Here is a 69396-nt window from a genome sequence, read left to right as displayed (position 1 = left end):
CAGTGTAGCAAGAATAGAAGTGGCCATTTGGGGCTCTTTGAGGGTCTTAAAGCTTACTTCATTCCTGCCAGCATCCATGTTTAGTGCAGTGAAAACGGCAATGACAAGTTGCAGAAATTTCACAGACAACACTTCTTTGTTTGGACATAAATAGCCACACGAAAGGCCACGATGAACAAACTCATGTGATCTTGCGTCACAATCATTTCTGTTTGGATTTGAAAGTATTTTTAAACAAAATCACGCATTTGCAATGATGCATCAAACTACATGAAGTGGACAGAATACCGTGTGACATACATTTACATTTACGCATTTGGCAGACGCTTTTACCCAAAGCGACTTACATTGCATTGTACATTTTTTTGTTTCTAAGTATGTGCAATCCCCTGAAATGGAACCCACGACCTTGGCATTGCTAGTGCCATGCTCTAACCACTGAGCTACAGGAAAGCTGAAATTTAGAAAACTTCGAAAATTTAGACATTTTAGAAAACATACAGTTAATAATATATTGTTACTATTTATATTTTAATCTACAATATAAAATGTATTTTCATTCATTCTTGTAAGTTTTTGCAGTCACACCACATAGGACACATTTACACATCTACCCATATACAGTCTGATCTTGTGAGCAAAAAGAGGATTTGTTTCTTTTTTAATCTCGCGTGAGTAGTATATTTACTATTAGCTTTATTTGCATTTTGATGTTAGTATTTGCACATATGTATATGCCTATGAATAAATAATTGTATATTCATTGTAATTTATGAAACGTGTGAACATTATAAGCTACGATGTCATAAAACATGTTTTGTTCTATGTAATATATACAATTACCATTGTTTATAGTACTGTAAACTAATTGAAACTATGGATCGCCCTCCTATTGATAAGATAAACACGCACGCACCGTTAAAGGCAACAGATGGCTACTTTGTTTGATTGAATATAATCATTAATCATTCATCTCTTGGCACTCACGCATTATCTCGAATCTCCACGTTGTCAGGGTGGCAACCGAGGCAACGCTCTCTCAACCCGCGCTCTCATTGGACGAGTGCGACGCCCGTCACTCCCCCGATCCGTCGGAAGTGCGCTCTCGTCCTGCGTCTCCCTGCACTCCGCCAGTCGCAACCCGCCTGCGATTTCGCATTATCGGCCTCTTCTTCACGCCTTTGAACGGGTGCGCAGAGCGGGCTGTCGAGAAGACGTACGGGCTCGCACGGGAGCGAGGCGGCATATATATGGCCTTGGATAATGTTGCCGTTCCGAGTGATGTGGGATTCGACTCTGGCTCTGCTTCATAAAAACCAGCCTCGGGAATGAGCAGATATGCTTTCTTTCATTCGCCGAGACTGAGCGTATGTGGAACAGCTAGTTAAACACGCTTTAAAAGCCATCTTTTGTAGACAAAAGACGGCTGCGAAGTATAGTCGAAAATCCAAGAGGTAAGTACGCCCGTTCGCCTCGTCCTCTTTACGGAGTGTAATGCGGTTTGCTTTGCATATTTGAACGCGCTTTGTTTCGTGCTGCTTTTACGCGTTCGGGTAGAGCTGCCAGCCCGTGAACTCACGGGATTTAATGTAACGGAACGCGAGCGATGTCACAATGGTTCCCCTCGGCGAACGCTACAATGTAACATTCCAACATCCTCTCTCTCCGCTCTCCTCTCCACGCTGCCCAGATCACTCACGCGATGCGGAAAGTTTAGCCTGCTCGTCGCATCAAATGCTCTTGAGAAGTCGATTCATCCAATAACATCAGATATTCAAGTTTGCATGCACGATATATGCTTTTGATATAACAGCGTAAGCGTGTTACGCAACGCGTGAGTGGAATTTACTGTCGAGAACTGTTTGCGCGGAGTGCGTGCATTATGTTACATTACGTTTGCGAGAATGTTCTCGCGGACGTTGCCGTGCATAATTTGTTAGTGCCGATTATTAAATCTACTTCAGAGCAGTCAGATGGTTTGTTTTCTTATCGGCAGCATGTGGTTTGTTGACAGCTGATATCTCTTGGGTCTTCTATGCTGTCTCGTTTATATACGTCATATATTTCTGTTTGCCATATTTTCTGTCAGTATGTTTAGAGATGGAAAGGGGCATTTGGGTTTTGCAGTAATATATATTTCTTAAGTTCAACATGGCACGTGTGTATTCAACCCTAGTTTAAGTTTTTGGACGTTCCTTGATGTTGACTGAAAGAAATGAAAAAGTCAGGTGTGTGTCTGCCCATGTGTGACTTTCAGAATCAACTGCACATTGTCACAGTTGTTAGTCGTGTTAGTTCCAACTCTGTTACAACAGATGTAACTATTATATTGCTTTAAATGATTTACGGCTAGGGATGTTGCCGTGATGGAATTTTCCCACCGGTTAATCGACATGTAAAAACACCGGTTGTACCTGTGACACCGAGGGTGGGGGGCCGTTGCTGTGGGGTGGTCCAAGATGCGGCCCTGCATGACGCATTTTACTTTTCAGAAACTAATAAGGGAATACGAAACGAAAAACGTTTACGTTAAATAAATGGCAAAGCACTGGCTTTTGAAAATTAGAACTATACGAAAATTTAACCTTAACCGGCTCTGGACAACAGTGCTTGCATAGTCTTCATATTCTTTGCCAGAAAAGACTCCGCCATCGTCTTGTCAGTCAGCACTTCACTCTCCTCAGATGATGAATAAAATCTGACTCTTGCTGCTGATCTGTGCCGCGACACTTGTTCCGCTTACGCTGAATGCAGCAGGCGCGCAACTGTCATTGGTCATTGACTAAACAAAGTGATTTATTACATAAAAATAAGAAATGACGGGGGGGACAGTGCTGCGGTGGACAAGTGATGTAATCGGTAGGTGGACACCATGTATCACCGATGACGCTGACTATCTCAACACCCCAATCTCGAAATGCGAGATAACACAAATAACCTTTCTTTGGTTTCTTATTTTCTTTTGGAAAATAACACACTTCCGGCCCTAAATGTTGTCCAAAAGCCAGGCCACTCATCTGGACCCCATGAGAATAGGCGTGTCTACTGAGTGAAACTGCGAAGGATATTTTCTGGGTTATATGGAGCTGCTTTGCAGTCCTAGTCTAACTTTATAACGCTTTTACAGTTCTTCTCTTTTGTGTGTACCTCTGCATTGGACAACTTTTTTTATATAATAAGTAGGATTTTTATGTTTTATGCAGATCAACATTTGCAGATGGCCTAAATTTCTCATCATTTTTCTAAATTCTAGTCTGAGTTTCAGGATTGCATAATCGAGTTTATAAGATAAGGTAGCGTTGTCTTTTGGTGTAAACGTAACAAATCAAAATACATTTGGGTTGTTTTGATTTTTAGCATCCATTTGAACTGCTCACATCTGTGCCTTTTAAGACATCTCTACTCAACGATAAGGGTTTTTGCTCAGTTATATTTTATATGCTCCCCATTTTCTTTTGTCTTGTGTCTGTAGTCAAATTGTCTCCCTTCATCCTTTGCTTGGTGTTGTGTTCGCACTCTACTGCTTCACTTTCCACACATTGCTGTGTATTTAACAGTCATGTGTTGCCTATTTAGAAAGAATTTTCATGAATGTATGCATATATAGATATTATACAACAAGGTACACACACGTTTGTTTTATATGTAGGGTAATGGCGTGTGTATATATAGCATGGTAAGCAATTGCTTAAGCATGGATTTTCAGGGCTGTCTGTAAATTCCACATGGCCCTTCCATCCAATCGTCCCTCTCCTTTGTGCCTTATGAGGAGACGGTAATACAGAGGACCTTGGTGCTGCTCTTTTTGGACAGTGTCTAGCCCCACCGATGGCCTTGTGGACTGAGCCCAGTTGAGGAGGACATGGGCTGTATGAGTTCACTAATCTTATAACAATCAATCACACACATCTCTTTATTTGACACTTCATTTATAACCCCTGTGCGTGACCCACACCATTGAACTGAAGTGCTTTTTTTGCGAGAGAGCTACACAAGAGGAGTTTCACATCCTACACTGCCGGTCTGATAATGATTTGCTTGAGCTCTGGCCTGGACTACTCGTTGTGGGTAATTCTAGGTAACTCTCATGCCTTTCTGCACTTTATCATCGGCAAGAGAGCATTTTTAATGAGATGACAGACTGTCAAGATATAACTGTCTAATTAGGAGAACTTTCACAAAATGTTTACAGAGGTTGTGCAGCCATTCTGACCCTTCCACATCTTTGCCCTTATTTACTGGCAGAAAAGGAAACTACGATTTTATGCACTGACTTGTGTTGCCGATATTTTGCTTGCTTGAATTATTCTTGGGAATCGATCGTGCTTTACCAGTTAAGCTACAGGAAAGCTTTCAGGACAAAAGTACTTGCTTAAAACATCCTGTTTTACATAAGGAATGTTCACAGATAAATGCCTCTCATTACATTCTTTCTTGAAATACAAAGCTCTAGGTTTTTGAGAAAGGGATTTGCGCAGTCAAGGAAAAAAAATGCCAACTTGCATGGAAAAGAGGCTGATGCATCTGATATTGCGGTACATTAGAGATGTGTCTGGAGGCAAGAACGGTGGAGGTTGAAAGAGGCGCGTGAGAAATATAAGTATCCATGTCACATAAAATCCAACTTATATCTGTCATGTGAACAGTGCTGCAAGCGCAATGCATGCTATTTTGAGTCCCACGATCACTAGTTTGTAAATGTGTGTTTGACTAAGATGAACATCTTAGCGCACAAACACTTAAGCTTTCATACTTTAGGTTGGGGTGAGACTGAATAATTGGATAGCTTAAAACACTTGTGCATGGAGTGCTGGATAGGGTTCAGTCCAGAACCCCATCTCAGTGTGTCAGTGTTTCTTAAGTCGTATGTAACTCACTTCCCAGCATCCCACATGCCTTCCATGGCATTTTCAAAGTCATTCAAGGCTTCTCGAAAGCTTAACACATACAGAGTAATGAAGATTGGTTAGCACTAGGACTGCAGGACATTATTTCTGTTAACACGGCATAGGCGGGTAAACTTGGAAGATAATTTGAATTTGATAAACAGTACAAGAAAGTCTAGATACTGTAGGTGTAAGTTTTATGATTATTTTTGCATTGGTCTTGCTGGTTTGGTCTTTTTTCGTTTATAGAGTAGAGTTATTGTTTAAAGGTTCTTCCTGTTGTAAAAGTCAAGAGGTCACACAGTAACCCTTTTTGAGAAAATAATGTATTTTTCTTTGTTTCCAAATCTTAATTTGTGAGAGATAATATGAAACATTTAGACATTATTATTGTAACGCATTTATTAGTATGTGGTCATTTTGATGTAATATAATAAATTTCATCATAGAGTAGTTACGAATGGGTCATCACACAGTAGTGCACAAAGTCTAAGGCACATTAGTTGTTTTACCACAAAAATGCCTATTTGATAATGTGTTTATTTGGCTTAGCATGCCATTTATAAATATCGAAATTCTATGATGGAAACGAATCAAATTCTCTGTAAGAGATGGTATGGCCCACACAGAGATCTGATGCTTCACAGAGTCAGTCTGGGATTACATGAAGAGAAAAAAATGGAGACAACGTAAATCCATAAGAACTGTGGCAAGATGCTTGGAGAAAACACATGGAAACTCTGTGCGTGCTATAACGTGTTGTAACTTTTCATACCAAATTCTCACTTTTTTATGTTACTAAATAAAATACTGTAGTGCCTGTTCTAACTTCTTTCCACTGATGATCATTGTAGTGTCGACATGATTTAGATAGCAAATGTTCTTTCATCATTTTCATATCTACTTACTTTTTGAGTTGCTTGAAGATCCATGAGATTGACGGTTTACATGAATTTGTTTTATGGCTGCTAAACAATTAGTTGCATCCAGAATAAACATTTGTGTTTTCATAATATATGACTGTGTAATGTGCATATAATATTGTATTTATAAACACAAAAACATACACATAACATTTATTTATTTGTATTTACCAATAATTTAGATTATATATAAATGTTTATTTTTTGTTTTATATTGTTCTACAAAATTTATATGCACAGTACACAGATGTTCAGTTTCATTTAATTGCATTTTGGATTTTCTGAGCAAAAAATAAATATCCAAAATTTTCCCCTGATTACGCCACTAAGATTTCTTTCCGTTACGATCTCGTCAGGCATATTTACAACAAAAAAAACTATTTATGACATATTAATACACTAATAACTTTCACCCCAAATGCTAATTTGTTGTTATATTTGTATTTGCTGGTTTCTCAATTAGAATGTTTTACTAATTTAAAGCACAGTAAAATGTAATATGCCCCCTTATTTATTTATAAAGATTAATATGTACAAGTCAGAATAAACATGTTGATTGAATTTGTACATAAATATTGTTACACTGAATGACAATGTAACACTATTTTAACCAAATTTTGACATTTTATTCTCTAAAAACTTATAAAGTAGACACTTTTATTTACATATAATGTGGTTTCTATAGCCATAAAATCACTTTTGTCCTTTTCTTTTGATGGGGACATCTTAACGTCTTTGACCCATGTACTCAAGATCTGTGCGTGATCTCCAAGTGGCCTTGATTTTGCATAATTTGTATATCTCAACCACAGTAAAAAAAACAAGATCAGCACTTTCCCTTAGTCAAAAACACGAACAGAACGGGCAAAAAAACCCTCACAGACAGGTTCCCCCTCTACGTCTGTCTACATGGTCTCTGTGCAATCCTCGTTCACGATGCCGTCTTGTTTGTAACTATCTGTTGTGTGATTTAACATGTGTCTGTGTATGTCTGCTGCCATGACGGTGAAAAATCTTGGTCAGGTCCAGACTGGCTCAGTAATACAGTACATACCAGTAGATCAGCTGGGAGCAGATCTCTAGGTTCATTTATAGCCATGGCCTTGTGTTGTTGCATGTCTGCCTGGCAACTCTGTGCTTACTGTACTACTACCTTGTGCTACACCCACTTCGATGTCTACACCTAGGATTCAAAATCAAGTCTGGAAGAAAATTTGTAAACAAAGAAATGATCAAATTAGGGATAAACATCACTGTGAAAAATGCTTGCCTTGCTTTCATGAAAGCACCCAGAATGCTCTTCCGAAGACAAAAACACAAGAGAAATACTAAATACAATGTATTGTTGCAAATTGCAAACATACTTTTAATACATGTGCAAGTTGTAAAATGTGTAACAAGTCCATTTTGAGCTTAACATATTCACACTCTATATTGCTTTCCAAAAAGTGTTTTATTCTATTCTATTATAATCATTATAATTTATAAATCTGCACTGCATTGGAGCTTGTATCTGTGAAATATATTTTAATCACTAATTCTTTGTGTCTGTTTTCCGAACAGGTGTCCAGTCTATGGAGAAAGTTGGCAAGATGTGGGGTAACCTCAGGAATCGATGCCAAGCTCTCTTCCATACCGATGGCTCGGAGTCCAATTTGTGTAGCCAGGATGTCAATCGTGTCCTCTGTGTGGTAGACTCAAGAAGAGGAGCGTGTGCAGGTGGAAGTGAACCCAGTGGAACTCGGTCTTCCACCCCCTCACGAAGCTTGTCGCCTCTCCCAGTGGCAACTGGAAGTCGCCGAGGCCATAACTGTGTTGCAGATATTCCCCAGATAGTTGAAATCTCTATTGACAAAGACAGTGATGATGCACGGAGGGGCCCTCTTGTGCGTAGGGACTCGTACTCTCGTCATGCTCCCTGGGGAGGAAAAAAGAAGCATTCATGCTCAACTAAAACGCAAAGTTCACTTGAGGCTGATAGGCGAACAGGACGCTCAAGAGGAAGTATGGCCAGGAGGGAGCGTCGCTATGGGATTAGCTCCATCCAAGAGATTAATGATTCTGTAGGAGCTGGCAGCAGTGGACGCAGCCTTAGTGCCCGTTCCCTGCGCCAGCGACTTAAAGATACTGTAGGCCTGTGTCTTCCCTTGCCAACGCACCACCGCTCTCAATCTGCGAGAGGTCCGGTGTCTTCCAAACGTAAGATCCACCTGACTGAACTGATGTTAGAAACGTGCCCTTTCCCACCTGGTTCTGATTTGGCCAACAAGTGGCACCTTATTAAGCAGCATACGGCACCAGTAAGCCCTCATTCCTCAACTGCTCTTTTGGATGCATTTGATTCAGCGCATCCCTCCCCAGAGGATGAGGAAGAGAGACTACGTGAGCGACGCAGGCTTAGCATAGAGGAAGGAGTGGACCCTCCTCCGAATGCACAAATCCATACACTGGAGGCAACTTCACAGAGCTCTTCTGTCTATAAACTGGGACCGAAGATGGCTCCTGGTGTTGGCGAAGGACTTGGGGAGGGCAGGAGTATGGGCACAGTGTCTTCTATTTCCGGGGGCTTGTCCGGGATTGCTGCACAGGTTGCTGCGAGTATGGCGACACCAGTCCACTCTGTCGACTGTGATTCCGAGGAGGACTCGACAACCCTCTGCTTACAGACAAGGAGACCCAAACAGAGGCACGCTTCGGGGGATGCTCATTGCTCCAGACAGCCGGGGCCTTGGAAGGTCCACACGCAGATAGACTACATCCATTGTTTGGTGCCGGACCTACAGGCCATAACTGCACTTCCCTGTTATTGGGGAGTGATGGACCGGTACCAAGCAGAAGCACTGCTGGAAGGACGACCAGAAGGCACTTTCCTGCTACGTGACTCTGCCCAAGAGGACTACCTGTTTTCTGTCAGTTTTCGACGCTACAATCGTTCGCTGCATGCACGCATTGAACAATGGAATCACAACTTTAGCTTTGATGCGCACGACCCTTGTGTCTTCCATTCTTCCACCGTTACGGGCCTACTGGAGCACTACAAAGACCCCAGTGCCTGTATGTTCTTTGAGCCCCTTCTCACGGCTCCGCTACATAGGACCTTCCCCTTTAGCCTTCAGCATCTGGCACGAGCCGCCATCTGCAAACACACCACCTATGATGGCATTGGTGCCCTGCCGCTGCCGCTAACCATGCAAGACTTCCTCAAGGAGTATCACTACAAACAGAAAGTACGGGTGCGCTGGCTGGAAAGAGAGCCACCACTCAAGGTCAAATGAGGTCTGGCTTTGTGCCTGACCGAGGCAGATGTAGTCTAGGCAAGAGCCCTGCTGCCAGAGAAGTGTGGCTCGTATTATCCATCATACAGCTGGCTTAAGACACACACCAGTAGAGGATGTTATGAACTCACGCCAATATTTTTGTTAATACTACACATGGAATCCATAAGTATGATGCAAAGCAGTACATGTTATCAGGCTAGCTTATGTGCTTAAGTCTTGAGTACTGCTCTTTATGCTCCCTGCTTTTTCTTTTCTAGTGTTTTGCACTATTTTGAGCAGTATAAAAAGCATTACATTAAATAGACTCCTGCTTGTTTAGCAAATCTACATAAGCTTAGTCCAGTGTTTAAATATATTCAACTAATTTGTGCAGCTCTTCATACCTTGAAATAATGGCTAGTCTGTAAAACCTGATGTTAAATATCTAGATGCATTAACTGTATATTTGCTAAGTCATGGCTTATTTGTCAGCAATACCTTCTCAATTCTTCACAGCGGCCCCCTTGCAAGTGTTGGGTTCCCTAAGGCAGCACTTGTTAAGCATGGACAGGGTCACAGTTAGACACACACCTCCCAGCACGAAGCATGTTTTATTTTTAAAATGGTGGCAGACTGAAGTGAAAGGCATAATTGCATAAAGAGGAGGGAGCAGTTATGCGTAAAAAGCTACCATTTACTCTCACCCAGTAACCACAGAGAGTGGGCACACAGGCGCAGAGTACCATGTGCCATATGATAGAGAGGGTGTTATTTAAAACTAGGCCCTCGTGCAGTGTCATATCCCAGCATTACCCTAGTTTTAAACAATCTATTTTACTATGGTCTATTTTTATTGGTGACAGTCGAAAATGGCACTTTAATTGTTGTCTGTATACCGCACAAAGACATATAGACTTAAGTGCATACGTATAAATGTGTCTTGTCTTTTTATGGACCTCAAGCATTAGATGTCAGTTTTAACCCCTCATTCTCCTATATTCTCAGCATGAGTCACCCATACGGTGTGCATACGGTATGGATTTATTTAAGCCAGCATGGCTACATATGACAACCACAAAAGGTGGACACAGATAGTAATCTAAAACTTGTACAGATTCCCTGATTGTTTTCACTTTAGATATAGTTTAAACACAGACAGATGCCATCACTGTGTATGTATTAAATGTTTGTTGGATTGATGTAAGGTTCTGTCGTTACGTGTGGTTGGTTCCACCTGATGATGTTGCACTTTCAATCATCGTGAAGCAGCTATGCTTCCCTTGTCAAAATTATGTGCACTAATGATTGAGATTCCCTGAACACTGTAAAAACAGTTTTAAACTTTTGTAAATCTTTGGCCTTCATAACAAAACCTTTCGATTGAGGCCAATGAAATCATGCTTGTATAAAAGATGTTTGGCATTGCACTGGTGGGCTCTTAAACTCCAGTCAGATGTCAGCATGTGCAGATAGTTGCACAATATGTGAAACATGGGACAGTTTGCAGTATTAGGGTGTTTGGTGATCAGCGACCAAAGGTGTGCATCTTTAGGTTATTGTGCATGAATAATCGTCCTCCATGACATTTGGTTATTTGAGCACAATGGCTCATGTATCGTGTCCCGAGTCGACTTGTTTTTAAAGCCATTAATTTTCGCTGCAATTAAATACGTTTTCAGAACCTGTCTGGGATCTTGCTGAAAGGAAGTCATTTTGTTAGTCTTGGGCTTTTTCCTGACTGAAAACTCAAAACATCCACTTCAACCTTTCTTCCGATGTGTACACTGTACACTCTGTGTACAGTTTTATATTATGTCAACTGTGAACTGGTAAATGTCAGATTATGTCATTTTAAGACTTTAGCAGGAATACTAGTCTTCATTGAGTTTCTAGAAAGCTCGTCACTAAAGCACTCGGTCACAGATTCAAAGCCTCAAGTCATATTAAATAAAATTAATTGACAAGTTAAAAACATGCAGTGTTACTTTCATTGGATAAGATAACAAAATGGAAAATCAGGTGCAGTCTGCAAGTAAATGATGCTCTGTTTTATTATTTTTACCATCTGGTCCCAAGGTCCTTTCTTTAGTGGATGCATCTATTTGATTAATCTTTTTTATGCTTTGCAACTTTGTTCAGCTTTAGTATTTTTGTGGACACTATAACAACTTATTTTTATATTTATATCAGTCATTTCATGGTATGGCTTTCAGTATCGTTGCGTGCCATGTGAATATCATAGTACATCAGCTCAACCGCCCCGGTATAGATCAAACTAACTTGTTATTATTACCTTATGATACCCTGTATCACTGTACTATGGCTATAGTACTTTCCCTGTTGAAAAAACAGCATAGGCTATGCTGGTTAGGTATGTTTTGAAGCATGGAAGCTGGTTTGAGCTGGTTTAAGATGGTCATGAGCAGATTTAATCTGGTCTTTAGCTGGTCTTGAGCAATGAGCTAGCTGCTTGGGACCAGCTTAGGCCAGCACATGTCCAGCTACTTTGCTTCAAAACATACCTAACCAGCTGTTTTTTCAACAGGGTTTTAAGGGAAACATAAATAAAACTACTCAAAAATCATTAACAGAGGACTGCAGGCACATGACACTAACATTGAAACATTGATAAAGCTTCCAGGATGAGTTTATGAAAGAAAGCGAGCATCATTTTTGAGGTCTGTTAAACGCTTAAGCTTGTTCCTCACCAAACCCATTGCATTTACACTCGTACTGTGTTTTAAAACACTGTGGAAGTCATTTGGGACTCTTTTTGCTACTACACAGAGAGCGCGTCTCTCCTGGCAGAGTTACGCCCGCCCTGCCTTACACGCACTAAACACAGGCTAAATTTAATATGTTAGCATCTAAATTTACCACCTGCTAAAAGGACCACTCTGTGTGTCCTAATGCTGTGAAAATAGTGAAGTGCTCCAGTTTTTCCTCTTCCTCCCCGTTCTGCACCACATCCTCATCATCACCCACTTTTCTGGATATGTAGAGCTGAAAGCAGAAAGCCGTTTGTTTGTCTAGTCTGCATGCTACGCTAAAGTTAGCATTAGCATGAGGCTAAAACACAGTGCTCCATTGAGCAACATTGAACGCTACAGAAACGGTGCCGTCGTGTATGAAACCGCAGCTTTTATTTAGCTAAAAGTTGAGAGAAAGTATCGCGAGGGAAATGACACGCCAAACTTTATTCAATACAGTGTTCTTCAGTCACTCAGGCAAGGTTTATTGCATTTAAAATAGGGGACATAAAATCGCAACAGTCAGTCTGCAGAAGGCAACAAAGATGCCAGTGAGGAGTCTTATGAGACTTCTGTGAACTGCGTCTTATGCTTACGGCCCGGGGACGTTTTCTTGGCTTAAAATAGTTGACAAGTGGACAATTGTGAAACAGCTTCTCTATACAGAGGAGTCTGGTGTGTTTTGCCCTTTTCCCCATGGGAAATGTCTTATGTCAGCCACTGTAGCACATATTGACCATATGACCATGTCAAGAAGACCCTGCTTGCAATTTATGCGGTGAAATGTTGCTTAACACGTACTCAAATGTACTTGCACGCATACTGAAATGTAACCACAGTTGTTAAATGTCAAATTTCTTGCCTCTATGCTTACATACAGTATTGTGTTGAATTTGACTTTGTGTTTAAGTTAGAGTGAATTATATAATGCACTATATGCTACCGAATGGGGAAGGGCAGTAAATGATCATGAACTTACTAATCCTACTGTTTAGTACTCTACCCTCACGGCTTTCTTTTATTGCCAATGTGTAAAGCTCTGGGGCTTAATTTATGTAATCATTCTTTATGAATAAACAAAATATTCTCAGAAATGTTCCTATAAGCAACGAATATGTTTATGCATGTTTGCAAATCATTAAAAAAACACAAGCGCTCCACTAACTATAAATATATGTATTGAGACAAAATGAAATTCATGCACATATGCTGAAATATTTCCGTTTTACGTGTAGAAATGATCAGATGTGTGGTTTATAAATAAGGTCCCAGATCTTTCCGACTTTGGTGTCAAAATCTGTGTGGTTGAGTAATATCTTTATGCAAGCAGAGCAGCATTTAACAAGATTATTATTTTGACATAAATCATATCTAATACATAGAGAGTGTGATGTAACCATGGTGGCAATCTTACGTCACTTTAATGCTAAACGTGCACGCTTGTTGCAGTAGGTTACTGTATGTGTGTGGTGGCTGTGCTGACGGGGGCTAATGGTTGTCATTTTGCCTTATATGTTCTGACCAATCACAACAGCCTTCCCAGCTGCCACAGGCTAACCCACATCTAATCAAACAAGTATCACCAAATATTCTTCTCGGTTCCTCTTCATCACTTTGTCTCTTTTAAAGGACTAATGTCTGGATGGAAGATTATGTAGAAAACCAAGATGTTCACATTTTAGTTTTGGTGTTTTTGTTTGTCTTGTCTGCATATTATCTTTGTTTTTCTTCGCATAACCTGTTTATTGCTCCAGCCAATGCACTAGTAGTTGTCCCTCTTGGTGCTTTGTGAATGCTTCATTGTCTTAATATTATTAATAAAAAATATTGAGTGTATACCGTGCTGTAAATGGACACCTGTTTGATTTGTTAATGTCACAGAGACCATATGTAGTATCTCAACTAACAATAAGGTTTTGAGATTTTATTTTGCTGTTTACATTTCAATGTAAAAACAACTATAGGATTGCGAATTTACACAAAATTAAGTAATGTCAATAATCGTTGCACACAAATTTTTGCCCAAATGTACAAATTTAGTAAATCTAGTTTTTTTACAGTGCATTAGGCTATTTACATTAGCTACTTAAAGAGCTTGTCAAATATCCCACAACTGGTGAACTTGATTGTAATGTTTTTATGTAACAAAGTAAAAATACTTAAGTACAGTACATAAGTAAAGTACAGATACTCCCAAAAAAATATTTGAGTCTTTTGTATTTGTGTAGACTTTTAATTTGACTGCAGTACATTTCCTGAACAAAATGTATACTTTTACTCTGATACATTTCCCCTAAGCATGTTCGTTACTACACAATAAAAGCATTAAAACATAACTGAAATAGACAATTCGGCGATCCGGTCGCCATGACAAGGCTGAACGAATCATTGGTTGAAGCCCAAGTGCAACAAAGTGCTCTCCGCAATTAATATCTTCACAAGGTTTTAATACGCTGCTTCTTTGAAAGATAATCAGCACATTTTCAGTTTCAATGAATTATCAAATGACTGGGTTATTACTGTTAGGGAAATGAAAGAAAAGAAAGAAGTAAGGGCCAGACAGATTTCCTGATTTTGTTCCTTGTTCTGTTAGAGGGATAATATTGGGGGTGGCAGGGAACTATCCTTTTATAAAGTTATAATTTATAGAGTTAAGTAATAAAGATGTGGTTTCTGTATTTTGAAAGTTTAGCAATTTAGCAACTTCTTGTTCCAGATAAAACTACTGAGCTTTAGACGGAGCTTTTTCAAAGTTGTACATTTCTATGTAAGGCATTTTTATCTTTACGCTAAAAACATTTTTATTAACAACGTTTGCTTCAAATACTTCATTAGATTTAATATAAAAAATTCTTTTGATACTTAATTAAAACACGTATGTTACTTTAAGACTTTTACTCAAGTCATATTCTAAACGGTTACTTTCACTTCTACCAAAGTAATTTTCTGTACTTTTACTCAAGTACTGTTTCTTTAGGGACTTTTTACATATATGTCTTATCATGGTAATAATTTCATAGTTCAGGAGATTTGTCAGGGTTCTCAAAAATCTCAGATGTTTCATTCAAGTGACAAAGGAAAAGAAACAAATACACAAGGGGTGAAGTTTTACAATTATTGTTTATTATAGAGGTAAAATATTTGGGATTTGAGTAAATTTGATGAGAAATATTTCAGTTCATATTTAAATTTTATTGAAATCTGATCTCAGTTTGTGACATTGTTGAGATTTATTCAGTTCAATTGTATTTATATACTGCTTTTCATAATGGGCATTGATCGAAAGCAGCTTTACGGGAGTAAATAAGAAAAACACAGAGAAGGTAAAACACAGCACAGTGGATGGTATTTTTATACATTTACATTTAGTCATTTATCCAAAGCGACTTACAAAGAAGGGGAACACAATAGAAGCAATTTGTGCAACAAAAGAACAACAATGCATAGGTGCAGTAAAACTGGTTTCAAATAGCCTACCACAGTATACGAAGCTAACTTTATGTACTAATCAGATGTGTTTTTAGCCGATTCTTAAAGACAACAACAGTATAATCAGGATGAAAAAGCAAGATCATTCTAATAAATAATATCTAATATCAGGAGTCCCCTGGTGAGCAAGCCAACACAGCCCTGTGGCGAGGAACTCAAACTCCAATGATAAATAAATGGAGAAAAAACTCTGGAGAAACCGGTCTCAGTCGGGAGGGCCAGGTGCCCTCTGATGTGTCACAGATGCACTTGGTGACTTTGATTAAAAGTTATTGAGTTAATGTTTATGAAATAATAGGTATAGAGTTTATTAGTTGTGATTTAGGAAATGTCATTTGTAGAAACGGTTTAGGTCTAATTTTGTCTTATTTTGTGATCAATATCAGACAACAGAAGAATGGTATAAGCAGGGAAAATAGTAATAGCATAATGCAACTGAGTGCAGCTATAACTTCGAACTGCTGTCATGCGATGTAAGTTTAGCATTAAATACCAACTATTGTAAATTTTGCATTAATGTGACAAGTAGTCCGTCTTTGCTCTTGGTTGGGGATGAATTGGCCTGAGCTTGAGCTTGGATGGTAAATTAGTCCGCCGGCTCTCGCAGGAGGATGGCAACGGATGTTCAGATGGAGCTGGCATAATCTCTAATTAGGGATATGGGCATATAACGTTCATCTGGCCCTGGCGTATGCAAATGTTTATGCAAGTTAGGTGGGCATACCTGTCGTTACAATTGCTTTGGAACCTGATGTTCAAAATATGGTAAGAGGAGTTACATTTCCATCACACGCTTGCCAGATTCGACCAATATCAACGCACTGGTTAACTGGCCAATCACAGCACACCTTGCTTTTCAGAGCAATGAGCTTTGTAAGAAAAATTGCGTTTCAGAGAGGCGGGGCAAAGAGGAGATACAAACATGCACGATATATGGAGAATACAGCTTTTTTTAACCTTAAATCGTGTGTACATTACATCTAAAACAAACGATAATATTCGTTTTAGCCGTGTCATATGACCCCTTTAAGTAAATGCTTGGCTAAAAAGATGTCTTTATTCTAGATTTAAATTGCGAGAGAGTCTCTGACCCTCGAAATACTACCGGGAAGGCTATTCAAGAGTTTAGGTGCTACGTGTGATAAAGCTCGACCCCTTTTGGTGGATTTAGTAGTTCCAGGTGTTATCAAAAGTCTGGAGTTTTGAGATCTTCGAGAGCGTGGTGGGTTGTAGTTTGATAGAAGCTCATTTAAGCGGTTTAAGGCTTAATAAGTTATTAAAAGAACTTTAAAGTCAATACGATACATAATAGGTAGCCAGTGAAGGTATGATAAAATTGGTGTTATGTATCAACTGCATATCAGTGGAAAGAAATTCCATGTTTACTAATAAGGTTGCCAAGGGGCAGCATGTACAGTATATGGAGAAAAAAAAGGGTCCTAAAACCGATCCCTGAGGTAATCCATAATTTACTTGCGTTAGATTTGAGGAATCCCCACTTAAATGGACAAATTTATGTCTGTCTGATAAGTAAGATCTGAACCATTGTAGTGCATGACACTGAATACAGTTATAATTGTATAAGCGAGCTAAAAAGATGTTATGGTCAACAGTATTGAACGCAGTAATGAGTCGTGTTGAATTACTATTGTGTAGTAGTTTTAATGTCTAACAGCAGAACACATCAATGAGCATGGCTTTACTGGACACTCAGTTGTATTAAAATACAATATGTGACAGTTTTAAGAGTAGAAGCAAAAGAACCCACACCTGTCCGACTCTGAGCACAAACATGATGCCATGACATCTTATATCATAAATATGCCAATTAGTACATCAAGAATCGATTCTGAATCTATTCGTGACCCTAAGATTCGATTCTGAATCTAATGATGAGGGACCAAACGATTCCAACCCCTATTTTTCTCATTTATCTTTTTTTACTTCATAGGTGCGACAGTTTCGAATGTGTTCTACATGTGCCTGTGTTGCTGGTCATGTCATTGAGCTATTTATGGAGACATTTATGAGATGTCTGGGATTTTTTTCCTCGGGAGAAATGTCTGAGACACAGGAGATGTATTCTCATTGAGATCTAGGAACATTAATGTAACTTAAATATTTACTGCAGTAAAAATAAATGATCTCTGCTATAGGCCTATGAGAATTAGTCATGCATGCGATTCTTCGTATTTGCTCAATTTGTTATATAAGTTTCTAATTTCTAATTTTATAAATTAATAATTTTGGTGAAATCTGTTATTTTTGTGGTTATTGAAGTGTGTCAGATTTTAATTTCCATCAATAACATTCTTGCTCCATCACTATAATAGCAGAAATCATGTTTTCAGCTCATGCACATGAGCTCCACTGCGATCTGGCCCGGAGGTCAGCCGTATTATTTGTCCTTTTGAAATGAAATATAAATAGCATGCAGGTTATCAGTTACACATCACCCACCCAAAGCTCATGAATAATTGAGCCTATCTTTTGGACACGCAGAACTAGGTGTAAGAAAAGAAGGCATATATTGACTTTATTGAAAATTATTTTATTCATCCCTCAAGCGATGCTGGACCATCAGTGAAACCCAATCTGGAAAACAACACATTCTCAAATTCTGCTCTTTGTAGCAAGCTGTGTGTACAGATTGAATTCTAACCAGCGCACTCAGTTTATTCAAATGTTTTCTCTGATTAAAGCGAGCTGGTCAATGGGTGAATGAAAAGCATTCCTGGTTGTTCTGTTTTAGAGTCTTTCATTAGGTCGCAGAGACATTTCCAACTCTGCTCACGTTTTCCATTGCCGGCATAGCTCTGGAGCACCAAGCCCTCCCTTAAAGGAACAGTACTCCCAAAATGAGTCCAGACTTTCTTTTAAGTAATACAAGAGGGGGTCTGTGGCAGACTTTTTCAAATGATAAAAAGTAAAGGAGGACTGGGAATGTAAAGCCCCAAAATGTAAAAAAAACACCATAAATGCAATCCATGCAATTTACATCTTATGTTCCGTTTTCATTAACAATCTTCTCAATTTATTGAGCTGCTTCTACGAGCATCAAGCATCTTATTTGTAAATACAAATTTTGTGAATCAAATATATCAAGATGCATTTCAAAAGAGCATTTTGTTCAATTGACCATTTCTACTTTTCTCAAATCTTTGCATGCAAGGAGAACATTTCTGTAAATGACTTAACTTTCCAGCTGTTCTAGTATAATTCAATTATATGGTTTTAGTAGACGTGGAATAGTACTGCTGATTTGAAAGAACATGACACATGCACTTTTCTCATACCTCACATCTCCACACATCATCCATAAGCGATGCAGAATGATAGAGAGGCGGAAAAAAGCTCCTGTCTCTCGCTATGGACGGTCTCCAAGTCTGTGGCGGCAAAGTAAATGATGACCTCTCCCTCACCCTTGCCTGCCAAATACACACACACACACATGCACAGGCTCCCATCCATCTTACCCATCCCCAGATAGTATTTTACACCCAGTGTGGACAGGGGCCGTCAAGCGTGTATGAGGAGAGAGCAGGGCCTAAATCGGCCTCCTGTAAACCAGGCCGGCCATTACAGCCAAGAAAAACACCCATCACTATCACACTGTCATCTGGAGAAACCAGCCTTACTGTGTCGGCCTCTACAGCGGATTATCCTCACGCTCATGAAAACATGATGACTGTACCATGTATCGGCAAGATTAAAGCGCCTGATACAGGGGGCGTGTTTAAGTCCTTTTGGCACAGTTTGGGTCCCCACTTAACATTTCAACTGGCAAGGTGCCTTTGCCAGTCAACTGTATGTGGGAAAACGTGAAAGAGAGCCACAAATATGCAGCACACAATGTACGGTTGAATAAAAATGAACAGGTAAATTTAACAGACAAATGACAATGTGAACATTTGTTTAACCAAAGGCTTGAAAATGAAAATAGTCATAATTTTAGCTAATTGATTTTGTGACACTAGTGGATACACAGTAACATGTTTTATAAACCAAAATGAAGGTCCATGTACTGTATTTTCATGGTCATCTGTATGTTATTCAAATTTCTTTATAATAAGATCTGAATGTTATTACTTTATTGAACAAATTATAATTATATATATTATACTAATATACTATGCATAAGTATACTTTCCATTTCAGTTGATAAAACAAATCTTTTTTAACCCCTCCGCCATAAAGAACCTAGTTTCACATGAATCACCTGCTTTTCCATAAAATTCTAAAAAATGTCTTGCAGTAATATCAAACATTTTATGAGCATTTTATGTCAAGAAAATGGACTTTATGTTCTGTTTTATTATGTTTGTGTGGCCTTTTTTTAAGTTTGTTTTATTGTTTGTTTATATGATTAAAAGTTACGTTAGGAACAGCTGGTTACGTTAGCCGGTACCCACCTTCTTCCTTCCTTTATTGAACTTTGCTACAGAAGTCCTGTGAAATATTCAGTTTAATTAAAAGATGCATCCAATTATGATAGTTGCAAACTCACTTTTCATGCCTATTTGAGTTTTTGTACAGCTTAGAAGACCTTACCGTTGCAATCCGTTGCATTCCACAATTTTCCATACCGTTACGTTCCAACCCAATGTTTTATCTTTTTCCAATTTTTCAACCTTTTGTCATCCCTGTTTACACTCAAACTGGCAACTGAATGAAATGCTCTACCCTCTCTCGTTCCATTATCTCATTCTGTCTTAATTCATAGAGGTTATGTCCCACCAAATATCTGTGTTCAATTTACCTCAAGCTGAAATCACGCTAAACTTTCCACAAGCCCAATATCAGAAAAGAAAAGCAGATTTGCTTCAGTCTGTTTTATCATTAAGATCAGCATCTGCTTTGTATCGTGACAGTGTCTCAACGTGTCACTTCTCTCTCGTTGTCCCCTTTTCACCCTCACGCCGTGGTCAGACTTGACTTTGAGCATGCGAAATTCATTCGGACAGTGCTGAGAAAATGGGCGCGAGCGATTCCTCCATCTTTTACATTTCTGCACTGAGAGGTCATGCTTTTGATCTTCTATTGGTCTCACACACTCATACTTGAACTTTGCTCCGCGGGGAAATGTCTTCGGACAGGCTTTCTTTTCCGGTCCGTTAATGGAAGTCAAAGGAACAAAAAGTCAAGTGTGACCACGGCTTTATACAGTACTTCTAGTTCCTCACTGTAGTGCATCATTGTTGTTTGGCTGGCCTTACTGTAAACCCCAGCACTGGGGGCTCATGTCTCTTTCTCCTGCCTGCCTGCCTGCAGGCTGAAACCAGCTCTGGAAAGTTTTCCACAGTCTTAATCCTGGAATAGTTATTCCACTCTATGTACGTGTTTATGAAGTCCTGACAAAATCCTTCCTCTCTCTCTCTCTCTCTCTCTCTCTACCCTTCACTTCCTCTCTCTCCCTGTGGGCCTTGACTAGCTGAGATTTAATTTCAGCTCTGCTGCCTAAAGGAGATTCTAGCCTTCAGTAAAGCTAGTAATGGAGTTGTTTTGAGAACCTATTGTGTTTTGCAGGCTTATAAAATTTAAAGACCCCATGAAATGAAAATAAGTGTTTTTTGCACAAGTCCATTAGTCTATTGCTTTGAAGTCTTCTTAATGCTAGTGTACAATTGTTGTCAAAATTAATTTGAGGTGATACACATTTCAAATGTACAGCCTTTCTTTTCTGGTAAAACAGACCGAAGTCATCGATGACACATCTTACACTACATAGATTTTCATTCAATGTGAATGTTCCTTCTCGCAATTCCACCTTAAAATGGAAGCGTGTGGTTCCTGAGGTGAAGCTGTCACGGCCACAGTTACCCGTGTTGTGGAGATGACTTGACCTTCTGCAGGAAATGTTTACGCCCTCATTAGATTTTAGATCCAGACACAATCCACCGTGCCAAGTTATACTGTTGCGAGAGTGAATTTTGATCAAGTGTTACGGCGCTGGCCACGGTTCACATAATGTAATTCATAAAACCCTCGCTTGCTCATTTTACTGCCTCCATTAACATGTGCAATCACGCTGTAAATCAGAAAGTTATTTGAAAATGTTATGTTTGTATAGCTTTTCATTCCTCTCCTTTGGCTGCCCGGCGTAATATCTGAAGCGAATGGAACAGCTCCACCCGCCGCAGAGTATTTTATAAAATACTGGATACACAATAAAACCTCAGGAACTTCTGGACAATTTCAGTTTTAAAAGGTAAACTTGAGCAACGACACAGAGGGCAATTTGACACTCTAAGTTTTAGTGCAGACCTTTGCCAGAGTTCCTTTCTATTGGTGTGAATGTGGTTTTCTGAACTTGGATGTGCACCAAGTTCAAAAGAAAAAACTACACTTAAAACAACAGCATTGGTGTTCAACAGTAAATAGGTTATAGATGTACAGGCTTAAGCAAACATACAAAAACAATGGGTCTCATTCACTAAGCATGCTTACGCACAATTTGTGTGTGAAACCTGCATACGAATGTTTTCACGAACAAATGATTCACAAAAACTTTTGTACTTCAATTTATTCTAAATCTAATAAAAAAGATAGGAAAAGCTGGAAGCACGCGTACACAAAAATCCCCAGTGTGTATCTCTCTCTCTCTCTCTAAGATTACAAAATGTATGTTTAGCAGTTATATACTTTAAATATATATAAAATTATGCTTCGATGTATATTTAATTTGAAAATTATTTCGTCATATACAGTGAAAGAGTAAGAAAAGCTGAGTAAGACTATAGCTCAAGCTGCAAGGTTTCTCGTAATAACATCGCTTTTACAGCCGGCTAATGAGAACTCTGTAGAAGGTGTTTTATTGTTTATGTACTGATTTTGAGGACTGCGCATTTGGAATTACTTCCGAGAGCACATCTTTAGAAAGTGTCACATGTGGTTGCCTGGAGTATCTTTGACTTAAGTGAAGACTGTTGGTAAACCAGGCCGGCCATTACAGCCAAGAAAAACACCCATCACTATCACACTGTCATCTGGAGAAACCAGCCTTACTGTGTCGGCCTCTACAGCGGATTATCCTCACGCGGAATTCCTAATATGGAGATGAACTGGGAGTGTTTTATGCAAATGACTAAACTTGTGCACACGGCCGCTCATTTAATCGAAATTAACTAACAAAAGGTTAAGAACAAATTAATGTGTGTTCGCGGAACATTTTTCGTGAGACGTTCAAAAGTGCGTATGAATATGAAAAATCTACTCGATTATTCGTGAAAAAGACCCATTGACTGCTTTTGAAATGTAGTAACAAACCTCACTGCTCAGATGTCATAAGACTTACCGACTTTTACCGAGTTGTTTTTATGTTAAGGCTAAATTTAGCAAGTAATAGCAGCGGAGACTTTGCTGAAAGATACCATTCCCCGTGTTCCATCAGATAGAAATTTCACATTTTAGCACTGCTGACTTTGAAAACCACAACAAGTAGGTTTCCAGAGTTTCACCCTTATATCACACTTCTGTTTCATGAAAGCATGAGAACGTATTCTGCCAACTAAGAATGTTGCTGTCAGATAAGGTTATCCTGTGTTCAATAAGAAAAAGAAGAGGACAGGACTTGCCTTCATAAGCCCAAAGCATTTACCACTACACCATTGGGTCCATTGGATGGGCCTGTTTAAAACCGAAGTCCATCAAGGCTAAATTTTGCCATGTTAGAGCATGGGGAACATTAACTGATGGTTGAAAGTTTTGCTGTCAGATACAGTTCCCACTGTCTTCCACAAGAGAGAAAGTTCATTCAGTACTTATCTCACATTTTCTCAGAGCTTCAGGCTGATATCACTACATTTTTCCATCAAAGCAAGAGAACGTATTGTGACAACTAAGAATGTTACTGTCAGTAGAGAAATTGAAGCAAGAGTCAACCAAATGACCTGCCCATCAAAAACCCGAAGCACTAACCACTACACCATTGGATGGACCTTCCTGAACCTGAAGTTCATATTATTCCGGTTGCCGACTATAAACACACTGACGAAATGTTTGCGCTGCAAAATTCTTGACACCACCACGATAATAGCTGACCCGGTCCTTACACCAACACCAACATTATATACATGCTTGCCAGAATGCAAATGCATGCTTGCGTGTCTAGAAGCGTTCATGTGCTCGAGTACACAAATTTGTCAAAACTCTCTCTCTCTAAGCAGTCTTGATCGGTGAGATTGTAGCTCTAAGGAAAGAGGAATCCTTCTGTGGCTTTCTCTCTCTCTGCCTTTCCCAGAAAGATGAATCAGAGAGGGGTGACCGCTGAGTGGCCGAGTATCCTTTCATCCCACTCTTAAATCTTCCAGCGAGCTGAAGGGGGTCCAGGACTGCACCATCTCAGCTCCCCGCAGGGGATTGAGCTGTTTAGAGAGTTTTGGCCCTGGAATTAAATACTAGAGAGAAGATAGAATTCACACTGAGATCATACCAGCAGCTTATTTACAAGCTAGATTAAATGTTCGTGTTTGTTTGAAAATGACAAAAGATTTTAAATAGATTTCCTTAGTGTTATAGCCACAGTCCAGCGGTTAGTGAACATTCCTCAACAAATTGCGAATGGTACAAATTAATTTGGCTGGTGACGGTTACAAAAGGCCACATTGAAGTCTTTGTAACTACAAAAAAAACATTAAATACAAAACAAATGTATTAAATACCTTTGCCTAAAAAAGCTTTCGCTAACTCTGTTTATATAACACGATCTCGTGGCAAAAGCGTAACTATTTTACGATGAGGCCAATGTCGGCTAATTCGTATGATCTCATTCGTACATTTTAGTTCGATTTCGCGCCAGTGACGTTAGGGGTGGGGCTTCTGTAATGTTTTCTCTAGCAATCTTACATTTTGGCACGTTTCACAACGTACAAATTCATACGAATAAGCCACCTCGTAAAATAGAGATAAGGTTGGTTTATCGTATACAGTACATCTATCTATAATGTTCAGTAGTGGACAAATATGATATCCGTTAGGGGAAAACATTAGCTTTTATCACCCGCTCAGGTTAGAATTAACCATCAACATATGAGATGTAAATACACAGAAATGGACAAAACATTTAACTTTTTGTCAAAAGGCAATACTTTTTTATACAAAAAAGCACAGAAAAAAAGGAAACGTAGCAAACACTGACTAGTTTCATAAGCTTTACATATTTGTTGCCCCTCTCGTGGAGTAACACATTTCGATATGTAGTTAACACATTTAGCGTTTAACACTTTTAACTTAACCTCGCTTTGTTTCTTTTATTCATTGAACACAAATTTACCACGAAATGACTCATATAACATTCATGTTTGGGTGATTTATTTCTTTAATCTCTTTAGTCTAATAGATGCATAAATTCTCCTTCAAATGAGGTTTAAATTTGTGTTCAGTCTTTTAATCTGCACGCATAGGGAACAGCTTTCTCTTTGCTCTGTGAGGTGGGTGGATGGATTCCTGGTAATGATGATTAATACTTTACACTCCATATTACATCCAGATCTGCCTGCAAGACACAAACAGAGACCAGTCCATAACACTGGTCTAACCGTGCCCATACCCGACTGTACTGATAAAAATAACAAAAATCACATCAATTTCAACAGCACCCTAATAGCGAGGACCGGGATAGCAAACATTGCACGACACCAGCCGCAGGAAATGACCAAACCCTGCGAGCAGCTAAAAATAAAGGCGCGTTGTTCGAGGAGAATAGGACCAGGAAGGCAGCAAAGTACAGCAAATATTATTCCTATTCAACCACTGAGAAAAAAGAACAGAGGGCCCATGCGTTTGAGAAGGGTGAGGAGGACTCGTATAAGAGTTCCGAAACGTAGTAAGAGGCGACATAAAGCTAGGAATGCATGTATGTAATGCAATGTATTTTGGGGGAGATGTCCCAGAATCCTTTGCAACAAGATCAGTGGATAAGGACAGAGAAATATTAATTATAAAAAGATTATGTAATAAATCTAGACATAATCGTTCAAATATAATTCAAAATGTTTTACTCAATATTTGTGCGCGCATATATTCTGTAATTTCAGAAAGGTGCATTCCAGATGAGTCTCTTAGGAGGATTTATGTTAAAATTCACTTTGAAAAAAAGCAGCTGCATATGTAGGCAGTAGGCAGTGAGGCAGCTCGCCAGGTTTCAGAACAGACTCATAGAGAGCTGGAAACCTGACAAAACAAACTATGAGAAAAAAGAAGGGGGAGTGAGAGGAATAGGGAGGAAGCAAGTGAAATAAAGAAAAGAGAAAGAGAGAGAGAGAGAGAGAGAGAGAGAGCATGAACCGCCTCGTTCAAGTTGACTCAGCTGAAGAGGCTGTAAAACCTCAAAACCTGGTGAGCAGCAACACTAATAAAAGTCTTTACTCGGGAGAGCAGTGAAACGTGTCCTCCGATCTCTGTCGGTTTGTTTTTTCTCTCTCTCTTTGGTCACATTCCCTATTGTCAGAGAAGAGAACAAAAAACTCTGAGTCTTAATGTTGGCACGGGACCTGCGTCATGGCCCCCTCTCCCCCGCATCTCCCCTCCTCTCTGGCAAGCGCGCGGCAGCCTGGCACGGTGCTGAACGCCGCCAAGAATGGAGCGCCTCGTCGCCTCACGCGATGTGGTGCGCTGAAATTTCCTGCAGTTAAAGACTGATCGGGAAGACACCCATAAAAAATGTGCAAAGTGAGAGTGCCAGACTCGCCAGCGGGAGGGAGGGGGCAACAAAACCGATGAGTCAAATCAGAATCGACTGGTTACCGTTTCGTTGCTCTTTCACGTTTCCATTTCACATTATTCCCACACTGCTTTTCTCAACCCTGTTTTCATTTAAGTTGCGGCAAAGCTCCCTCTCGCTGTATGTGTTTCGCAAACCGAGAGCTATTTCCTGATTCCCTCTCTCTGTTATATTATAAGTTTATTTTTTAGCGGCTTCCTCGGTTCTGGCCGTTCTTATTTTAGAATGTCATGACCTCCATAGGTTCATTGTGGATTGCCATGGGTCTGCCGAGGGCAAAGTTCAGTGATGATTTGGCAGATGATGGCAGACAGAGGGAGAGAGAAGCCGCAAGGGCAGTTCGAGTTCAATGAGAGTCACATACATGGTGCTTAGTACCCACAATCAACCAAAACAACCAAAATCTACACAACGAGAATAGCATCATTGTTTAATATTTTGTTATTAGAAGAGAAGATTGCGGACACGCATATGGATGTATGAATATAAATGTATACCTGGCTGTATAAATGGATACCTGTTTTATGTTCTGGATCGTGGTTGTTAAAAGTCACAACATTTGTATGATGTTAGTTCACTTAGTGGCATATTGTATTGTTGATCACCTGCTATAAAATAAGAGCGGGTCTGTTTTTACACTGCACTTGCTTGAAGACCTGAGGGCTGTTCCATAAAACAAGATGACGAAATAAGCCAGGCTTATTTTGGTAAATCAGACTTATTGTTGGTTGATTCGGTTTCATAAAGCTAAATTTAAATAGTTTGAACCCAATTACTATGGCAACTTATGATGGGAAACTAGCCTGGTCCGGGGCAGGCTAACTGTCAGGCCAAGCGTTAGATGTTGCTTAACTAGAGGTCAGTTAGCATTGCCCCGCCGGTAATGTGATGATTTTACCACTGATTCTCATGATGCAATATTATATCACTTTATTGAACATTATATATACACATTTTAATAATTATAGACCACAATAATACACAAATACTGTCTTCTGTCATACGTCTGTGTTAGATTATATTGATTTTATATCAAATGCTTAAACTAATGTCAATAATGTTTGAATTTAAACATTCCCCAATAAATTGATAATCGCTAGAAACAGAAATGTCAAACAATTATGCTTGTCCTAAAGCTCTTGTGTCTAAATCCAAATTTTCCAAAAATGGCAAGATTAATGGGATGCCTTGTGTGTGTTGTATATTGTCTGCTTGAGGAGAGATAGGCTGCCATAATAGTTGTAGAGAAGGACTGATGGGGCAATAAGCAGATACACTACCATAGTAGTAAATATAACATTGGTCGTCAAAAGTGCCCCAGAACTGTTCGCTCTAAAATATAACAGAACCAACGGAGTTGAATTACTCATGAAGCAATTTTCCTACTATGGTTGTCAATAGTGGCCAAGAACTGTTTGGTTACAAGCATTCTTCCAAATATCTCTCTGGGTTCATCAGAACAAAGACATTTATACAGATTTAGAACAACTTGAGGTTGAGTAAATAAAGACAGAAGTTTTATTTTTGGTTCATCTGTTTTCCTTTAAACGCAATAAATGCAGCATTAAGTCGGGTGCCTGGCTTTTTACAGCCATTCAGCTGCTGGATTCAAATCTTAAAATGTGTCTAATGTGGTCGTGTTCATATCTGTGGTCTATGATTGTGTATAACGTGTCTCTTACTCTCAGTTGATATACTGTATGTTTGTGTGGTTAAGTGTGAATGTCCTGCTACTTGCATCAGCCGTGGGGTGTGGTTGTTGCGGTTTGCATGATGGGAAATCTGCGCAACAATGAGACATTTTCCTAATTAATCCTGCAAGCAATAAGTATCCACATCGACACGTTCTCCCTCTATCACATACACACACAGAGTAGAGGTACACAAACACACTCACTCACCGCAGTGTGGGCTGTGCTGTGGCTGCAGTTTAAAATGGCAGACTGTCACGCCATACTCCGCTCCTCTGGGCTGATTTCGCTCTAATGTACCGAGGGGTTTTGAGGGTGGATGAAATGATGTGTCTTATGCTATTTACGCTAAATGAACTTTCTCTGTGGGGAACGTGAAAAATAAGCCCTGTCTCTCACACGCATAACAGAGCTGAGCATCTGTGCTCGAGTGAGCAAATGCTAAACATGCATATGCGGCCTGTTTTCATGTACTTGTGATAAGCAAGCAAGAGATTTACAACGGTGTATGTTCATTAACGTGTGTGTATTTGTGTGTGTGTGTGGCCATGCTTGTTCGTGCTTCGGGCTATGATGTGAGTCATGACAATAAAATAAAATGTCCAAACAAGCTGGAACAGTGAAACAAACCTGGACAACTGGAAGAATTGGTATATGGTTTACGCTGGTAAGTACTGGTTTGGTGCAGGTTAAGATGGTTTGTGGAGTCATTAAACCCAGTCAACCAAACAGTTTGAAGCAGCGACAGTTCCCTGCTGAAAGAAGAACAGCACTCTGGCCTGCTACAACACAATAGAATAAGTAATGGATTTAATGGTTATAATGAGAATTGTATTGGTTTTAATGGTGTCGTATGTTATGGGTTCTATTGGTGCGGCGTTATCCGGCCGATTAATCCTGTAGGAGTAATGGCCACGCTACAAGCAGGAATGTTGTAATGGTTTTAAAGGACCATCTAGCGGTGATGTTGCGAATTGCAACCAATGGCTCGCTCTACCGCTCTCCCCTCCCTTTTGACGCACTACGATGGCTCTTACAGAACAGTCGAAGGAGATAACAAATCTACAAAACTAAAGCAGTTTGTCTGTTTAAGGCTACTGTAGAAACAAGGGGACGCGGTGAATGAAGATAGAAATTACACATTGTATAATAAAACATAACGCTTCATTATGCAAGCTCTTTTACACCTCTGAAGACATAGTAATGCATATTATATTGCATTTATGTCAATAGATCCTCCAAAAAAATGACACACTGGACCTTAAATGGAAGAAGGTTCTGGTTCATAATGGTATTTTAATGGAAGTAAAGTAGTCTAAAGAGTCCAAAACCGCAAAAAACAAAAAGAAAAAAATGTTTTAGTGAACTTTTAAGGATTCAAAGTGAAGACCGGAGAGTATCTGTGTGATACATTCAGGGAATAACCAAGTTTTTTGCCGTCTGTTTGGGTCATGATACATAGACATGGAAAAGCCCGGGACTGTTCCATTGCACCAGGTGGGGTTTCAGAAGTGACGCAGTATTGAGGTTCTGACATTTACCTTAGTTAGTGGTGCTTGTTAAGGCAAACATCACCATTACTGTTGCTCATTCTTGGTTAACCCCCCCCCTAACCTAAGTAAAAACCATTGGTGTGTAACTCGCCCCACCCTGTTTGTGCTACAGACATAAATAAAACCTCAAAGGATGATGTTTGTTGAAAAAAAGGATGAAAATTCTGTCTTTATTTACTGCTCTCCCTCATGTCATCCCAAAAAGTGTACGACTTTCTTTATTCTGTGTTACACAAATGAAGATATTACCTCCTTAAAGCGAGATGAGCCGCTTGCAGTCGAGGCAGGAATTGAAAAAGGGTCACTCAAGTTGGACTCCTGCTGTTTGCCATAGTGACGTTCGCGCTGTGTTTCCTTTTCAAATCACAAATGAAGTAGATTAGATAAATAAACATTGTCCAATAAACAAACATTTAAATAAAAAAAGTAGCAACCTTAAACACTTCATTTTGCGTATGTTATGTGATGCTTAACACTGTGTGCCTACAAATTATGTAAACATTAGCATATATTATTAAATTACCAACGGAGTTGAATCAGTATTTTTATTTTATTAAACGACACAAAATACCAAATTATGATTCAGGGAACAGAATTAATAAGTATAAGTTGAGCTGAAGGTGTTAAAAATAAACCCCAAAAGCACGAGACGTCATGCGGTGCATCCAAAAACCAAAGATGATTTTTAGACGATTAAAAATTTGAGTTTTTACTGGCACTGTGTTTATTGAACTGTTGTTTTGAAAAGTGACAGGGAAGTTTTCATAAGACTTGCTATATTTAATTGTTCTGACGAAGTGTTACGTAACATGATTTAATATGAAGTTGGAATCTTTAAAATAACAAGTCATTATAATATTGTTAACAGTGGTTCTTTAAAACGAGAGATACAGTACATGTAATATGACTAAATTATGGAATATAATACACATTAGAATTATTTTCATTTCTGTCTTTTCAATTTATGCTTACATATGCAGTTCAGGAAGTTCAGGCTGAATGGAAAGTGCATATAAAAAATTCAATAATTTTCGGTAAGGTTAGGGTATTTCAAAATGATTACAATGTGTCTGTTTCCGTTCAAGACGTGTTGCAAACTTACTGTCGCATATCTTATTTTAATTTTATTCTATTCTTTTTTATATATAGATAAACTGTCTCTTGTATCGTGTTATTGGCTGTTTTTTGTACCTGGAAGTTTCTTTCACCCAAAAAAATTTTTTGTTTGTGCAAACATACTTCTTTCTGATTCTGTATTTTTTGAGAATGTGGTGGACAAAATGCATCTCAGAATGAGATCGTGAAATACTTTTTTAATTTTCATATAATTTCAGGCGGTTTTAACAGGAAGTTATTTTATGTTGTGCCTTTAGTTTGTAAACAGTATTGGCTTATTTCCGTTTTCGACCCACTGCAAAGTGCATGAGAGTGCATGTATCTTAGTGCGCATGCGCGGCTGAGAGTGCATGTGTCTTTGTGCGCATGTGCGGCTCAGAGTGCATGTGTTTGAGTGCGCATCCGCTGAGAGTGCATGTGTCTAAGTGCGCATGCGCGGCTGAGAGTGCATGTGTCTAAGTGCGCATGTGCGGCTCAGAGTGCATGTGTTTGAGTGCGCATCCGCTGAGAGTGCATGTGTCTAAGTGCGTATGCGCGGCTTTGAGTGCATGTGTCTAAGTGCGCATGCGCAGCTGAGAGTGCATGTGTCTAAGTGCGTATGCGCGGCTTTGAGTGCATGTGTCTAAGTGCGCATGCGCAGCTGAGAGTGCATGTGTCTAAGTGCGCATGAGCGGCTTTGAGTGCATGTGTCTAAGTGCACATGCGCAGCTGAGAGTGCATGTGTCTAAGTGCGCATGTGCGGCTGAGTGCATCGTCTACAGTCTTTTCGCTGTTCTCGTAAAAGCTCTTGCGGTATTTTGATGCCACACGTGAAAGTCAAGAGGTCAAGTCGAACAAAATTTCTAACCTACATGCATTGCTTAAAGTCTACTGCTGATCGGTCTGCGCAGCGCGAAGTCGAACAAACCTGTTGTTAGAGAGGGGGAGGAGATTAATGTTTTTTATTAAAGATTAAAAGTGCAAATTAATTTAAAAAAAAGAATGGTGTGCGCCGATAAATCATTTATAATAATTACTGCAACTCTGTGTAAAACACTTAGAATTTTCCTGTTCAATTTCATGGTGACTTTAAAAATGCAATAATTTCTATTTTGAGGTAACCTATCCCTTTAAGCTTTCCGTTAGGCTCACAATAAAACAGGTGTAAAAAATCACATAAATTTAGGAGGAACCCAAGCCACATCAAGGGTCAAGAATATCTCTGATACTTGTGGGTGGTCTCCGATGACTCGGACCACTAACCAAACCACACAGAAAACCTCTCCAATATGCTAATATTCACTCAGAACACCTTTGTTACCGCTTAGCAACGCCCTGCCAACCACCCAGAACACCCTACCACCACGGCGGTGACTTTCAAAAACACTGCTTACATTGTCTTCACAAATGTTAAAACTAGTTTACTATCCCTCCATTTCTCTCCCCCGTTTTATTTCGGAAAATGTCAGAAAACGAGCCCGAGCTGGCGTAGCTTGCGAAAATTCTTGGCAAGTTTGTCTGGCTGGGTAAATTTGCAGAGGTGTTGTCTGAATGCCTGCGAGCGACAGCGGTGTCCCATTTCTCACAGCCCTTTCTGAGATCCACTGAAACCACCTGCGTCTCCCCTCACTTGCCAGACAGACACGGAGATATACTTCAGAGGTCAAGACCACTGGGAAGGGTTAAAATTCCACCGTCCCACTCGCGTTTCGCGTCCCAGACACAAGAGTTTGCACATCACTAGCAAAACCTCAGCAGACTATACATCTGCTTTCCCTCTCGCGCCTGGAGATGTGTACTGTGTGGGAGGGGGAACGGCAGACAGCTGGATAATTGCCTGGGTTGCTGCGCTGGGAGCAACTTTATAGGCTAATAAAGCCCTCCTTTATAGATATAAACCTGTTTATTATCGCCCGATGTCTCCATTGATAAAACTTTCTCTTTCACCTTTCACACGAACGTGGGTTTTCATACACACACAGTTGGGAACGTCTGGAAAGAAATATAGCCTACTGCTAAATGCACGTTGACGAGACACAAATGTGTGTGATGCAGTTTCAACATCTCTGTCTGAATATTGACGTGTTTCATGAAGACCATGTGTGCGAGACCGCACGAAATGACATTTTTAAGAAATGTCAGAAACAACTGTATTCAGTTAGGTTGAGTCAATCTCTATTGAGTCATTTTTTGTTTAGTTTTTGCTGGCCAATACTGCAGTGGTTTTGGATGTTATATAGTGACACCTATTGGCGTGGATGTGGTGTCACGCAAAGCGCAAATGCAAAGGTTTTGGGTTGCCAAAACAGAAATTGTGTGTATTTTTTGATTGCAAGTAATTCATTCCATAACAAAATGTGTAGTAACTGGGAGTTACAGAGGAGTATTTGACTAGTCATTTCACCTCAACATGAAGGACAGCCTTCAATTTCATTTTGTTATATTTATTTAATTCAAATATATTTTAAGTATGTATAGGAGTATGTATACTGATGTCAGTGTGCTAGTTGTATACATGTGAGTGTACTACTTTAAAGGGGGTGATGAACAGTGTTTCATGCATTCTGGCTTCTCATGCATTCTGGTTTCTAATGCTTAACATGATCAACTTGTCAAAAAACGAGACGTAGTATTTCTGTGCTCGATACACTCCCCCAGGGTTTGTATAGGTTTCAGAAAGTTTTTTCGAACATGAAATTCCCTTACCTAACAACTTTTCTTAGTCCCTTATAAGGCAATTCTCCCAGAAAAGCATGCCCACGCGTCAACCGGCTAGTCAAAGAACACGTCCATCAATGCGCTTCGCAGAACTTTAGTTGTGTTTGTTTGTTCACTGCATTTGGGTGATAAATGTTATATAAACGGTGGATATAACACTGGATTTGGAGATCGTATGATAGATGGAGTGGTCCCAGCGCCAAAAGATGCCGGACATGTACCACACGTGGTAAGTGAAACTGAGTCATTCGTTCGTGTTTTGTTGACAATCGGCGCGTGCACGCATAATGTAAATGTAAACAACACAAACTTATAGTGAAGCAACAGTTATGCAAGGATAATGCGATGATGTACTGTATTGTGTGGCTGTGCTTTTATTTTCAAAGAGGAATTCAGTGTTTTTGTAGCTTTAGTGAGAATTCTTCTGCATTTAATTTATAATTTAGCATTAAAGACTGTTAAGAGAACTTCATTAAATTTCTGTATATTTCCTACCTGTTAGACATGATAGCTCACAATTATACTGTTGAATGGCTACAATCAATGTTAAAAGAAATAAGAGTCTTAATAGAGTACTAATATCAGAATGTTGTCTTTCATTTATAAAATTATGCTGTTGTAGAAATCGGTTGTTTCTACATTAATTTGAAGATTAAATGTAAAATTATTAGGATGTAAAAGTGTATTTCAAAACATTTTATGTGCGATTAATCGTGATTAATCTCAGAACCATGTGATTAATCAGATTAATTGTACCAATCGATTGACTGCACTAATTTAAACATAGTTTACAATGACATGATGTTGAAAAATAAATATGTAATACTCATATTTCCCAAATATATACATGTATGTTTGTGTATATAAATATACACAGACACCACACACACATATCACACTATATAACACATCATATAAACACAGATATTTATTTTGGAATCAATTATCAAGAATAATCAGTTTGAAAACACAAATATAAAAGGAAAAATGTAGTGACAACATGATGAAAATAAATTAGTTGGATCATGAAAAGTGAACATCACAGTCATTACTTAGCCAGCGGTAATTATGAGCTGAAAGGAAGTGTGTTCAGATGAGAATTCATATCATGCATAAAAAAAAGTTGTTCACAATTGTACAGATAAACAGAACACAAAAAGAAAATAATTAGGGTCAAATTAAAATTTGACATCGATGTGGAAAGAATTTTGAGATGCTGTTACCTTACTAAAGGGAAAAAAGATCAATCTTTGTTCCCATCATATTATTGTATATGTGTCTGCACACGCATGCAGGCATATGCAGGCCACCAAGCAGGACAGAGTGTTGGGTTACATTCCTTCCATAAGGGCGGTGGTCTGACCAGGCAGGTCACTCTTGGTTCAATCCCAGCCAACCGGGAGGTCTTACCATCTTCAATAGATGCAATTTAGTGTGTACATGCATTCCGGTATGTTTGTGAATGTGAACAACTCTTTGAATGTGAACCTACAGTCTTTGGTTGCAGTTAATTTGAGAACCTCCTCCCTGTTCTGTATTGGGTTTAGTCTGAGTCAGAATTCCTCAAACTTTTGGAAATTCCCAAAGGTCTTGGGGGGGGCAGGCCTGCCGCAGCGTTCCGGGTGTACGCAGAGTTTGGCTGGTCCGCTTGATTCTTCAGTGCTGGGAACGGGCCCTCGGGCTGACCCTGCCTACTCATACACACCCATCTGCTTCCTTTCTGTCAGAGACTAAAGCACTTGAAAACACTCGCAGACGTCAGCCATTGCTAAAGTCGTACTGCAGTAATTGTAAAGTGCTCATGAATATAACCCAGCTAACAGGGGATATTCTCAGAACTCTGACTAACGTTCGCTCAAAGTTAACAAAAAAAACATGGTTGCCTTGCTAAAATGTCATTATTCTTACATTGTTGTTTAAAAATGCTCAAACTAACGTTTTCATAACTAATTGGAAATGTTTTCAAAACATTCTTTGAACATTAGCTTAAAAGGCAACTTGGAAATATATACAATGCGTTTGAGTTTCACAACAAAAAACAGTACAGTGAGTTTCATAAAAATAAGAGCTTTGTGTCGGATTTTTGTGTTTACATTAAACTTGAATACATTTCTCCGTTGGCTCATAGATTTAGATAGATGGATTATAATGTTTTATGCTTGGCACAAATGAAGCGGAGAACATAACCTGATGTGCTCCATTCAGCTTAGATCTATGGTGTTGGCAGCAGCAACTGTTCGATGTAGGTCATTAATTCACAGGGACTCGGCTGGAAAGCAGAGTTACTCGAGAAGAATCTGCTGGTTTTGTGCAGGCCAATTCACACACATTCATAATGCTTTACTTTGAATGACCTCACGTACCAATCAAAAAGATATAGTGGATAAAGAATAAGATTGTGAACCGAACAAATCTTGACCAAATCATTTAAAACTCAAGATGCAAGCAGATTCTGGAAACCCGGGTCTCATTGACTGTAGAGTCTTTCAAGCTCACTAAAGGCACCCACATGACAGTTATGCTTACCATACAGCTCTATAGGCCTTCTCTGTAGTGCTGGAGAACCTATAAGAGTCATTATATTACAGGAACATTAAAGGGATTCATCACCCAAAAATTTAAATTCTGTCATTATTTACTTGAACACAAAGAAAGATATTTGGAAGAATATTAGTCAACTGAGATTTATGAGGCACCACTGACCACCATATTATTTTTGTAGAAAGAATTGTTATGGGGCACCTTTGACAACCATTTTAAACCATTGGAAGTCAATGGTGCCCCAGAAATCTTAGTTGTTAACATTCATTCAAACATCTTTCTTTGTGTTCAAACCGAACGAAGAAATGTACACAGTTTTGGAACAACTTGAGGTTGAGTAATTCATTACAGAATAACTTTCCTGTGTGGGGTTTGCGAGTTTTCTCTTTGTCAGCGAGGGTTTCCTCTGGGTTTCTCCACAGTTGGAGTCATCAAAACCCTTTAGGTGTGTGAATATGCCTGTGGGTGCCCTGTGATGGACTGGTCATCTATCGAGGGTGTACCCTGTCTATGGCTCCAAGAGAGTTTGGGGGATGGATTGATGTTCTATAGTGTGGTCAAACTTTATCCTCTTGTGTTTACTTCTCCTGTTTTCACTCCCCCTGGTGTTAAAAGCAGCATGTTACATTTTTTCTTGCAATTCCAAGCTACATAATGTTTCAAAATGGTACTTGTTAAGATTCTTATTAAGACATTTTTACAGCATTATGTCAACAGAAGTGTATGCTTAGTACTTTTTCGTGAAATGATTTGCGCTAAGGGTAGCACGTAGAAGTTTTGTTGGGCTTCAGCGCCACTGTGAATGGTGAGAGGTGTGACTGCCCTGTGATGTCACACCGCATTAATGTGAAAAAGCAAAGCTCAGTCAGGACGGAGGTCAAACCTGAGACCCGTCTGAAGCCCAGAGAGAGTTTGCGATGGACACTGCCAAACCTCAGCAACAGATTACTGAAACTTACTCTGAAGTTACAGTCAGTTCAAGCGCAGGTAAGATTTTATATTTTCCAGGCCTATAGAAATATTTCTTTTACACCTGTTCTTATTACAAAAAAAATCTGTCATCATTTATTCACATATCATGTTATTCAAAACCTTTATTTCATCTGCAAAACACAGAAGAAGATATTCTGAGAAAGGTCTCAATGGTTTTTAATCCGTTCAATGGAAGTCAATGGGGCCCAATGTTGTTTGTTACCAACATTCTTCAAAATATTTTCATTTGTGTTCTTCAGAAGTCATACAGGTTTTAAATGATATGAGGGTGAATGAATGATGAAAACCTTTTGTTTTCGGGTGTACAATCCCAGCGATGTCCTAATATTAAGAAAACCATCAATAAATCAAATGAGTGAATTTATTCACTTTATTTTTTGTACCAATCTGTATTTTGTAGAATGTGTGAATAAATTCTGATTGTCCCTCACAAATGTTGCACGTGTATTTTAAAGTCTTAATTACACAATTAATGAAGCGAAAACGTTGTTAAAGGGATACTTCACCCAAAAATGAAAATTCTGTCATCATTTACTCACCTTTGAGTTGTTCCAAATCTGTATAAACGTATTTTTTCTGATAAACACAGAGAATGAGATTTGGACGAATGCTTGTGACCAAACAGTTCTTGCCACCCGTTGACTCCCATAGCAGGAAAGATTACTTTAGCATTTTTTTGTTCTGTTGAACACAAAAGAAGACATTTTGAAGAATGTAGGAAAGTAAACAGTTCTGGGGCCCCTTTCGCTACCGCTGTTTTTTTTCCTACTATGGTAGTCAATGGGGGCAAAATCTGTTTGGTTATAAGCATTCTTCCAAATATCTTTCTCCGTGTTCATCAGAGCAAAGACTCGAAGGTGAGTAAATGATGTCAGAATGTTCATTTTTGGGTGAAGTATGCCTTTAAGGTGACATATTTAAGATTTCATTAGACAGGTAAGGATCATAAGCTTCCTCTCTTTACCCCCCACACTTACATTGTGAATAGCTCCTGGAAACCAAGTCCCACAATTTGACAAATTAGTCACTTTTTAGCCATTGTTTGTCCAAAGCTCAACATAATCCCTAGGGTCTTGGCATGTCTCTCTCTCACGATATTAAGTTTAGGTGGCAAAGCCTTCTGTCTTTTGAGTTCCTGGACCATTGTTTGGAAGCATTGAGTCTCTTAAATCCTTCGTCTTTAGCGGACATCATTCGAAAGATGTGAACCTAGTCAACATCTCAGTGGTGTCAATGGATGATGTAACTCGCACTGTCAATAGGAAATTACTTGTAACCAGAGAGACCTTGTTTATAAAACTCTTTCAGTGAGGAACATCTTTAGGAATGACAAAGAGTTCTATTCATAATGAATTTACTACTTTACTTCATTGGATGCAGATGTTCAGAATCGTCCAAGGAAAGATTCAGGGACATCTGAGAACGGCAGGGTTGGAGGTGGACGAGCAAGAACATACTCATCACCGTCCCGTAGACGACACAGAACGACCTTCAGCAGTGAACAACTGGAACAGCTGGAATTAGCTTTCAGACAGAACCACTATCCTGATATCTACTACAGAGAAGAGCTAGCAAGAGCAACCAAACTCAATGAGGCTCGCATCCAGGTAACCAGGACTCGAAATTAATCTTGAAATCTCAATGACATTTTAAAGTCATTTACATTTTTAAGAACTCTCCAGACACCGGTAAACACATGAATTACATCAAAAAATATTTACATGATTTATTTTGTAAGACTACATACCTACTTTTAAATGCTTGCTAATGGAAAAAAACATGCTTTTTAGGTCCAGATGGTGTGGTTGTTTAATCTACCAGCGGGGGCTAAATGCCCAGCCTAACCAGCCAAACCTTGACCCCTTCTTAGATCACTTTTGACTGACTCAAGGCTAGTGCAACCTGCCAGCTTTTCTCTCCCTGCAGGTCTGGTTCCAGAACCGCCGTGCCAAGCAGCGGAAGCAGGATCGAATCACCCAGAAAAAGCTGCCAGTGGGCATAGTGCCGGGACGCAGGCCTCTCTTTGGCAGTGTCTGCGTGGCTTCCTCTGCCGTGGGACGGCAGTACCAGTGCCCTCATTCTCTGCCACACATACCTCGATTCTCTTCAGTGCTGCCCCCTGGAGGATATCCAACATATCCATCTGCCAACACTCATTTCTCCTGTTCTCCTGGCCCTGTTCCATCCCAGGCCAGCAGACAGCCTGATGACTGGTACAACCAACTGCGTAACATAGGACCATCCACCGGTCTGCCTCCCGCTTCAATGCTTTCTCTGGCTTCTGTATCTGGACTGGAACCGACGAGTCACTTGTACTAGAGAGAGTAGAGAGAAGAAAAAGAAAACAGCAGCGGAAAAAATTAAGAGACCATTTTAAAGACCATTTTGTTTTTCTGAATAGACTATTTATAGGTATGTGTTTAGGTAAAATTATTCTTTGTGTTTTAATTTGTGAAAAACTAATTTTCTCCCAATTTTTATTTACATTTACAGTATGTGCACAAAAGGAAAACTGGAGAAACAGGTGAAAATAACTGTATTGTTTCAGACCTCAAATATTGCAAAGTTCATATTCACCTTTAAGCGATTCAACAGTAATATTTGTGAATGTATTTGGATTTTTATCTGTCTTCATGTGCATTGTCATACCTAAAATGACTTAGTGTCACTCATGAAGTTTGATAATGTTGAATTTCAAAAGACACTGGACAGGAATGACCACAATGCATCTAATAATGCAGATTAAACTAACATTTAAAACATTTCCCTGAATCTTTGGTGAGATTCTGATTGTTCCGCAGGAGAACATTTGTTTATATTTCGTTTAGACGCTCTACAAGTAAACAGAGTTTCAATTTTGTAAGATTGACATTTTCTTTATTATAGCTCCAAACACACAAATTGTTTTCCAGTTGTTTCTGTATTGGCGTGGACAAAATAATGTCACTTATATAGATTTCCCTTCAAAATCAAAAAGCATTCTTTTCAGTACATTGAGCAAGTGCTTTGAGGACATTTGCAAACACCAAAACCAATGAACAATGGAGCATGTGTACAGCCTAAATTACATTTCTGTTCAAAGTCGTGATCAAGTCACATCTTTGGTAGAAATAAATGAACAATTGTGTATGTTAAAGAAAAGCTGTAGATATTTTATGACACAAACAGTCACAGTGTTTACATTCAGTCTCTATAGGGAAAACTCTATTTGTATTTAGAATGACATTCTTATTTCTACATTAGAAATTGTTATACCATCTTATCAATTAACCCAAAGAGCAAATTAAAACATTGATAACAGTAATACTTCTGTCTTTTTTTACGTCTAAAAACAAGCATAGGTAACATTGAGGGATGCTCCGATATCATTTTTTAAAGAACGAGTACGTGTACGATATTTATTTTTCTGGTACTCGCCGATACCTGTATTTAATTTTTGGTGAGGTGCCAATTTTCCAAGCACAACACACTGAAACTAACAAGTCTACATCAACACATTATGAAAAAAGACAATTTAATGTGCTTGTCACAAACTTTCAAAGCACAAATTTTAGTCAGTTCTGTGAGATATGTCACGTGAGGTATCGGCGTATCTATATGAGTACCAGTACACGAGCTTGGAATCGGCCTGATACCGACACTGGTATCGTTGCATAGTAACATTCAGATCACAAAATAGTTTAATGTGCTTTGGACTGACAGTACAAACAGGCACTCGGCACAGTTATTGGTAAAACCGGTAGATGTTCTAAACTCCCTATGTAAAGTGCTCTTATTAAGCATCTTATTAAATCATAACGTGTGTTAAATCCCCTTTTCTGCTCAAAACAAGGGAGGTTTTAAACAATGTTGATGCGGTTTCTTTTTCCATACTCTGAAAGTGAATGATAACGTTCTGTTTAACACCTCTTGTGAAAGTAATGTGGGTTTAAACCTTTAACAAAAATCCCAGATCATTTTGCATTGAAGTCAAGTTTCTAATCCCAGTAAAACTGATTTTCAGAAAAAGCAAGCTGTCAATCATCTCCCGCTTTTGCTTTATATAGCCATCTGCTGTCACTGCAAATCATTTATTCAGTAACATCATATACGGTTGTTTACAGTGAATTAATTTGGCAGTTTAAGCATCAAGGGTCCTTTCTGACAAGAGATGAAAAGATGGGTGGGTGCAACACTGTAAATATTTTACTGATCGCAAAGAACCACACATCTCATGACACATGACCCTCACCATTTCTTTCTACACATTTTATACTGGTTATTAACGGAACATGAATATACTGCTCCTGTGAAATGGCACACACGTAGATGTGCGGTGCAGCTGTACATCAGAGGTATTCTGCATTCACATTGTGGCAGTGCATTCCATCTTCATTTATTCCAAAGACCTCGCAAACTCTGCATAGTCAATGTAGCCATCGTTGTTTTTGTCATCATCCCTGAGGACATCATCAATGAGGTTGATGAGATCCTCTTCCTTCATTGGCTGGCCGTTCTCTCCCCTTTCCTATACAAGTATAAATAATACAAACGATAGTGAAAAATGTTAAATCTTTTGTCATAGCTGTGATGACTTTATTAGCAATAAGAATGAATAGGTGTGTCCAAATGTGTCGTATAAAGTCCACTCATATGTGATTGAAACAACGCACCTCCTTATGCACATGGGTAATGGCAGTAGCTAGCTCAAGTCCGTCCAGCAGATTGTTGCCATCATAGTCGTGCATCTTAAAGTAGTGAAGCTGTAGTTCTTGAGGTGTCATGTCAGACTCTGGCTTCTCAATCACTCCTTCTAAGTGCTCCATGATGTGACTGGAATGAAAAAGAATAAGCGATAGACTTATTCATCCTATTTGGGATGATCAATATTGACCAATAACTGACCACATTGACGGATACTACACAAATTGTCTATTCTTAAAATTGTTGTACATTTTGAGATTGTAACTTGTATCGTACATGCAAGATTAAATTCAGCAATGCCGTGTACATCGTATTAAAATTGTATTAGTTACTCTAATAAATTAAGAGTTAATTCGATGGATATAGTGAATATAAAAAATGACTGACTCTCTATCCTGAACCATGTTCCTGTCCAATCGGGTGATTGGTGGGTGCACTTGGTTTGATCCAGCTGGTTCTGCATGCTGTCCACCGTGCGTCCAAACAGACAACGTGCAGCTGGACCAGAGCAGGAACCAGCCCCATAATCTCAGATGTCTTCCCTTAAATCTCATTACACTGAAATGAGTTAAACGTGAACAGTAGAATGACTGACAGCTTCCATCCAGTATAGCATACGGTTGTTTTTTTATGGGCCATACCCTTTAAGAATCATAACCAAATATAGTACAATCCATATATATATAATGGAAAAAGTCCACATCTATGTATACACAGACAAAATTGTATATAATCTGATGTTACTGATGATTGAGCTAATGACTGACATCTGGATGAACTTGAGCAAACATGCAGACATCAAAAGACATCGAAAAGAGGAACAATGACAAAACTATTGGCATAAAGGGTGAAATATATCCACAGTTTAAAGCTGTAAGTTTTATGAATGTTATAACGTTACTGCAGGTTCAGTTTGACGTTTAGAGCAAGATACCCAAACCCAAGCTAGAGAAGTAAGTTAACGTTACGTTAGATGTACACTCGTTTCGCGTTTGGGTAATTCGAAAACACACATTCTGCAAGAATAAAATCAAATATTGCAAATTTGCTCACCAGCTATGAAGCAAAATTGACGAGTCAATAGTGGCACTGTTTGCTCAGACACGGTGGAGTAATAACGATGAACTCCTGGTGGTGTTTGCTCAGCGCCGCTGTTTCTGGCCGCGTTCGCTCGCCGTAGCTGCCTTTCGTCTCATGGACACGACAGCTAAATTCTGATTGGACGCCACAGCTTTCATCGGAGCTGCCTTTTTAACATTTAATGTATTTTATTTGTATGTATTTATTGAAAACATACACAGCACAGCTATACGTTATAAAAGTGAACACGTGTTAGATAAATAATAATCACAATTATTATTTAGAGATCCGCAACAACAATGGTGTCCGCGTAATACTGTTAACAAAACACAATAAACGTGATAAACACAAAACACTAGAAGCGAATCAGCGCTTAGAAATGTACATTTTAACGCCTGAAGTAAAAAGGCTGGACACGACAGCTGAATGCTGATTGGATTTGAGTAATGCGTCAGAGTCTAGCGCACTAATCCACACGTGCGGTCTACAGCATGAATGAGCGCAGCTTCAGTGATGAAGATGATGGTTTTATGTCGCGCAGTTAATACTTCGCCGAGATCAGCTGAATGGAAACCCCCTGCACAGACAATGAGAGGGCCAATGCTTTTTTTCGACGGCTGGAGGTTCAGTTTATAGTGTTTTGCGTTGTAAATGTCGTAGAAATGTGACGATAGCAAGTAGATTTGCTAGTGATGCTTCCTAACTGTAGCCTTATGTAGTTAGTTTTAACTGTAAAGTATACTAGGCAGTGCTCGAATTGAATCAAGTCTCAAATCATAAGACTTTTTTTTGGTGGGGTTGGGGGTCGTCTCGCAATATACAATTTATGCAAAATACACAATATATTTGATCATAATATGCATAACTATATACTATTTATTCAAAACAGGCTTACATAAAAGAGCAGGCTTCTTTTACTCTATTTTGGATCAAATCGATGCAGGCTTGGTGAACAGTAGTTTATATCCAACAGAATAATACACGCATTATTTACCGATGTTGAATAATAATGTTTGTTCAGTTTAAAATGTAAAGTGACAACTAGTCCATAAACAAACTTAATTATTGAAAATAATTAATTCACATCCACCATGTCCATTGCATGAATTTAATCACATTTGTCATTTTATAATTTTTACTCAAATAAATATATCTGGGGACCCCAAGTCTATTTTTTCCTTTTTATGGGGGGTCCCCAATGCCGGATCCCCCCAGCAAACCTTCAATTCGAGCACTGATATTAGGGTCGTTTTGTGTGTATTTCGAATATGAATGACATTATTTCATATATTATTCTGTAATTCGTTGTTTTATTTATCACCCACTAAATTCCTACGTTAAACAATATATCCCAGAATTTAGCAAAGCGACACTTCACTTAAATCATCTTTTTTTTCGTGTTTCTCTGGCTCTGCGTATTTAAGTCGTCCACTAGATGACACTATTATCTCACCGGGTTGTCCAGCACAGGTTATTCGAAGCTCATTTGAATGTCATTTGCATTGTGTGATGTTTGCATCGATTTAGTCTGTATTTGACTAGTTTTACATAAACAGACTCAAGAATCGGCCTCACCCCTGACTATTTGGAGGCAGTGCATGGCTTGATCTAGTCATTTCATTAAATAAAGCCCCGCCAATAGCTAACAAGATTTAATTGGTTAAATAGATGTAAGCTAGTGGAAGGAATTCAGGGTAATGGGACATAATGGTGGAGGACAGTGCGTTACTGCAGAATAAAGCATTTATCATCAATGTTTGTCATGCACAAAGACCATCCAACTTTTCTAATAATTCGTTTAGTATTTTTCAGTTTTTGTGTCTGTTTGGAATTGATTTCATACCGATATTCTGTCTTTTACACAATACTGATCAAGCTTTCACCAACAACACAAAGACCACCGTCATTACTAGAATGCAAAAACGTACAACATTGTTTAAAGAAGATCCCATGTTAATATGTTACAGCTGCGACAGGGATTGTAGTTTCTCTTTTTTGGGAGAAACTTTAGATACTACTGACTGTCATTTTTTTCCAACTTTGAAATACTTTTGAAGTAACAAAGGCAATGCAGTACTGCGGCACGCGTATGTGATAATCATTCAGGATGGTATACATCAAGGTATCATGATAATATTGTCGACACCATCAGAAAAATTGCATCATGTATTTAAAGGACGTGGCTTTTTAAGGGCTTTATATCCGTTTCAAATGGGCACCAAACACCGGGTTTCATTATGTAAGGATTGGGTTTAAAAAAATTGGGTTGTCTGTCCGTAAATGAAAAAGAATAACAATTAAAATCTAAGCCTAAAGTCACAATAATGTCTATCATGAATAGCTTTTCATCATATGGAAATTGCAGTCTTTATTTGACCATATGTGAAGAGTCATGGACATGTCAAAACATGTGGGATCCATGAGTGCATGGATAGGCTACATTCTCCAAAGTTGTGTGTAATTGAGAACGAATCACAATGAAAGAAAACGCGGAAGGTGAATGATAATTATTAACAGGAAATATCGATATTTGTCGAGACAAAGCCTCCCAATGTTTTGCAGCGTGTGTGTGGTATAACTTTGCACATGCTCAGTGAGTTTTCCGTTGACAGTCGGCAGTCACTCCTCTGGTGTCGGCGGAGCGCGGACACGGGCACAGGGACGCCGCCGGGATGACAGCGCGCCTCTCGTTCTCTCAGTACCGCATTGAGGCGGAGGTCGAGCGCTGCCGCGCGGAGTGTCAGTGGGATAAAATACCGGCTTTAGTGGAGCAACTCACTGTTGCGCGGGTGCACGAGGATGGTAAGTGGGTCTGGTGAGCGTGAACTTTGCACCTTTCTGTTAAACTTAGCTCATGCACTGATACTGGTCAAAAACCTCACGTGCACTTTTCAAACGTCACTTTTTTTGCTTGATTTGATAGGACACACTTTGATTTATAAGAGAAAATACGTTTGAATCACTTTTGTGTGTAAACTTCATGTCGTCACTCATGTGGATGGGAATGCACACACACCCTTAAGTTAATACAGGTTCTACTTAAAGGGATTGAGTCGTTATTTACCCACCCTGGTGACTGTATTTCATTTTCTTCTTTGGAAAGCACTTTTTACAGTGACAGTGATTTGCAGCAACACGGTGTTAGGAAAGATGTCATTTTTCATAGTGAAGCTGAGTTAAGCTTTATGCAAATGAGCTGCAATGCAGTGTGGGATTGCAGACAGTGAACTCATGTGATATACACCTGATAAAATGTGTTGCAACAGACTCTGCCAACGTCACGGCTGAAAAGGGCCATAAAGTACTTTATTTGATTTGTGCGCCACACTGTTTCTCTTGAAGCTGCGCGATACATTTAGGTTGTTATTCACTAAAATACGTTTCTTCCACCCATCTGGTGGGATAATCCAGGGAACTGGACACAGACTTTAGTTTTTGATCCACGTATTGCATATATTGAAATAAGTGTCAATGTAAAATGGATTTTCGATGAATATTGACTTTTATATTGAAATTTTAAACTGGATGTATTGAATCATTCAGTCTGTCACTCACACATATCACATCAAATGGCCTTAAAAGACTTATAGACCACTTTCATTCTTTTTGTCTCCATCGTATGCTTTTATCTCTTTAACACCTTTCTGGTTCCTCATTACCACTAGTCTCTCGTAGCTACATACCGAAGGTATGGAACTTAACACGGCTTTCTTTGGCCAAGGCCCCCCAAGAGACCAAATGACTGACAGGTAAAGCAACCAATCACGTTTCGTTTTGTTTAGAGGCATGGAAAAGTCCCCGCAGTAACAGATCGGTGTAAATTCACGAACATGTCAAAAGTTAACAGCAACAAAATGATTGTACGTTTCTGCCGTGAACCTCGCATACGTTGAAGAATGAGGAGTTCAGTCGATCATGATGAATTCTTATAGCAACCGTTGTAAACACGACAGCTTTCTTCTTAGATGAGACGGCTTATTGTTGTTTCCAGGTGTCTCCCAGAAATCCTGTGAAATTCAACCAATCAGATGACGACTTTGGACGTGCTGAAGTGTTTCCAGATAAGTGTGCCTCATGCATCAGACGTTTCAACCCAGTCTCAAGGCAGTTCGTGGTATATACACAGAATCGGGGTCATGAACACGAATAACATGACTTTCAATACACAGACTGCGTGTGTATTTACATTTATATATTTAGAACCTGATATCAAAAGAAGTCGTTCATATTTAAGGCTGTGCCTAACCAGCACCTTACTTCACCCCAAACCCTAAAATCACCCATGCAAAGGCTATTTTAGCTAAAAACGCGAGTTTCCAGAGGTGGCAAAACAACGATAAATGGCTCCTGCCCCTATACCTGACGTCACAGGGGAAAAGTGAAATGACAACAAAACATACTATTAAGATCGTAGGAAATAGGAATTGACACGAACGAGGCACCTTGTGAAATAATTATGAATTCACATCAGATTGCCTTGATATAGTATATATTTATACATATGAAAGATATCGCATATGTAAATACATTAGATTGAATGTCGTGCTGACTGACATGAAATAAGGGGGAAATTTGTGTCAGTAAACACGAATGAATAGATTACAGTTCACGACAATGTCACAAATTCCCATGAGACTGTGTTGGACGTTCAGCTGTGAACGTCTGAGGCTGAGACTACATTACCACCAACATATTCACCTCGCTTAAGTCAATATGGTTATGGTGACGTACAGCGCAATCTGTCCCATTCCTGTTGTTATACCAGAAAAGTCAATCTAGGAGTTTAAACATGGCACACCCAGGGGTGTGTCCACCTCTGTCCAAATCAGATGTCTGAGCGAGCAAATCTGGTTTCGCCACCGCAAATAGACACTTATTTCCCTATGGTAAACAAATATTACTCATTACGAACTTTGCATTCTGTTTGTTTCACAATTGCCATTTGTTGGACTTTTAAATGATAAACTGCAACTACTTTTGTCACTCATATAGGAATCACAGTAAAACACATGACTGGATTCAGTGGGGAGTGAGAGGTCAGACCAAACAGGAAACACCTCATCCAAAATGTTTGTACAAAATATGCATGAGGCGAATAGCACGATTTAACAACCTTCTTGTCGGACCGTATATTTGAGCCAAGACAAACACCACAAACAGATCAAACGCTGTTGTATATCAGCATGCAATCTCAGCTCAAGCCAATCCTTCGTGATAAAGTCCAACGTTGGAAAATATTCCCAACAACACACTGTTCCAGATATGATTCTGGCTTCTTGTTATTATAAAGGAGCATAATCTCTGCAGATTATCTTCTCTTTCTTCAAATGTAACCCACATTGTCTCTTGTCTGTCTGTAGATGATTACGGGACACTGCTGTTGGCAGAAGGTCTGCTGGAGGAATGTCTGTTGGAGAACGTGACCCTGCTGAAGAATTCTACTCCTCTGACAGAACATTCACAGCCCAAGCTAGCTCAAGCCAAAGCTCACCTCGACAGCATCCTCTGCAAGGGACGTCTGGAGGTCTGGGACCGTTTTTACATCTTGCCATTGTTTCTAAGGCTCAGCGCAGCATTTTGGGAATTTAATGGATTGTTGTCAGCAACTGAAAATCCATTTTTTAGAATAATGCAATTGGCCGTTATTATTATTATTGGTAAATTATTATTTATAAAGATATTTGGAAGAATGCTTATAAACAAACAGATCTTGCCCCCATTGACTCCCAGGAAAAATGACTTTATAATTTTTTTTGTTCTGTTGAACACAAAAGAAGACATTTTGAAGAATGTAGGACAGCAAACAGTTCCGGTGCACTTTTGACTATTTGAAAATTAAAAATTGTATTTTTTCCTACGATGGCAGTCAATGGGGGGCTGAATCTGTTTGGTTATAAGCGTTATTCCAAACATCTTTCTCTGAACAAATAAAAAAGAAAGATTTGGAACAACTCAGGGTGAGACAAATTTTTGGGTGAACTATCCCTTTAAAGAACAAGTATTTAGCCATTCTCGTGATCCACCATATAATCAAGCTTTTCACTTTTCTTGTAGTGTGTAGGATGCAAAAGGTAGTTTTTAAAAGAATAACTTCAGTTATCATTCTTATCAAATAACGTTATCCTTAATTTTGTGCTAGCTGTGCTGGATTTCTTCAATTCAGCTCAAAGCTCAGTGTTTCAGTCGTTTTTTTCTTGGGTCCCTGTATCTTAACACTTTTACAAGGAAAATGCACATACAGTGGTTTGCAATGTCACTCTACATTACAGTCCACATATTTTTTTTAACACTTCATAAATGCACAATATCGGAAATCATTTTAAAGTTCATGTAAACTTTATTATTTGAATCATATGTTATTATACACAACATTACACCAGCCATTAAATAAGTTAAACAATGATTAAATCTGGGTTTTTTTGGTTCCTAACTTGTGAGACATCTTATTTTTGTATTGCATGTATACTCTTTGTTGTTATCACATGCTTTTTTCCCCAAAGTGACATACAAAAGTGAGGAAAACAAAGCAATTCATTCTAAGGAGGCAATTACTTAAGAAAACCCAGCTTTAGTCATTTTTGGGAACTTTCTACACAGAGCTACATAATGTAAAGAACAGTCTGTAAAAAATAGAATCTTGATCTTTAATATCGAGGTCAAAGAAATGTGGAGTTAATTATTGAAATCAAACTTTGATTTATTTCACAGACGATGTCTAACTATTGTTTGAGAAATGTCTGCTGTTTTTTTAATAAACAGCATTAATATAAGCATGAGCATTCTCTCTATCTTTTTTTCACTGGTCTCCAATAGCCAAGATACCTGAATGAAGCTCTGCTCCTGTTGGCTAAGGTGCACTATGTGCAGGGCAGCTACAGGGATGCCCAGGGCATGTGTGCCAGAGCTGGATTTGATGATTTCACCCGAAATGAGCAGCCTCTCTATCAGCTGCGCATGCTGGCAGAGGCTTTTGTCATCAAAGGTATGAAACGTTCAGAAGACAATAATGTCTCATTAATTCTGCAATGCATCTAAAGTTTAATATGGCTTTTAGCTTGTGACACTCGTTTCTCACTGTTCTCCTTGTAGCACATCATGAAGGATATTCAATTACTATAATGACATTTTTTAACAAATTTTGCTGTTGTCTTCAAAGTTATATTTGAGTTTAAGTGTTTAATGCAGAGTCTATGTGTTTACACTGTGACATCATTTCCATCACTCCATTCCATTCAGACTTTGCCTCAGGCTTGTTTATATTGGATTCAACACCAAGCTACAAGTGGACAGGTTTTGAAAGAACTTGTAGCTATAGTATGAATAACTTACTATTAATATCTACATCCACCGAGATGTGTGTGTGTGCGCGCATGTGTTTTTTATATATCATATCATGGAACAGACTGTAACCAGAAAGTTCTGCGTCACTGTCTACAGGAAGCTTCTATATATATCTCTAGTTATAATTTAAGAGAATGTTTCACTCATTGTGTGCCAATGCTTTTTCGTTATTTTCTATAACCAAGACTCTCTAGTCTGCATCCCCCATCAAATGTTCAGACACACTGGAAATAAATAATATTATCTTTCGGCTAATATTAGGATACAGGGCCCATGTGTCAGTCCCAAGAGACACTTGCCAGGCAGAGCTTGTGGCAGATGTTCTGTTCTTACAGACATTTCATAAGTAATGAGAACAGATTACAGTGCCTCATGCAGGAATGACTGGTCACTGGTCAACACTACAAGACCCAAACCAACCAAACTAAATGTCTGTCTGTCTGTCTCTCTGACATTTCTAGTTTCGGTGGGGAAATTGCACATTTCATTATTTTGATACTAATGTGTTTTGACGGCTTTTTGCAGGGGATATTGCATAATACGTATATCTTTACTCAACCTTTTCTTTTTTGTAGAATGTAGAAAGGTGGAAGCAGTGCAGTTCCCATTTCTCTGTTTAGTTCCTTAAATGTGTATAGAAGTAGTGACCTCTGGGTAAATCTAATGCTGCCTTCACGTGCTCTCAGAGATTTGATAATTCCCACTTCTGATGTCATGATTCCGAGGTGCCCAGTGGGAAGCGCGACATGAGTGGTTGTTCATGTGCAATTTTTTCCTCGGAAACTGATATTTCCGATAACTTTGAGAGCACACGAAGGCAGCATAAGACTACACACTGAACATCTGAGAGGGCAAAACGTGAGTGTTGTGGTTATTTCATTCATTAAAAATAAGCATGGCATCCTGTTAGTTTAATGGGGCCTTTTCCTTCCTCGCCATTACAAATCAATATAATTCTTTAAATTACTATTTTCTGGCCAAAGCTGTCCCTTCTCATGTCCCAAATAATCCCATTTTATCTGTATGATGTCTGTTTAACACTCATTTAACACTCGTAAGCAGTTGAACTGTCATTCTGGGAGAATAGCATTGTTTTAGGTGTTCTGCCTGTCTTGTCTCATTGTTACTGATGCTTAAATGGAAACTGTGACATTCATCTAACATATTAAACTCTGTTAATGTCCAGGTTTGTCTTTGGATCATCAGCGTGTGTCCGGCGCTTCCCGTATTCGACTGTCGGAGAGAGACGAGGAATGCCTGACTTGTTACCTCATGGCATGCGATGTGGCGCTGATGTACCTGCAAGAGCTGGACAAGGTGCGTGGTTATTATAAAACAACATTTACAGAATGTTATGAAATGGCTGTTCCTGGGTGCTGATTGGTCAATACAGCGGTCTAGTCATACTAATGTTCATTACAGTACAAGCTTAAAATGTTTACCTAGATACTGTATACATCAGTCTTATGTATTTGTCGGTCAGAGACTATATCTTATATATTTTTAAAGATACTTAATAAATAATATTTTAAATAACTGTTTTTGTTTTTAATTTAAAATGCTATATTGTGTTTACAATGTAGTACATGCCTCTTAAACCTTATTACTCACTTCATAGTTCTTGTTTGTGTCCTGTTCTTGGTCACATTACATCATACTGTGTGTTTACTGTGTTAGACTGTAACCACGCCCAGCTCCAAAACAACTAAAAGCGGCTCATCGGTCCCTCCCTTGGATGTGGACCCAGGCTTCTTCCTTCAAGCCGCCCTTCAGAGCGCATACTTGTCCCTGCTGCGCAAGGGGTAAATAGATCTGACTGTATACCCACAATCCTCTGTGCTTTTATTATATCAACCATTTACAGTAGGCTACACATAGATACGGTATTTGTCAAACAGCTACAGGTAATCTATATAATGATTTGTGGTGAATAAATGACCCGGGCGTAAACACACTGCTGGTTATCTTGTGTCATTGTGTGCTAATAATGTCCAGCTGGTGTTAGCGTTTCAATAAAGATGAGGTGATGACGTCTCGCGTTCTTAGGATATCAGTATTATACTTAGGACAGAAAAACCAAGGAGTGCTTGTTGTTATCATTCAGATATTTGACATTGACTGTGTTCAGATAGCATATTTTCTGTGGTATGTCTTCTTGGAAGCCACCAAATAGTCTATTTCGGTGTAAATGATGGTTTACAGTTCTGTTCTGTTAATCCATTCATCTATTTTTCGATCACCCCACGATCACTTTTGCTTTTGTGTGTTTGTGTGCGTGTTAAGACACTTGGCTCAGGGGACACATCAGCTCCGGAAGGTCATGAGGGTTGTGGAGAGTCGGGGGTCTCAAAGTTTTAGGAAGGTGAGAGCTTCTGGAGTCACATGGAAAGACAGCCATACGTCTTAGCTTTTATTCTTAAAATGTTTCTCTGTATGTGTATTTGTATTGTCAACATTTTCAACCAGAAACAGTCATGACCATTTCCATTCTTTATTTTCCTTTCTTTCTTAATTCTTGTTTATACTGGCACCGGGCTGCGTACCGAGAATGTCCGATGACAGCGCATGTGTCTCCCAAAACTGACTATGCTATCCATTGAATTGACAGAGGGCGACTCAGAACTTACCACCTGCTGTGTGAAGAAATATAGCAGCCGAAGAACGTCCCTTGTGATTATTTACTATGGTTTTACTATGGTATTTGTAATAAAACCATAGTTACCAAAAACGTTCTATTGTCTCAGTACATAAATCAAGTTTTAACCATGATGTTCATAGTAAAACTATGGTAATACAAATGACAATCCACCAAAAAACAGTCAGTATAGTTTTACTATAGTAAAACCATATTACAGTATAGTAATACTATGATCGGATGGAGTTCGACGAAAAATGTCATCATGTCATCGAGTTATTCCAAATCTGTATACATTTCTTTGTTTTTTTGTTAAAACACGAAAGAAGATGTTTTGAAGAATGTAGGAACGCAAAGAGTTCTGGGACAACTATGGTAGTCAATAGTGGCCAAGAACTGTTTGGTTTACAAGCAGTCGTCCAAATATCTGTCTCTGTGTTCAAGCGAACAAAGAAATATATACATATTTGGAACAACTAGAGATAGAATTTTCATTTTTGGGTGTACATATCCCTTTAAACAGGCAGTTTATTGCTGCTGTGCCTTTCAGACTTTTGTGTAAACACTATTCAAATGAGCAACAGTGCTTTTCTGTGTGTTTGCTTTCAGGTCTCGTATAGTTTGAACTGCCCTGTCCTTTAAAACCAACTTCTCTCATTGCAAAACCACAATATAAAGTATATTTATTGTACTGTAAATATGTCTTTCAGAATGTGTCTGAAATGAGGACCTTGTTGACAATAAATTTCAGTCAGCCTTATGTAGAATTATTCATAGCGTTATGCAAAGCAGCAGTCGCTTGCTCAGGAGAAGCACAAATCTGTCATACACCAACCGGAGAAAAACTACACAACCTGCTTCCTGCAAATTGCCTCAGTCACTGGGAATGTGTTGTCCTGGATTTATGATGTCAAGTTTTCAATAGAGTAACTCCCTGTATGTTTCATTCACGTTTATTTTAAAAAACGCACAGAAGTTTGTATGTTGTGTTGTTTTGTTCAGACAGTAGCATGCAGACTTGCAGAAGTGCTGTTGACTTCGATGAGTGAAGATGCTTACTGGGGTCCACTTATGCCTCCCCCACCCGCCTGGCTGGACAGAGAGGGAGCCACACACCCTAAAGACGCCATGTACCCCTCATCCAGACCACCACACACCTACAGCACCGAGGGGTCAGGCTCTGTCTAGTTCTCTCTGCTGATACAAAACATCAATAATGTTTCCGGTGGTCAGAAATGAAGATTTATCTAGACTACTGTTAGAATTAAGTTAAAATGATATTATAATATTGACATTTAAGATGCGGTTTTGGTAATGCCATCAGCAATTTAAAAAACTCCAAAGAAGCTGAGCACTGAGAGAGAGAAATGGAGACAAAGAGCAATGAACAAGAAGGCCTGGTTTAATATTCAGGACACGCTGGAACACTGCGCTGTGAATAAAACATACTGTAACTGTACCTGTGTGTCTGCAGATGCCCAGCAGAGAGGAAAAATACAAGAGAAGAATAGAGATTTTAATGTGACACTGAATCAATCTGCAGGACACGCATTATAACAGATAGAGCCAACATCACAGATGGATTGAGCAGTTCCAGCACAGCTCGGTACCAAACTATATCTGGATTGTAAATGATGACAAAAGTTAGAACAATGATGAGATAAAGACGAAATAAAAAGCATCTGTCAAAATAAAAAACAGACACATGTGAGGAGCCCAGTGAGGGCCGGTGAAGTCCATTGAGCTCAGTTACAGTGTGACGTGTAACTAGAGACTGTCACACACACGCAAACCTGTGACATGTTTCCTGTTTCTGTGTTCATCGTGCAGAAGTTTCTGTCCACAGGACGTGGTTGAAGAGGCGGTACTTCTGCTACTCATCACAGAATCTATGGTGAGCATGTGCCGTATGTTACTCGCATTCACGCTTTAGGTTTAACTACGCCGTGTTGTTTAATGTGACATAGCTCTTTTCTAGATGCTGCGTAAAAACTGTTTAATAATTGTATTGTTAACAACTATTAAAGAACAGTTCTGCCATCTGCTAAATGTACATTCTGTCATTGTTCACTCACCATTGTGTCAACACTGTACGCGCTAGTGCTTAGGTCATGCATCTGCTGATAAATCATGTAACCTGAATGCACGGCTTTGGATGAATACGTTTTCTGTGGTTTGCAAAAGGAGGAATTTGAGAAAATGACAGGGCACCGATCTCCATAGTTCATTTTAGTTCCAGCATCCCAAAGTGCTCTCTTTCATCCCCTTTAGGCCAGCGGTGAGGCAGTGATCAGTCTCACACCTGAGCATCAGGAGGAGAGACTGAGCAGCATAAAGGATGCCACCTCTGTGTATGATCTGCTGAGCATCGCTATGGCCAGAAGGGGGCAGTACACCATGCTGTCACAGGTGAGACGCTGTCTTTCTTTATTTCTCTATGCCTTTTATTCCCCTTCTCCATTCAGTTAACCTCTCGCCCCCGTCCTCAAGGGTATTTCAGTAGTAACGGATTTGCGGTGAATAAGATCATGTGAATTCACAGTCTGTTGGTTTACAGTCTCTACTTATATCTACTGAATGTGTGTCATTTCACAGACAGCCCACATACAGTAACTGCAACTGCAGTGCCCGGTGCAGTGCTATCAACACATGCTTGCGTGTGTGCCGAAAAAAACTTCTGTTCTGTGAACACAGTGACGTCAATTTATTTGGTGTCAAATTTAAACCCAATTTCCCACGCATTTACAATGACATGATGTGTACAGGATATACGCAATCCCCTATTAATGCTGAAAATAACAGACCCTTTCCTTGAAATATCTGCATGTAGTTGTTCCAAGTATATTATGTGTATGTTTTTGTTGAAGGTTGATTCATTTACTGAAAAACACAAAATTATTTGTGTGTGTGTGTGTGTGTGTGTGATTGTTATCAGTGTTTGGAACGGGCCATGAAGTTCTCCTATAATGACTTTCATCTTTGGTACCAGCTCGGCTTGTCTTTGATGGCAAGTGGAAAGGTGAGTCACCTGTACTGTTGTCGTCACAAAGTGCCACATCCATTTGACACTTGTTATATTGATTATATTTTAGTGTAATATCGAAGGCGCATAAGGTCTGGTCCTGATGAATTTTGTGTTTGATGTTAAAAAGGCATTTGTAACATTTTTCCTGGGGTCTCATTGGCCAATTGGGCCATAGATGTGCGTATATGAATTTGAATCTGGTTTATTTAATTTACTGGATAAAGACAATATTGCTGTGTTTATGCAATGTTGGTTGGTGGCACATAGGCTTGTATATATAAAAAGCTTATCGATGATACATGTTTTAAACAGAATGAAGGGGCTGTGTCTGTGCTTAAAGAGTGCGCTTCAATGAGACCAGAGGACCCCACACCACCTCTGCTAGCGGCTAAAGTGTGCATCAATCATCTGCATTGGGTGAGCCAAAGATCCAGACCAGCAGCAAATATAATTCACTTTTCTTTCCAGACACAAATGTCAATGCGATGTTATATATCAAAGATAATCGATTAACATTCCGAGTGCTCCAGTCTCTCTACATTTCCTTCCCAGCCAACATCTGACCAATCGTGTTACACCATTTCATTGGCTATGAAATAAAAGAAACAATGTGCATTGCAGGAATACATGTTAAGTAATGATTTCTGAATAGAGATTGCTCAAGGATGCTGCTTTGTATGTGCCCATAAGTCACACGATTTGACAAACACAATTTGTGACATTTAATCTAAAGGCACATTGTTTATAATAAAACATGTAAGAATGTATCATAGTATCATTATTATCCATTTTTTTCTGAATTTTGTTACTTTTTTCTGGGATATGTATGGAATTAAGGCACATTTGTTGACAGATTAGTGTTGAATACAGACAGCACACAGTAAAGAGGTTTATAGCACAATAGAGGCCTATAGCCACACAGCATCAATGCCAGATATCCCATCATCCCGCTGTGACACTGCAAACCTGCTCCTTATATTAGAACGGGTCTTGATGCTGATTCATGTCAGCATGTTTGGCATTTCACTTCAGTATTGGTCATACATGTACTAACCAAATTTTATGCAGTGTTTGTATGGAAAAGATTTGTTGCATTAAAGTTTTAACCCTACATTTGCAACCTTTAAGTATCCAACGTAGATAGGTAAAGGAACAGCTCAAATCCGAAAATGTGAAATTCTTTCATTATTTACTCAACCCTACAGTTTATCATTTCAAACCTGTGTGACTTTATTACTTACATAGAATACAAAACTAAGATGTTTGTACTGTACATTAAGAATACAATTCTCTAAAATGGATTAAATGTGTGCACGTGTGTCCGTCAGCTGGAGGATGCCGTGTCTCTGGCAGGACGTGTGCTTGCTTTAGGAGAGTGTGCTGGTGAATCTCTTCCTCGAGCTCATCTGACCATAGGCCTGTGTCGCAGTCTGCAGGCCTCCGATGGTAGGCACTCTCTGGTGTTTAAAGGGATGCTTCACCCAAAAAATGAAAATTCTGACATCAATTACTCACCCTCAAGTTGATCTAAATCTGTATACATTTCTTCATTCTGTTGAACACAAAGAAAGATATTTGGAAGAATTGCCATTTCTTGGGACATCATTGACTACCATATTAGAAAAAATGTAAACGTAGTCAGAGGTTCCCCAAAACCATTTGCTCTCCTAAATTCTTCAAAATATCTCTTTTTGTGTGAAACAGAACAAAAAAATATACAGTATTTTTTCTACTATGGTAGTCAGTGGTGCCCCAGAAATCTCAGTTGCGAACATTCTTCCTAATATCTTTCTTTGCATTCAGCCGAACAGTAAAATCATACAGGCTTGGAACAAGTTGAGGGTGAGTAAATGGTGACAGAATTCTAGGTGAACTATCCCTTTAAGACCCCGATCATCCTTAGAATTGAAAATATTATAAAAGCCCTCCAGCTGTCTTTAATGTGGGATTGAATCTGTTTCAATTGTATGTTTACAGCCACGCTGAAAGGCGATCGGGACGAATTTAACAGAAGAGCACTGCAGTCACTACGAAAGTACGTTCGTTGTTTACCTTTTTTAAGGATTTTAATGGACCCTTTATTTAGCTCAGCATAAACAATTACATTGACCAATCCTACTATAGCAATGATTGCCATTTGCTAATAGCCTTAAAGGGATACTTCACCCAAAAATGAATTTACTCACCTTTGCGTTGTTTCAATCTGCATAAATGTCTTTGATCTGATGAACACAGAGAAAGATATTTGGAAGAATGCTTATATCCTAACAGATTTTGCCCCCCATTGACTCCCACAGTGGGAAATTTGACTTGTTCTGTCAAACACAAACATTTTGAAGAATGTAGGAAAGCAAACAGTTCTGGGGCACTTTTGACCACCATTGTAGTTTTTCCTACTATGGGATCCTCAGATTTGCTTCTACCTCTCTCTGCAGCTCGCTCTGGTCCGACAGTTCAGGAGAACAACACACACTCACTCCCTAAAGTCAAGAGATCAGATCTGTATGTTCAGTCAGCGTGGCAACTTTTATTATTACACATTGCACCATAGTGTTGAATTGAAAGGACGTGAGGAGATATCAGCAAACTGTGTTATAGCCAATGCAACATTGTTGCATACAAAGTTATTTACTAAATGAGCCTTTCCACCTCACTGCTTCCATCTTTAAATAATTTCCCAATTTAGAACGTTAATAACAAAATGTCAACGGGGGGCAAAATCTGTTTGGTAATGACTTGTGAGGAGATTGGTAGGCGTCAGGCTGGCAGAAACTGCACATGAATGAATCTGATTGATTTTTTGACTGCAGAGCGTACGCGCTGGATCCTCAGGACCCCCAGATTTGTTTCTACCTCTCTCTGCAGCTCGCTCTGGTCCGACAGGTCAGCAGAATAACACACACTCACTCCCTACAGTCAAAAGATCAGATCTGTCTGTTCAGTCAGCGTGGCATATTTTATTATTACATACATATATCAATTTAGTAATAAAAAGTACGTCTTTCTCATTGATTGCCATAAGATTTTTCTAAACGTTTTATTTCCAGCTGTAATTGTTATGTCTCTGTCTGATCTCTATTGTTGTGAGCTCTCTCTCTTTGTGCCTGTGGCAGGTTTCAGAGGCGATGGAGCCATTGCAGTCCGCTCTGAATGTATACAGTGATGATCTTCACTCTTTACACCTGCTGACTTTACTACTCAGTGCCCAGAAACACTACCAACACGCCTTGGACACACTTAAACTCGCCCTTAACCAACACCCGGACAACTTTAAGTATGTGTCTTTAAGTGTTAATGTGTGTGTCTGCAAATCTCAAAATACGTGCTTATATCAAGAGTGCCAGGCGACCTTTATATGTTTATTCAAGCCTGATATGGTATCTAGATAGCGGTTGCCTGAGACTGTATATCGGGATGTATACAACTGAAATGAACATTTAATTTAGACAGTATTAAAGGGATACTTCACCCAAAAATGAAAATTCGTCGTCATTCACTAACCTTCGAGTTGTTCCAAATCTGAATACATTTCTTTGTTCTAATGAACACAGAGAAGGATATTTGGAAGAATGCTTATAACCAAACTGATTTTGCCCCCCATTTTTGCCAGAACAAAAAATGATAATGGAATTGTTCCTACTTTGGGAGTCAATAGGGGGCAAGATCTGTTTGGTTATAAGCGTTCTTCCAAATATCTTTCTCTGTGTTCATCAGAACAAAAAACATTATACAGATTTTGAAGTTGAAGGTGAATAAATGATGACAGACTTCATTTTTGGGTGAAGCATCCCTTTAACACAAATGACTCATCACCATGTGGGGTCAGTATTGCGCCATAGTATTGAATTGAAAGGACGTGAGAAGCAGAGAAAGATCATGTCTCAAAGTGACACACAGGAGCATGTCAAGGGCTCAGCCTCTCACATACAAACACACTGAACCTCACCTTAACACCACACAGTACTTCATTCCAAGAATCTCACCTTTGTAGAATCACAACTGTTTGTTGGCAAGCGATCGAAAACAGGAGTATATACAGTGTCTCGATGTAGCTTCGCTCTGCTTGTGTTGGTTACACACACACCCACACATACCTTCACATTCACCCCATCACCCTCCAGCACGCACAGATGACCACCAATCTTTAAAGAGGGACGCTTTAGCAAAAAAATGTCCCAGACTGCTGTAGCCAGACTGGTAAAACGGGCGGATGGAGAAACCAGCAACTGATCGATGTGGGTTTGTCAAGAGAGGAGATATCAGCAAACTGTGTTATAGCCAATGCAACATTGTATAGCCAATGTTTCTGTAGCTCAATTGATAGAGAATTGCACGAAACATACTTGCATGCTCATAAAATGTATAGTTTCAATGCCCTGGAAGTCACTTTGGATAAAAATGGAAGCCTAATATTGATATTTTACTTTATAATTTGGCCGTTTTAATAGCAATTATATCAGGGGTATTCAATTAAACTTCCGAGAGGTCCGTTCTTTATCTTTTCTTCCACACGGCGGTCCATACAATATGTTTTTTTTAAAGAAATACATTTTTTATCAATGTAGCACAGTTGGATATATATATAAAAGACATGATTTTTTATCAGGTCTTTTATTTTATATTTTGATATCCACAGTATGTATGTATCTACTTTTAATAGAAGTCTGATAATAAATTTTTGTAAAAATAAAATACTGACAACATACAAACAGCAAATGTAATGTAACAATTAAAATGATCTCATCATAAAGAGAATACAAAGTGACTTGCCACTACTTCCATCTTTAAATAACTTCCCAATTTAGAACGTTGTTCCTTACAAAATGTGACCCTGCTTGTGAAAACCCAGCAAAAGTATTTTTAGTGTTTTCTGCATAAAATCATCCTTTAGAATATTCTGTGAGAATATAACAACAATATCTTCAATATTGACAGAAAAATGCCATTTTGAAGATTGAAATCTTATTGCTCTTCATCTTTTGCGGGAGAGAGGCAGCGCGTGCGGAGTGGAAAGGGTTAAACCGAGGCTCATTTGCCGCTAGATAATGATATAAGAGGACATAGCAAAAGATCGATGACATTTCTCAATATGCGTTCTTCGCGTTCTCGCTCTATGTCATCAATAACCGTCAAAGTCCGGTTCCAATACTCAAGAACCGAGAACGCATGAAAGTAGCCTTGCACACCTACGGAAACCGCTTGAAGTCCAAGAAGTCACTGCTGCGGTCCATCCAAGTTCATTCTTACGAGTCTGCCTCGCAAGACCGGTCTCCACCATAACACAAATCCGTTCTTTTTTTGTTCTTGGAATTGAGAAACGTCCGGATGGGACGCAGCACAGGTCCGGATCCGGCCCGCGGTCCGCCAATTGATGATGACTGAATTATACATAACAATGTATTGAATAATATAGAAGAATGTCGGTGAACGAACAACGGTGGTACCCAGTGACTTTATGGACACAAAACCAACTCAAGTGAATTGGGCCAGTTAACAACATTCTTCGAAATATCTTATTTTGTGTTCTGCTGAAGAAAGAAAGTAATACAGAAAAAAGAATACAGAGTTAATGATGGCAGAATTATAATTTTTTAAGGGTTTGGCAAGTTGGCAGTTTCAAAACAAAATACCTTGTAGGGCAGTTTATTAATAACTGGTGTCTCTTTGTATTCAGTCTGCTTTTTACTAAAGCGAAGCTGGAAGAGGCTTTATTCGGCCCGGCAGTTGCTTTACAGACCTGTGCAGAGATGCTGGAGCTTTGGCAGAGCCGCTATGACTTCACTCGACTCAGGTGATGTTTTCTCTATCAGTTTCACATATGTGTGTGTGTCTCCTAGATGTTGTGATTGAACGTGCTTTGTTGTCCGTTCCAGCGAAGAAGATGACAACAGCAGTATACCCCCGGATCCGGGCCCTTTGAGCAGGAAACCCAGCGGCCTCCACCTCATGCTTCCAGACTTCCAGGAGACAGAAACCGGTGTGTATCAGCGCGTGTTGCGAATGTGTGCGATCGCATGTGTTTGTGTATCTGAGACGTGTGTCATGTGACGTCAGGGTCTCAGAGCGCTCCTTCTCTGGCTGTGTCCCGTCTGGAGAAGGCCATGTCTGAGGTGTCAATCCATAGCTCCACCCACAGGCAGGGCCCCTCCTACATTTGGAACACTCTGGAGCGCATCTGGCTGCAAGCAGGTACACTTGAATTTCCAAAAGTCAATCACAGCACAGATTTGAACTTGTTAAAAGATAAAGTTGTATTTGATATTATAAGAAAAACAATCATTGTATCACAATACATATCTCCGTATTTTGTGCAGTAACACAAACCAGTATTTTACAACCCAGATTTTACTTTTGTAACTTGACATATTTTAAAGTGAAATGTCAGGTTATTATATTTTAATGAAAGATTCTCAAGGTTTTGTATGTGGAATAACACAAACATGCACAATAAGACCAGGAATGTGAAATGGGGTCAATTTTGATTCAAGTAATACATACGGGACGTTGTTAAAGCACGGTGCAGATGTTATTTTTGCGTTATTTATACGCTGCTCCGCATGAAGTGCGTTTCCCAGGGATGTTATAATGGGTGTTTGTGCCCTCTTGTTCCCATTCCCAGCATTCCTCTGGCATGAGTTAATTTCCTGTCTAAAATGGGACACATCCTGGTTTTGGACAAATGAGAGAATGTGAGTGCACATGCAGATCTGTCCATTGACATAAGAGAATGGCTGTGTGATGTCATACTGATAAATATAGTTAGCAGTGTTCGAATTGTGTCAAGGCTCATGTGGGGTCCGCTAACCAGCCCTAAAAAATTAAATGACGGAGATGCCAGTACAAGCATCAATCACATGATGTCATTTGACCACATTACACGCATAAATGTCCTTAAAATGTTGATAATCCATTATAAGAGATCAACATGAAGAAGAGATTGAAAGATATATTTCTTATTTGTTTGCAGTGACCATGCTATCGATCTTGCTGTTGTTTTTATTTTGCACTGTACATTTTTTATTCACAAAAAAATTTTGTTAAGGTTTTGCCTGGGTTTGATGTCTTTCTTGCTGAGATTTCGCTCATGTAAAATCTCTTAAACTTATTGATAGCAATAAGAACAAAACGTTTTTCAAAATGTGTGATACAATTTTTCTTACTAACTGAGATTTTTCTTTTATTTTCATTCATTTATTTATTTTCTTGTCCTTTGATTCTTGTTCTTTATATTTCCTTTTTTTGGAATATAAAAAAAATCCTTGGAGAGAGTGAGGGAGAGGACACGTTAAAAGTCAGTAGTGGCTCTCTGTACATTGCCAAACCAACCAGTGACTGTATGCAGTCTTTTAGGCGTTTTAAACACAATTCATCTCCTCATAATGTAGAAAAGAATCCATATGCAGAATACGAAAAACGAACCAGCGCAACATCTTTGGCTGTCTTACATTTACATTTACATTTATTCATTTGGCAGACGCTTTTATCCAAAGCGACTTACAAGTAGTTTTTTTACAGTGGCACATTACTGCAGAGCAATCAGGGGTAAGGTGCCTTGCTCAAGGGCACTTCAGTCATGACCTGTAATCATAGAACACTGTGTGGCCCGTTTGAGCATGAATGGATTTTTCAGATAAAAATGTCATTTTAATTTGCATCTTACGAACTTTGGACAAATAACAGACGAAGTTTTTTTGGTTTAAAAAAAATATTTTGAGTTTTATTGAAAAACCAGGGGACCCCCAAAAGACTTTATGAGGGGTCCGGGACCGCCCCAGGCCCCCCCTCAATTCGAGCCCTGATAGTAAAGGCTAACAGAATTTTTAAAAGGTCATACACTTTTACTAGTGTAATAGCTGTCTAAATTGTACTACAACAGCAGGCAGAAGATAATGGGATGTAGTTTTTTGGGCTGTGTTGGGTCCTGAATGCCAGAGTTGAGGACTTGAGCGTACACAGCACTCCACACATGGCCTTATTTAGCCATGACGATGAATATCCCTCTGTGTGTGAGAGAGATTTTAAAGGGCAGGAGGGAACGCTGCGTTTGCGATCACAGTTTTGTCATTTTATAAAACGTGTAACAGAAGAAAATACCTTATTTGCTTGATTCTCCAGGTTGGTGCATAGTTTGCCTGAAATGATGTAACCTGTTTATATTCACTCTTTTACTCGAAGAGAGTATAAATGACGTGGCAATGAATACGTCTTTGAGAGCGTTGACGTTGCAGATGGCTGTGTCACAGGCGTGATGTCCGAGATGTTTTATAAATATGAATCATCATACTTGTATGATACCAATATCACAGAAAGTAGATATTAAACAAAGACGGTTGTAACTGCAGTAATAGATGTTGTTGTGTGATGTCACAAATACAGAAAATATTCAAAACGTCAGAATTAGGCTTGTGATGTCACAAAAAGCTGGTGTTTTTTGTGACGTCACAGAAACGATTCTGACATCATAGTCATGACCACCAAACGTTGTCTGTGATGTTTTGGTGATGTTCGTAAGACGTCACAGTGATGTCGACATCAAAATGGTTTGTAACTGACGCAACTGTATGTGCTTTGTGATGTCATGGGGCACACAGGGGAGTTGTTCATCGCAGACGGCAGGAGGAAAGAAGCTCAGTTCTGTGTGCAGGAGGCAGGAACTCTCTTCCCCACCTCACATTCAGTTCTGTTGCTGAAGGGCCATCTGGCTGAGCTCAGAGGCAACGACACAGAGGCCAAGTCCCTGTACGATGAAGCAATCGCCATCAACCCTAGAGGACATCGCATACTGCTGCATCTAGTGAGTGACAAACACATTCACATACATACCTACATCAGAATGTAGTTGCAGTAAAATGGCATCAACCATGGTTACCTCTACATGCAGGCCAATGCAAAACACTGTCCATTCATGTCCTTTCCTCTAGCATCATCTGACTTAAAAATACAGATTTTTTTACGAGACTGTTATTCAAATAAAATGAACCTGCACAGTTCCATTCTAATACAAAAGTATATTGAATACACAAAGAAAATAAATGTAACCAGAAGCAAATAATGCAATAAATAGGACAGATGAAGCCATAATATTTGCTTAAACGTTTAAAATGAGCGTTGTCCCATCAGGCCAATAAAAGAAAATATATTTTCAGCAAGCAAGAAATGAAATATTCTAAAATATTAAATATATCTTTACTGGACACAGCTCACACAATGAGAGCTTCGACCACAGGCTGTCCATCACAACCACACACATTTTTGTACTAGACATATTCAACAATTTGCACAAGGCAATCTAAAATGCAGCATAAAAATTTAGTTTTCGGTTTAAAACTGTATATTTTCACTTTTCTTTTTCTGTCACTGTTATTCAAAAACAAAACCGCATGGGTGTTTTTGTCACCAGCGTTTAGCTTAATGATGCTTGAGCCGTTGCATATGCACATAAATGCGTGTGTGTAGAAAGGCAGAGTAATGTGTGAGCTAACATTAGCTCTGCCTCCACTCTCTTCTTTCATTGTGACTGCACAATGTCAGGCCCTTCATTACTCATCTTCGCTGGAGAAAGTGGAGTGAAGCTAGGCCATTTTCTCCCTATATTTGGCCAATCAGAGCACGTTTGGCTGCTATTTTTGGACAAAAGACGTACACTATCAATTCCCAGAGCTGATGAGAACTAATTCTGAGCTGAGATGGTGATGCCCTGCATAGTCCACACACTTCATGAGGACATTACAGCGCACTGTCACTACATCCTCATTCCTCAGTCGCCGTGAGATCAAAACTAACAACTGCACAAATGCATAAATAATTGATCAGTGTGGGCATATGCGCCCTTATAATCTTTAATAAAAAAAACTGACCTCTCCTTCCCCTTCAAACAATATCTCTTCTCTGCATGACACACAGTTCGTCAATGGGGTGGGTTTGATCGTCCAATTAACACGATAAAAAAGGATAAACTCCGCAGTCTCATTCCAGAAGCCATTTTACTCTGATATACATGCCAATATTGAAAGAAACTATGCTGGTATTATTAAACAGGACGGTGGCATGTTTTGGTAGATTGTAAGCATGTTTTAGCATTAGCATGTTTTCGTATGATGTTAACATGATTTAGCATGATGGCAGCATATTTTACATTATGCTAGCATGATTTAGCATGATGCTAGCGTGATCTAGCATGACGCTAGGTGTTTTTATGGTCTATACGTTTTTACTGTGTGTTGCTGAGCTGTTACTAGGGTATTCTGGCTGGTTGCTAAGCACGGTTGACTGTGTCGTAACTTAAAATAATTATTTGGTGAGTTACAAGTGACAGTTTTGAAATGTCAGTTTGACATAAGGTAGCCTGCAATTTTACGTTTCAAACAGAGATGGCGATAGAGAGGCATAGAATATGGATTAAAGCTTTAATTGTGACGCTGATCAGATTCTTGTCACTGCAATTCAGCATTTAGTCAAACCTGGCAAGAGACATGTTCCTTTTTGGTGATCTGTTTCTTTAAAGGAGGAGACCTACAGTATTGCCATCCATATGTGTGTTTCTGTTCAAGGCAGCTGGATGGGTGTTTTTGTTTTGGGGATGTCAGCCGAGTGGCATCCGACTCAGTGTAAGTGTCTGATATTGCATCAAATGGGTTGAATCATCACACCGACACACACACACACATGATTTGCCTTTGTTTTTTTTCACATCTCTAATTCTCTTCTGTGTTTCTCTCTTTTTTGCTCTCTACAATTGGCCTGTCGGTTGATTAGATAATGCAAATACATTATTTATAACACTACTTCTCATGGGTTTATGGGATGCCTAGCAACCAGTCAACTGTACGAGAGAGCTGATAATGGCAAACAGAATGAGTGCTAGGGCCTTTTCATGCAGGATGCTGCAAGCGTTTCCTCATAAGTTAAGTCATGAATGTGTTAGGACATGTTTCGCTCAATATTTTTGTAAACCACCTAAGCCGTTTCTTTCGCCTGCGATGGGGGCCGTACATGCTTTTGCATCTCATCCTCAACATATAATTCCCATTAAAATCAATACATTTTTAGAATTGACTCTATAGTGAAGCCATGTCTTTATGCAACCAGTTGTAAATTAACTAAACACAAGAGCCACTGGAGAAAGCAAAGGGAAGAAAATAAATCAAATGAGACTATCCTTCTGCAATATTTAATTTGTGTATAAATGAATAATGGAGTCGGCCATGTTTGCACAATGCGGGTATTCTGTATCTAGTAGCCGGCACTTTCTCATGTAAACTAAGCTGATCCCAGATGGATCAGATGAGTATGCCATTGGATTAGCAGGGTTCAGATAGAGGGCTGCGCCGGGTCATGATCCCACACCAAGACTTCATTTGGCACCTCTGGCACCATCAGCAGCTATCAGTACAGTACGTGCCATTGAGCCCTTTAATCCACTCGTTTCCTAGAATGCAATAGTGTATTTACATTTTACAAATCTGTGTTTGTGTTTTCTTTTCTGCTCTTAAGCCTTCCAGGTATTAGGCCCAGAAAGCCAAGAGTCACCAGACACCGTTCAGCTGCTGTCAGCGTTTTCAGCAGCTGTGTTTCAAATGCTGCGCTCACTCATTGATCTCATTTCCCTTCTTACTTTGTCTCTTTCCCAAGTGGAGTCATTGAAGTGTCTGCGTATTAAACAGTCACGTGCCACTCACTGTGTGTGTGCGTGCTGATAGATGAGACCATGACATGTATTTGCAGTGAGTAAATCACGTGTTGTTGGCAGGATAATTGACAGTAAGGCAGTCTTACCTGAAGGCAAACAAATGGTCACACGGAAAACATAGTGTCAGCGTATTGCTAGCACAATTTTATTATTTCAAAGATTAATATAAAAAATATGTTTGATCTATATTGTGAAAGACATTTTATGCAATATATACAGTATAACTGATCAATTCTAATGTAATAATTTGATAAAATAGTAATTTCGTCCATTTTAGGTATGTTGGTAGCTCAAAGCTAATAGACAGAGCTTCACTGAAATCAAAAGGTCCTTAAATCAGACAGGGAAATGTTTTGTCTCTTTAAATATTAAAGAAGAAGAATTAGATTGGAGATTGATATTGATATTCATGCAGAATGTAGTATGGGTAACAATGGTTTATTTAAACAGACAACACAAGACACACTTGACTGATTCAACTCAGCCTACAACACTGTAGTCCTTTGTGTAGAGGGCTGGACGATATCGCAAAAAATATCACATCTTGATATCAGTCAGCCTTTTGTTTATATTCAGTATCTGTCTTCAATATTTATGTATATTTGCTCTGTGTTTTAGGGGTTGTATCTGTTACTTGGAGGAGATTTTATTTCAACAAACGTTTCACACAAGTGGATGTTACATATGTTTTGAAATAAATGTTTGAAATAATCTAAAAGTACAATATGTACAGTAAGTACATACATAAGTATATTTCTCAAGGGCCAACCCCATCTGTCGCTTCGACACAACGTCGAGAGACCGACAGAAAGGGAACAGAGGTTACGTACGTAACCGGGACGATTATTACGAAAATGCCGCACAGAGGCGAAAAATTCGATAAAACATTGTTTAACCGAACTGAACAAAGAATTGATTCAGAGAATTAACCTAACATGTTTAATGCTTTTTTAATGAAGTTTAAATTAAAGATGATTTTAAAGGTCCATTGTATGAAATTTAGCAGTCCCTAGTGGCCGGATATACAAAATACGAGGGATCTGGGATCATGGAAATTGCATGCTATTTTATTAAGTACTGTCCTGAATAAGTATGATAGTTGTTTGTGAGGAAATTCCTTGTTTACGTAATTTTTTGGTAATCCTCACAGTTCTGACTTTTTCTCACAGTTGTGAGTTGATAAGTCATAATTCTGATTTATTTTCTTAGAATTGTGGACTGTGTTTAAAATAATAAGTGGAGGAAAGCCAAGTCCTCTGTTTGATGATCCCTTTGTTTTAAGAAGAGTTTGTTTGAAATACACAATTATTGATAACACACATACTTCATTTCTGTCCCACACATCATGTCCACAGGGGAAGTTGTTGGTGCGTACGGGCCGGGTGGGTCTCGGGGAGAAGGTTCTGAGAGATGCGATACAGGTCCAGAACACGGCACACGAGGCCTGGAGCAGCCTGGGGGAGGCGCTGCAGAGGGGAGGAAGTTCTCAAGCTCCGGACTGCTTCCTTACAGCACTAGAGCTGGAGTCCAGCTGCCCCATTCGACCCTTCACTATCATCCCACGAGAACTCTGACAACACAATGCTGAATGTACACAATCACTTTCATAACCACACACATTGCACCTTAAAAGTGCCGCTCTAGTGATCGAAATGTATGAACACTTCAAAACCTTCTGACGCAAAGACTGAACCCATTTTCTTATAACTTCCTTGCAAGATGTAATTGTTTTGTTACGCTGCATTCTCTTGTATCTCAGGGAAAACCTTCTGTAATATTCCAGTGAATAGCTTGAATCTTTCTTTTACTATTTATGTACCCAGCGATCGACTGCACTATGCTGGTTAAAGATGGTTCTTTTAACAATGATTGTGAAATCGTCTCCGTGTCCCTGTTTTCTTTTGCGTTCCGTATCGGCACCGGCCCTGTAGCTCAGACGTTTAAAGATCTTACGTAATATTTCCAGTGCTGTTAGTCTTCTTTCTCTTGGGCGGCTGTGGTTGCCTAGCACCCGGGCCGTGGTTGAGTTTCTGGGGAGGCTGTTGGATTTTCAGCACGTGGGTCGAAAGCCTCATGGAAAACATCGCTGTGCTATTTTAGTCGGTTTGTGCGAGATGCCGAGATCAAGATGTTAATTAGGGATCGCAGAGCATTGAGCTGCTTTATGCAAGTGTTATACAGTAAGTGGGATTCTTGTTTACTTGCACTGTACATGCCCAAATGTATCCTGGCACAAAAGAACAGGTTTCTCTCTGGCGTCTTCCAATTCGATCTCCTTTACTTTTGCTGAACAGCTGCCATATTATATGATGAAATACGGGATGAAA

At 39.2% G+C, this 69396-nt stretch overlaps 4 protein-coding genes across 5 annotated transcripts; 3 read left to right on the top strand and 1 right to left on the bottom strand.

Annotated features, from left to right (window-relative positions):
- The first annotated feature begins 981 nt into the window (after positions 1 to 981).
- Positions 982 to 11032, top strand: socs5b (suppressor of cytokine signaling 5b). The gene is made up of 2 exons (XM_079472649.1): positions 982 to 1454; positions 7373 to 11032. Exon 2 carries the CDS (start codon positions 7384 to 7386, stop codon positions 9082 to 9084), a length of 1701 nt encoding a protein of 566 aa, XP_079328775.1. The 5' UTR covers positions 982 to 1454; positions 7373 to 7383; the 3' UTR covers positions 9085 to 11032.
- Positions 11033 to 36540: 25508 nt separating this feature from the next.
- prop1 (PROP paired-like homeobox 1) lies at positions 36541 to 38935 on the top strand (the record flags this gene model as incomplete). Its single annotated transcript, XM_079473461.1, has 3 exons — positions 36541 to 36610; positions 37997 to 38223; positions 38543 to 38935. 3 exons carry the CDS (start codon positions 36541 to 36543, stop codon positions 38933 to 38935), a joined length of 690 nt encoding a protein of 229 aa, XP_079329587.1.
- Positions 38936 to 39437: 502 nt separating this feature from the next.
- Positions 39438 to 42882, bottom strand: mcfd2 (multiple coagulation factor deficiency 2, ER cargo receptor complex subunit). Its single transcript, XM_079472721.1, has 4 exons — positions 42353 to 42882; positions 41687 to 41857; positions 41269 to 41428; positions 39438 to 41123 (listed from the first exon to the last, which is right to left on the bottom strand). The coding sequence occupies exons 2-4, from the start codon at positions 41851 to 41853 to the stop codon at positions 40992 to 40994; spliced, it is 459 nt and encodes a 152-aa protein (XP_079328847.1). The 5' UTR covers positions 41854 to 41857; positions 42353 to 42882; the 3' UTR covers positions 39438 to 40991.
- On the top strand, positions 42821 to 68951 carry ttc7a (tetratricopeptide repeat domain 7A). Of its 2 annotated transcripts, none has more exons than XM_079472720.1 (21): positions 42821 to 43002; positions 44999 to 45181; positions 47740 to 47903; positions 49193 to 49361; positions 50907 to 51037; positions 51398 to 51522; positions 52004 to 52082; positions 53358 to 53527; positions 54186 to 54249; positions 54627 to 54764; positions 55291 to 55374; positions 55693 to 55797; positions 56709 to 56826; positions 57358 to 57415; positions 58191 to 58263; positions 58494 to 58654; positions 61055 to 61171; positions 61254 to 61357; positions 61435 to 61569; positions 63972 to 64174; positions 68425 to 68951. In XM_079472720.1, exons 2-21 carry the CDS (start codon positions 45052 to 45054, stop codon positions 68641 to 68643), a joined length of 2547 nt encoding a protein of 848 aa, XP_079328846.1. In that variant the 5' UTR covers positions 42821 to 43002; positions 44999 to 45051; the 3' UTR covers positions 68644 to 68951. The 2 variants fall into 2 exon arrangements, with proteins under 2 accessions (XP_079328846.1, XP_079328845.1); XM_079472719.1 differs by having other exon boundaries at positions 42852 to 43002; positions 44992 to 45181.
- Positions 68952 to 69396: the final 445 nt, after the last annotated feature.

This window comes from Barbatula barbatula, assembly GCF_947034865.1.
Source record: "Barbatula barbatula genome assembly, chromosome: 14".
In the NCBI taxonomy this organism is placed as follows: Eukaryota; Metazoa; Chordata; class Actinopteri; order Cypriniformes; family Nemacheilidae; genus Barbatula; species Barbatula barbatula.
The sequence above is the reverse complement of the archived record's forward strand: the minus strand, read 5'-3'. Positions and strand labels throughout refer to the sequence as shown.

What these genes read in the sequence shown, in the direction of transcription:
- socs5b (XM_079472649.1), top strand. Translation starts at nt 7,384, where the DNA reads ATGGAGAAAGTTGGCAAGATGTGGGGTAACCTCAGGAATCGATGCCAA.
- mcfd2 (XM_079472721.1), bottom strand. Translation starts at nt 41,853, where the DNA reads ATGAGATTTAAGGGAAGACATCTGAGATTATGGGGCTGGTTCCTGCTC. An exon ending in AACATGGTTCAGGATAGAGA is followed by an intron (nt 41,429 to 41,686) that starts GTCAGTCATTTT and finishes TTTTCATTCCAG; the next exon opens with TCACATCATGGAGCACTTAG. An exon ending in TTACCCATGTGCATAAGGAG is followed by an intron (nt 41,124 to 41,268) that starts GTGCGTTGTTTC and finishes ATACTTGTATAG; the next exon opens with GAAAGGGGAGAGAACGGCCA.
- ttc7a (XM_079472719.1), top strand. Translation starts at nt 42,946, where the DNA reads ATGGAAACCCCCTGCACAGACAATGAGAGGGCCAATGCTTTTTTTCGA. An exon ending in ACCTGCAAGAGCTGGACAAG is followed by an intron (nt 51,038 to 51,397) that starts GTGCGTGGTTAT and finishes TTACTGTGTTAG; the next exon opens with ACTGTAACCACGCCCAGCTC. An exon ending in CTTTGATGGCAAGTGGAAAG is followed by an intron (nt 55,375 to 55,692) that starts GTGAGTCACCTG and finishes TGTTTTAAACAG; the next exon opens with AATGAAGGGGCTGTGTCTGT.